The sequence below is a fragment of the Marmota monax genome, unplaced genomic scaffold (assembly GCF_021218885.2).
Source record: "Marmota monax isolate L192 unplaced genomic scaffold, Marmota_monax_Labrador192_F-V1.1 WCK01_AAM20220418_F8-fsc01601, whole genome shotgun sequence".
Taxonomy (NCBI): Eukaryota; Metazoa; Chordata; class Mammalia; order Rodentia; family Sciuridae; genus Marmota; species Marmota monax.
The window spans coordinates 1-53564 of NW_026692051.1; the positions used below are offsets into that span (position 1 = coordinate 1).

At 38.2% G+C, this 53564-nt stretch overlaps 1 protein-coding gene and 1 pseudogene across 1 annotated transcript; both read right to left on the bottom strand.

The window, feature by feature from the left end:
• Positions 1–24627: 24627 nt before the first annotated feature.
• Positions 24628–26572, bottom strand: LOC124099281 (endoplasmic reticulum chaperone BiP-like; annotated as a pseudogene).
• Positions 26573–27378: 806 nt separating this feature from the next.
• Positions 27379–46563, bottom strand: LOC124099297 (rho GTPase-activating protein 29-like). Its single transcript, XM_046454336.1, is given in 9 exon segments — positions 27379–28229; positions 30536–30644; positions 30771–31086; positions 33856–34088; positions 37196–37333; positions 37606–37794; positions 38307–38446; positions 45357–45799; positions 46280–46563. Coding segments are annotated over 9 exon segments (2703 nt in total).
• Between the last annotated feature and the right edge of the window lie 7001 nt (positions 46564–53564).

The window sequence follows — 53564 nt, forward strand, 5'->3', positions numbered from 1 at the left end:
TCTGTGGTGAGCCGCTTCTGCCGTTTCTGCAGACTATCGTCGCCATTACAAGATGAAGCTGGCTCCGCTGTGGTCTGTGACAAACAACTTCTTATCTGGGAAAGTTGGCACATGATTTTTCACCACCCTGTGAGAAAGCTCCACGCAGCAGCTTTGCATTGGGGCTTGGGATGCTTTATTAAGGCTGGGAGGGGCATCCGAGAGAGAGAAGAAGAAATATCAAGGACCTGAATAAACTGTTGAAAGAAGATTCCCGAGTTGCATCTTCCTTGTGGGCAAGGGGTCGCGACAAGTGGTGCCGAAACCCGGGAACCAGAACTTTCAGCAGTCAGGGGTGGTGCACCGGTTAGTCCCAGGTAAATGGGATCCGCGATAAAAGCGGGGTTAGTCCCAGGTAAGTGGGATCCATGATCAAAGCGGGTTTAGTCCCTAGTAAGTGGGATCCGCGACCAAAGCGGGACAGCTCCTCTGTAATGAAAGAGAGAGCCTTACATTTTATTGCAGCTGCACTGTGTACTTTCGCTCCTACTTTCACTTTTGTTTTCTGTGTTTTTTTTTGTTGTGTCAGTTTGCTTTTGTTTTTTGTGCTTCCTTTGTTGTTGTGTCATGGGTGCCGCATCTTTAAGTCCGCTTCTCCTGGCCCTAGATGGCCTGTTATGTTCCAAGGGACTGGAAGTGAAACATAGTACTTTACAGAGATTTTTACAGAAGATAGATATCGCTGAACCGTGGTTTGCATTTTCGGGCAGCCTTACTGTACCTAGTTGGGATAAATTAGGCAAAGATCTTGACTTTGCTTCTGAGCAGGGCATATTAGATGGTGGGGTGATACCCCTTTGGAAAATGGTCCGTGGTTGCCTTACAGATGGCAGATGTCAGGAAGCACTTACTAAAGGACAGGAGGTTTTAGAGCAATTGCATGAGGAAAAATCGGAGACGGCAGAAAGTGAAGTGACTTGGGAGGATGGGAGTGCGCGGAGCATAAGACAGGGGAGGAAACGGTTGTATCCAAATCTCAGTACGCTGCGTACACCCCCATGCGAAAGTGGGTCAGAGGAGGAGGAGGATGAGGAGGAAGAGCTCGGGAGGCTGTCTCGTCAGCTAGGGAGTTTAGCTATAGGAGAAGGGAACAAAGATAAATAAGGGCTCAAGAAAAGCGATCCCCCGGATCCACCGCCGTATGGTGGGGGCGTTTCGGGGAGAGCATTCCATGCCCAAACATGGAGGGCTGTTCACGCTGAGATGGGTCTTGCTTATCCAGTTTTTCAGGATGACAACAGGGGAAGAGTCCATGAACCCTTAGATTTTAAAATTGTGAAGACCCTGGCGGAGTCTGTACGCACTTATGGGGTGGATGCGGCCTTCACGCTGACTCAGGTGGAGAGTCTGTCTAGATATTGTATGACTCCCTCTGATTGGGCTAGCCTTGTTCGGGCTTGTGTTTCCCCGGGTAAATATTTGGACTGGAGAGCATTCGTGCTAGAGGGCGCAATAGAGCAGGCCCCCCAAAACCATGTGGCGGGACACCCCCATTGGGACAAGGATATGCTCTTGGGACAGGGTAGATTTGCAAATCAACAGACAGGATTTCCTCTTGAGGCATATGATCAAATTAACAACATTTGCATTCGGGCATGGAAGTCGCTTCCAAATAGAGGAGAGGTGTCTGGTAATTTGACCAAGATTCTACAAGGCCCTACAGAACCCTTTTCAGATTTTGTAGCAAGGATGATGGATGCCGCTGGAAAGATTTTTGGGGATCCTGATAGAGCCATGCCCCTTATCAAACAATTGGTCTTTAAAACGGGGAATTCTATTGAGTATTTGGGAGCAATAATTGGGTATGACAAATTGAAACCACAAAAATTCACCATAAGAACTCAGGATCTCCAAACTCTGAATGATTTTCAAAAACTGCTGGGAGATATTAATTGGATAAGGGGATATTTACATATTCCTAATGGTGTGCTCCAGCCTTTGTATGCTACCCTTAAGGGTGATCCAGATCTTGCTTCTCCTCGTAGCCTCACCAAAGAGGCTAGGGCGGCCCTTATAACAGTAGAAGAAGCTATACAACATGCTACTCTATGCAGGCTCCAAAGTGATAAACCTTTCCAGTTATGTGTGCTTGCCACTATGCGGCAGCCTACTGGAGTACTGTGGCAAGATGGGCCTTTACTATGGATCCACCCACATATATCCCCAGGAAAATCTTTAGAATACTATCCTGATGCTGTTGCAGCGTTAGCACTTAAAGGGATCCACCAAAGCATTCAATTTTTCGGACAATCACCTTCTTCTCTTATTATACCCTATACTAAGGCTCAACTTAATGTTTTGTGTGCTACTCTAGACAACTGGGCTATTCTATGTTGCTCATTTCAAGGGGATATTGATAATCATTACCCTTCCCATCCATTACTCCATTTTGTTAAAGAACATCCCATCATTTTCCCTAAGGTAACTTCACCCAATCCAATTCCGGGGGCTGTTAATATTTTCACTGATGGTTCCAAGTCTGGAATGGGAGCTTATGTAATTAATGATTCTCCCCCTGTTCAGCATCAATTTGCTCCTGGTAATCCACAATGGGTTGAACTGCAAATTGTTATTGAGGTTTTTAAACAGTGTTCTTTTCCTTTTAATCTTATCTCGGACTCCATTTATGTGGTACAAGCACTCAAAGTCCTGGAGGCCGTGGGAGCTATTAGTAATGCCCATAATGTATCTGCTTACTTTAATCAGCTTCAACAACTTATCTGTAGCCACACTGCTCCTTTTTATCCAATGCACATATGGGCTCACACCTCTCTTCCTGGTCTGTTATCACAGGGTAATGCCTGTGCGGACTCAGCCACTAGAGGCCAGTTGATATGCTTGGCTTCCTCCTTAGAGGGGGCTAAATTATTTCACCAGAATTTCCATGTTAATGCTTTAACGCTGCACAGGCGTTTTTCCATTTCAAGAGCGGATGCTCGTCAGATAGTATTACAATGTCCCCATTGTGTCACATTTCTTCATCCCCCTACTTATGGAGTGAACCCACGGGGATTGAAGCCATTGGTTGTCTGGCAAATGGATGTGACGCACATACCTGACTTTGGTAACCTCAAGTATGTACATGTTTCTGTTGATACGTGCTCTGGAGTTATTCATGCCTCTGCTTTGTCGGGAGAGAAGGCACGTAATGTTATTACTCATTGCCTAGAAGCATGGGCAGCATGGTGTGCTCCTGCATCCCTTAAGACTGATAATGGACCTGCCTTTACTGGCAGACAATTTACATCCTTTTGTTCTACCATGGGAGTGCAACTTACTCATGGTCTGCCTTACAATCCTCAAGGACAAGGCATTGTTGAGCGTGCTCATCGCACCTTAAAGGAAACTTTACAAAAACAAAAAGGGGGAATAGGAGCTGAACACACTCCTAAAGAACGCCTGTCCTTAGCTCTCTTTACCATTAATTTTTTGAATTTGGATATTCATGGTCGCTCTGTGGCTGATAGACATGTGTCCCCTCAGCCCTCTGTGATTGGCTATGTTAAGTGGAAGGATGTTCTTACGGGCCAATGGAACGGCCCCGACCCCGTGCTGACATGGGCACGAGGATCTGTATGTGTTTTTCCCCAGGATCGCACGGAGCCGTTGTGGGTCCCTGAACTCCTGACAAGAAGAGTCTTGACATCAACCGACCAGCAACAAGAGATACCACAGCAACCCTGTGATGAGGATCTTCACTCTGCTGCATGCTCTGGTTCTGGTGCTGGTGCCGATGGCACAGACGACACCAATGCAGTGGTGGGCAGTGGCATGGGCTTGGCCAATGCTGATGCCGGTTCATGGTAGTTCTAGTGTCCTCCCCACTCTTTTCTCTACCTCATGTGAGATGTCTGCTCCCTGTGCCTCTCCTAGAGGGGACATGGAGAGCATTTTTAATCAATCTCAGGTTAATCTCACAGGAGTTTTTTGTTTCAGCCTTGGAAACGCTAATTGCATCAGCCTTAAGACCAAAAATTTGACTAACTGGGAGGACCCATTGCGGTCCAATCAGGTCTCAGGGAGTATTATTAATGCCGCACTGAGCCAAGTAGTTTCAGGGAAGCAATCAGGTTCAGGGACCCCTGTAAATAGCTCTGCTTTAAACATAACTACCTTGGCTATGATCTCCAAGGTACTAATCCCAGTGCCTCCTTCTTCTAATAGTACTTACAATGCCACTCATTTCAAGGCCTCTCCTTACTGTACCCCTAATCTTGGTTTCCCCCCAACATTTATGCCTTGTCAGGATCATTCTTGGGAGAAACTTCAAGTTGCTAAGGGTTTCTCCTTTTCCCCCTCTCTTAAGAGGTATGTTTATAACTTTAACCATAGTGCCAACTCCTCTACAGGAGTAGGTTGGTCCTGGTTTCAATGGCTGATTTCCAATGAGAAGGGGGCTTCAGCTGATATTTCTGCATTGGCTCAATTGCTGGGAGCCAAAAGCTGGCTGGCTAATGTTTCTGGCACTGTTAGGGAGAGTGAACGAGGTAATAGACTTACATCTGTTTCATTCAACTCTTTGCTATATAATGCCACATTGCCCCCTGCGATGGTCTGCGTCCAATCTCCGTTCTTGCTCCTTTTGGCTAATGACACCTCGTTGGGGATGCTGGATTGTTCTAGTGTTACCTGTCTCTTATCTGAGTGTTGGAATGGTTCTTGGACTGTAGCAGTGGTTATGAAAATTCTAACCTTTGTCCCAATCCCAGTCACTGTGGACCCAGATAAATTCCCCATTGTTGAGCTACTTAGAGTCCGTAGGGATTTTGGAATTATGGCAGCTATAGTGACAGCTGTGGCAGTGTCTTTTGCTGCAGCGGTTACGGCTGGAGTGGCCATGGCCAGTCAAGTACAAACTGCTGCCACCATTAATCAAGTTGTTCAACAAACTTCCACCATACTTGAGTCCCAAAATTCAATTAATCAACATATTTTGTCAGGGATTTTAGCTGCCAACCAAAGAATAGATTTACTCCAAGCTCAGGTAGAAGAATTGGCCAACTTGGTGCTTTTGGGTTGTGTTGACCAACGTGCACATTTATGCATAACCTCTGTCAGATTTAATGATTCCAGGAATACCTCCCGCATCATTGGCGAATATTTGGCCGGAAATTGGTCCATGGCAGCAGAAAACTTGATCCAGTCTCAACTAACTCAGATTGCTGTTTTGAATAGTACCCGTGTTGAACCAGTGACTTTGGGTCAATTCACCGATTGGATATCTTCTGCTTTTTCCTTCTTCAAAGAATGGGTGGGAGTAGGCATTTTTGGTGCAATGTGTTGCTTCAGTGTTGTACTTTGTTTGTGGCTTCTCTGTCGCCTTAAAACTCGCCATGCACAAGAAAAGGCTATGATCATACAAGGTCTTGCAGCTTTAGAAAATGGCAACTCGCCTCAAGTCTGGCTTGCGCATCTTAAGCAGTAAACCTTTGTCATGGTCGTTACACCCCAAGTTATTATAACATTGCACTGGGATCGACATGACTTTCCTTGTTATTCTCTTAGTGTTGGAAAGCCCTTGCACTCTGCCGGTATTACTGCCATTGCACGCAGATGGGTTTCCACACTAGTACTTTTCTATCTCCTTGAAGTTCGTGCCTTTCTTTCAGGGTGCTGTCAACTTGTTTGTCCTTATAAACAGCCACAGTTCAGCCTCAGCTATCCCCCTTCGTCCACCATCATCACGATACAGGATGCGAGGCAAGGCACTGCATTTGAGTGATCCTTGACGTGGACCTCAAGGAGAGCATGTCCTATTGCATGCGGGTTAGACGCGTCCACGCCCCGCCCCACAAAAAAAGGCGTCAGCTGATATGGCTTCAGATCTGGGGAAGGCGCCTCCTTAGGACTGAGTCATACTATGCAGCCACTTCTGCACAGTGGGATAGGACCTCTACTCTCGCCTGTATTGTTTTAAGAAAACAGAAAAGGGGAACTGTGGTGAGCCGCTTCTGCTGTTTCTGCAGACTATGGTCGCCATTACAAGATGACGCTGGCTCCGCTGTGGTCTGTGACAAACAACTTCTTATCTGGGAAAGTTGGCATATGATTTTTCACCACCCTGTGAGAAAGCTCCATGCGGCAGCTTTGCATTGGGGCTTGGGATGCTTTATTAAGGCTGGGAGGGGCATCCGAGAGAGAGAAGAAGAAATATCAAGGGCCTGAATAAACTGTTTAAAGAAGATTCCCGAGTTGCGTCTTCCTTGCGGGCAAGGGGTCGCGACAAGCTTCACCCTTTCTTTTCCAACTAAAATCTGGCTTTAATCAAGGTAAACACTGTTAAGCATATTGCTTGATTTTTCTTCCTTTTTTTCCCTTTTAGGCTGAGCAGAGAATGAGAAAACTCTGATTCTTGATTTATCCCCCCTCTTCATCCTCAATTCTTTTTAAATTTATTTTTAATTTTATTTTTGTAGTTGTAGATGGACAGAATGCCTTTGTTTATTTTTATGTGGTGCTAAGGATTGAACCCAGTGCCTCACACAGGCTAGGTAAGCACTCTGCCACTGAGCTACAGCCCCACCCTTCCTCCTCAGTTCTTATCATTACAAAATTTGTATTTATGAAATAAAAAGAATAGTGATTGGTACAGCCAAACAAACAAAGAAACAGAATTTGAGGGAAATGATTCAAAATAAGAAGTATGTGCCTTTGAAGTTAGGTAGAGGGAGTTAGCATAAAGCTAAGAACAAGAGTTTGGAATGAGGTAGGTTTAAGCCTAATCCCAGTTCCACCATGGTAGATCTGGTTGTGGTTACATAGGCTCTCAAAGTTAAAAATCTGTAAAATTGAAACAGTCACTGACACTTGAGATGATTTTGAGGATTTATTAAGCTGATGTGCCTAAGATGTGCCCAACAGTGCTTTGGCATTTAGTTGGCACTTAAAGAGGAGATGACAAACTTATTCAAAAAGGTCTGCTTGCTTTAGATGTTACAGTTAATTCTTTTTTCCTGACAAGTACAAAAATGTTGATTTAAGAAACATTCCTCATTTTACAAGGGAAAAAAGAAATCCTGAAATACCAGTGGTAAGTAAATTATTTCAAAATTGCATAACTCTTACCCAGTGGATGCCAGTCTAGGAATGCAACTGTGATTAAATGCTAGGTTTTAATTTCTAAAAATCCATTTGTGGGACCCTTTTAAATCAGAAATATTAAACACTGTAACATTTCTCCAATAAGAATGTGAAATCAATAATATGTAAAAGATATAATAAAGCACACTCAAGACTGCTGTCTTTAGAAAGGTTTACCAGGTTGTTCTTGGCTAGTGTCTGGGAACCTGAGTGGTAAATTGTTCTATACCTGATACAAAACTTCATCTAAATGATACAAGCTGCTCAATGTGCCTAGACTGCACAAAGTGTGATTCTTGATAAACACCTTCTGAGAGTCATGCCTTTGGGTCCATTAAGCAAAGGGTGCTAAAGTAACCAACCTAATAAAAACCTTCAGCACTGAGTCTCTAATGAGTTTTCCTAGTAGACAACATATGCCACAATTTGATGCTAAAGAAATTGTGCCTGAGTCCGCTTAGTATCCTGTTGCTGTAATAAATCATAGCCATAAAACAACTATATGCTGAGTCCTGTGAGTTCTCCTGAGGAATCCCCAAACCCAGGGATGGTCTTTGGAACCTCCCTACATGAACTAATGTGAAACAATATTTGTTTGTTAGAGAAAACTCTTGGAGATATATAGAAAATTCTCATCTCTTACACACACATACACACACACCAAACACTTGGCTTTGTATAAAACCTAAACATGCAGATACTTCATTTTTCACAAAATATTAATTGTGCATTTACCAGTTTCTAGCTGTTAGGAACTGTGAGAAGTACAACAAATAAAGGATCCACAAAAAATTACCTCAAGTTAATAAAAATAATTATAATTATTTGTCAGTAGGAGACAGTATGACTTGCTTCCCTGTTCATGGGTCAGACAATATGTGAGAGTTGTAGAAATTATAAAGGAAAAGAGTTCATTTACAACTGTACTGGTTACTGAAAATTGTATTTGCATTTCAGTTGAGCATGCTAGGAGGATGAATTTGCATTGATAAGAAAGTGAGGTGGGAGGACAGCTTGAGCAAGACACTCATAGAATTGGTTCTAGATCATCCTGATTCCACAGAGTTCATGTGAAGCAAAAGCAGATGATTATAGAAAAAGCCTTTGAATGCCATTATAGTTTGCTTTCCACTGCTCATAGGATAAAATTCAAGCTAGGATTCTTGAACTGAGTTGTAGTAGGATTAAAGTGATATTTGAGGGTCCTGGCAGGATGATGCTTTTGAATTTAAGTGATAATAGATGTGATGAGAAGGAAAATTAGGAGCCTATTAAAATAATGCAGGCAGGAGCTCATGAGATCCTGAACTCAAGTTTCTCATATGAGTGACTGATAAATGAAAATGCTGTGATAGATCCCTTGATGCCAGGGGAGAAATAAGAAAGTCCAGACAATTGTATATGGTGGTAGAAGATATGAAGACTTAAGTTGATAACATGATAACATGATACATTGGGGGTGACAGTGAGTCTGATAAGCAGTCGAAGTCATATTTATTGTGATATATGTGTTTCTTAAATTCTAGTGTATGGGAGCCATACAAACCTGCTTATTTCTCATTTAGGTCTTCCTTATACTGTTTTGGCCTTTTAGTGATTGTTAGTGAAAATTAATTTTAGAAGAATCCAGTTTCTTCAGGGAATGTTTGCTCAGTGAAGAGGTTAAAAAAAATAAGACTAGAAGGTGTTTATTTGTAATGAAGGATGTTGTTATTATGATTTTGGTACTGGGAATTAAACCCAGGGGTGATTAACCACTGAGCTTTATCCCCAGCCTATTTTTAAGTTTTATTTTGAGACAGGGTCTTTTTAAGTTGCTTAGAGCCTCACTAAATGCTGAGCCTGACTTTGAACTTGGGATCCTCCTGCCATAACACCCCATGCCCCCAGTCATTGGGATTACAGGGGAAAGCCACCGTATCCAACTATAATTGTTATTAAAATGGTCAGGGTAAATGGTTAGATTTTACATAACCACAATTATTATAACATTTGGAAAATACCTTGTACAATTATATTGGTCTATTCAGCTGAAGCCAAATTCTTGCATAATAAAATATTTTCAAATATCTCTTAGACAAAATATTATATTTTTTGAATCTTTTTAGAGTTCTTCTTTTGTAAACATTTAAATCACTTTTGAAGTTTTATTAAGACTATCAGGATAAATTTAATTCTGTTCAGTTTAAGTAAATGAAGAAATTTTTCTACATATTTTAGGCCAATTTTCCCTATTTCTTCATCTGTATGGTGGGTGGTTGCTAATAGCTAAAGTAATTTTTCAGATTTCACATGAGTTTGTGGCAAAAACGCATGTGAATTCAGGGAGTGTCCAGGAAGCTATTGATCATGTCTGTGTATTGGATCTTTAAATTTGTAAACAAGCTAAAAAGATTTTTCTCTTTTTTGTCAAAGACTGTCTTTAGGTTTTCAAGATTTTTTTTGTTGTTTTTTTTAACTTGTATAACAAATATTTATTATTTTAACTAAATTATTTATTCTAATTTGGTAAACATGATGGCAGAATAGAACTTATTTCATATTACATATATAGAGCACGATTTTTCAAGTCATTGATTGTACACAAAATATTGCACACTGTTCATATCTATGTACATGTACTTAGGGTAATTATTTCTAACTCATTTCCCCATCATTCCTACCTCCGTGCCCCCTCCCTGTTTTCAAGATTTTAATTCACTGCATTGTTTATTTCTTTTTACTAATTTTCCATACTTCAAAAGTAATATAGACTCATGTGGAAAACTTAGAAAAGCAAAAAGAAATGAACAAAAATTGCACGTAAATGAACAATCCAGAAATAAACACTATTACTGATATTTTGGTGTATGACCTAGGAACCTGTATCAATCCCCACATGTACATACATACATAGACATATATGCATGCCCCCTCCATAATCATCAGCCTTTTTAAAAATAGATCATAATGTAATTAATACATTTTTTGACTTCTATATCATTAAATATTCAATGTTAAAGTGCTTTAAAATTAGCATATTATATACATCCATGCATACCAAAATTTATATCAGTGGAGTGCAAAATAGTGGAGTAATGGAACCAGTCTAGGTGCCCATCAGCAGATGAAAGGATAAAGAAAGTGTAATATATATAATGGAATTCTACTCAGCCATAAAGAGGAATGAAATCATGGCATTTTTGAAGTAAACGAGACTCAGAAAATCAAGGGCAAAAGCTTTCTCTCATATGCTGAATCTAGAGCAAAACAAGGGGGAAAAGGTGGGGGCCCCATGCAAATAGAAGGGAGACCAATGTAGTAGAAGAAGAGGATTGAAGGGAAGGAGGAGGGACTGTAAAAGGGAGGATGCACAATAAATTGACCAAATTTATGATCTGTACATATATGATTGTACCATGATGAATTCCACCTTTATGTGCACCTATAAAGCACCAATTTACAAAACAATAAATACGTAGAAGGAAGATCAGCATAGCAGAGGAAGAGAATAGAGCCAGGGAAGAGGGGAGGGAAAGAGAAAGTATCTGGGACTGAAATGGAGCAAATTGCATTCCAGTCATGTATGATTGTATCAGAATGAACTCCACTATTATGTATAATTATAATGTGCTAATAAAAACTAAAATATTTAAATAGATGCATATCATTCTATTTTATTAATTTTCATGATTTATTGTACCAACCTTTTTTGTAGCAGTCAGGTTCTTATTGTTATTTTGAGATGCTGGGTATTGGACCTCTACCTCTGGGCATATCCCCAGCTCTTTTTTACTTTTGTAATTAATATTTTTATAAATAAACATCATAAGCATCCATATAGCCCAATTTGGTGCATGATTATTTAGGATTAACACTTAGAAATGGAAATATCTAGTAATGCATGCATGCTTTTAAAACATTTGACATGTACTGCCAATTCACCTTTTTGCATTAAATTGAGTTTTGATAATGAAAAAAAAACTAATAAATATCAAATATCAAAAGTAACCAATATTAGAAAATGCTGTTTGACCATATGACAGATAATTGTTTACACCCTGGCTCCAGCAATGGCCCTTCTGGGTATATATACAAAGGCAATTAAATCAGTATGCTGAAAAGAAGTCTGCACTCCCACATTCATTGCAACATTATTCACAATAGCCAAGACACTGAAACAACCTGTCTGTAACAGATGAATGGATTTTTAAAATGTGGTATATCCAATGGAATAATATTCAGTATTTAAAAAGAAATAAATCCTGTCATTTATGACAAAGTGGATGAACCTGGAGGACATTATGCTGAATGAGGTAAGTCAGGCATAGACAGTGCACATGTGTAACATGAAGAAGACCAACTAGTGGAAGCAGAGAATATAATGGTGGTCTCCAGAGCATAGGGGTGGGAGGTATGGGGAATTTCTAATTTCTGTTAGAATGAATAAGTCCCAAAGATATATTGTATATCATAATTATTAGAGTTAATGTACATTTAGAAATTGCTGAGAGTGGATGATAAATGTTCTGAGAACAAAAAACAAGTAAATTGGTGAAATTATTAACTTAATTGAACCATTTCTCAATATACACATATATCAAAACATCATTATACACCATGTAATAACACATTATGAAATAAATATATAATTGAGTGCATAATTTTTGGTCAACTATATATTAATATAAATAAAGATGTAAGAAGAACTCTTTATATCCTCACTGGAAATGGAGTCATCAATTCACTTTATTATAATAGCTGTGATCTACTAGTAGCTAACACTTATTTTAGCACTTTCCTAATATATATATATATATATATATATATATATATATATATATATATATATATATATATATATATTTTTTTTTTTTTTTTTCAACTAAATTATATGTACATGATCATGTGTATATATAAAAGTACAAATTACTCATTCATTAAACACCTTCTGAATACCTAGTAGGCACCAGACATTGGGATAGGTGTTAGGAATCTCTAGTAATGATGACATCTATACCGGGAATTAAACAGCAGACTTTTCTCTGGAGCCTTCTATGAGGTAGGCATGGAACAGGAATCCTCCTCCTAATTTAGTTCCCATTTTATAACTGAAGAACAAAGAATTAGAGAAAATATCTAATGCAAATGATCAGCTCTACTTGAAAAGCGGTTAACTAACTTATGGTCTGTGAGGCTCAAAAACGTGTCCAGCTATGTCACACTGTCCTCATAGAGAAGACAGACATACTTTCCCCAAATACCAAAGGTCACAAAGGACAGTAGATGTGCGGAGAGTGAGGAGACACCATGGTACATGCTATCCTCCAGTATTGGTCTGACCCTTCACAGATCTCTAACAGAGAAGGGTCAGACCAATACTACACGGTCCATGGATTTTCTCGTGCATATTTTCTCTGTCTCCAATGCTTCCTTTTTAAGTCCCTTCCTCTGGGACTGTGAAGTTGACTCAGTCAGGCTGCTCTGGCCTGCAGGTCACAGGTGCAGAAGCTGCAGGACTCACTGGCATTAGGCTTCCCCGGGGGCCGGTGTAGGGCAGAAGAGCACAAACCTGCTCAGCAAACCTCCTAGCTGGCCTGCCACCAAGCCAGACAGGACTCCCTCACAGTGGGATAGTAACAGAATGACCAGTTGTCAGAGAGGGCGGAGTCTGTTTGTTCAGCCAGCAGCACCCCAATGGAATCAGCCACTTGTTTCTGCTGATCTCATCTTTTCATCTCTTCCAAGGCCTGATCATTTTAGTTTTCTTTAAGTTGTGTTTATGTTAGTCACAAGCATTGGCTGTTGGTGACCAAAGAACCCAGTTAACAGAGGGTATCTATGTGCTGGGGCAACCGAGTGCTACACAGGGGTCACTTCCTTTAATTGTCAGCAAAAGCAGATGTGGTAGAAAGGAAATTATGGACTCTACATGAGAAAGCTGGGGCACAGAGATGTCAGGTCAACTTCTCCATGCCACACAGCTAGGCAGTGATGGAGCTGTGACTCAAACTGGGGTCTGTCAGACCCCTGCATTCACATCTGGAGCATTCCTGCAGTCACCGCCTCAGTGAAATGTCAAGTGCACACAGTGCTATGGGGCCAGGGAGATGGATGTAGTCAACCCAGCTTATGCGTCAAGAGGGACATTGCCGCCCAGCTGAAATCCATCAGATGCAACCACAGAGAGGGGACAGGTGGGCCAAGCATACTAGGTGACCAAGTTAGGAAGGACATAACAATCAGAAGGCCTGTCCATGAGACCTGGTCTCTTGCTGGTGTTTAAGAGACCAGGAAGATGGATGGCCCAGCACTAGTTGATTCATGGCTCATCCCCCTTGGAATGAGGTTCTGCATTCACCTGGCTTCTGACGTTTCACCCTGACTCTTGGGGTTCCAGCAAGCAGTTCCTATCTTATCCCCCACCTCTCAGTGACCTGTTCTTGTGCCTGCTTCTGCCTGTGCCGCAGTCTGGCTGGGCACAATCAGGAGCCACTTGTCAAAAGAAACTAACTTTATTTTTAGAACCACACAGGCCAAACAAAACAGCCTCTCAGGAAAAACCCTCAGAGCCTCAGCTGCCACCACTGGCTTTCCACAAGCCTCTCTCTCCCACACAAGCTTCTCTCCACCTCCCACAATCCTCCTGCTTGGCTGGGTCATGTGGGCGGAGCCAAAAAAGTCCCCCAATGAGCAGCTCCGTGGTCTGAAAGGGCAGGGAAACAGCCCAATGAGCATCACCGCAGATGAGCCAATCAGCTAGGTGTTGCTGGGGCCACTGTGAGCCAATCATCAGCCGGCAGCTGGTTGCTGGCAGCTGGAAGTTTGCTGGGGCCCCTTCGGCTGTGGCTCTCAACATCTCCCCCTCTCTGTTTAAACAACAAGCATGTGGCTTAGGGACCGTGCCTGCTTTAGGTTGTCCAATAGTACATATAGTCCTTAGGTTGGTACCATTGCAATTGGATCTTACCCCTCACTGACTACAGGTCCAGTATACAGCCACACCTGTGGAGAGGTCTTTGTACCAGCGGGGGGGTGAGGTTCTTTGCCTCACCTCTGTTGTTATGTGTTGTATAATACATACAACACATAACATTATAGTAAAGGCCTTATAACTTTTTACAGGTGAAATCTCCATTGCAATGTTTAAAAACTCTATAGTCAAAAAATAGAACTGATCAGCAAAACATTAACCTAGGTCTGTATGAGCTCAAAAAACAAAATAGAACATCATGATATGGCAAAGGGCAATAATAAAATAGATATTGAAAAAAGCATCCTGGTTCTGTTGCAGATGTAAGAATAGCCAAACTGGAGTTTTGGATATCAGTTGTTATGGATTTGAGCCAAATCATCTTCTTTTTGGTCTGTAGAAATCGCTTTAGTTAATCTTTCGGGAATCCAAATCGGCTGCTGTTCTCCCTGTGGAAACACATAAACAGACCCCCGACTCCAGACAATCACTGGGTCAGGACCTTGGTTAATCTCTCTGGAATCCAAATCGGCTGCTGTTCTCCCTGTGGAAACACACAAACAGACCCCCGATTCCAGACAATTACTGGGTCAGGACCTTTCCATTGTCCTGTTAGAATATCCTTCCAAAGTACCTTGGGCTTATGCAAATTTTTTGGACACATATGCCTTTCCGCAGCACTAAGTCCTGATGAATCCAAATTTAAAAAGTTTAGAGTAAAAAGGGTTATTTTAAGTTTATCTTTGGGGAATATATACCCCTTCCCAATTCCGTCTTTTTGCTTTAATAAGTACATTTTAATAGTTTGATGAGCTCTTTCAACTATGCCTTGTCCCTGTGGATTGTATGGGATTCCTGTTATATGAGTAATGCCAAATGTTGAGCAAAATTGTTTAAAAGAGGTAGAAGTATAACCAGGGGCATTATCTGTTTTTAACTGTTTTGGAACACCCACAGAGGAAAAATTTTGTAAGCAATGAGCTATAACATCTTTAGTTTTTTCTCTGGCATGAAGGGAGCCCATCAAAAATCCAGAAGAAGTATCAACTGTAACATGCAAATATTTTAATTTTCCAAATTCTGGCAAGTGTGTGATGTCCATCTGCCAAATATGGTTAGGTATCAATCCTCTAGGATTGACTCCAAGATTAACTTGTGGTAAAAAGGTCACACAATTTTGACATTGTTTTATTATTTGTCTAGCTTGTTCCTTAGTTATTTTAAAATGCTTTTGTAAAGTATTAGCATTGACATGGAACTTTTTATGAAAATTTATAGCTTCTTCTAGTGTAGAAAAAATATGTATGTCATGTGTAGTTTTATCTGCTAAATCATTGCCCAAACTAAGGGCTCCAGGCAATCCTGTATGTGCCCTGATATGTCCTATAAAGAATGGATCTTTTCTGTCCAGATTAGACTTTGTATAGTGGAAAGCAAAGAGAAAACAGTAGAAGAAGGGGAAATCCTACCAGCATCTTCAAGAGATACTATAGCATTAACTACATACTGACTATCAGAAAATAAATTAAATACAGAATCTTTAAGCATCACAAAAGCTTGAAAAACTGCATTAAGCTCTACCTTTTGAGTGGATTGTTTGGGTACTAAAAATGTAAAAGTTTGATCAGGGGTAACTACTGCTGCTGTACCATTATTTGACCCATCAGTGAATATATTTGGAGCATTCATGATAGGTGTTTTTCTTGTCATTTTTGGAAAAATTACAGGATGCAATGACCAAAAAGACAATAAAGGATTAGATGGTAAGGGGTTATCAAATGAAACATTAGATTTGCACATGATTATTGCCCAAGTATTTAACTCATTAGCTAACTCATCAATTTGATTCATAGTATATGGAGTAATAATTTTATTGGGAGAAATTTCAAACACTCCCTTCGCTGCTTTTATTCCTTTGAGTATTAATTGTCCTACAGCCTCAGGATACCTAGTAAGAATAGTGTTAGGAGAATAAGATAAATGTATCCATAATAATGGACCTTCTTGCCCAAATACTCCTGTAGGAATACTTTTTGTTGGTAGTACAATAAATAATATAGGCAAACTTATATCAATTCTATCCAAATGCATATTTTCCATATATGTTTCAATGAATTTTAATGCCTTTCTTGCTTCAGGCATTAACATTCGGGGTGAATTTGGATCTGATTGACATTTTAGGATATCAAATAAAGGTCCCAACTCTCCTGTTGGTATACCTAAATAAGGCCTTATCCAATTTAAGTGTCCTAATAACTTTTGAAAGTCATTAAGTGATTTGAGTTGATCTACTCGTATTTGAATTTTTGGTGGACAGACCATGGTTGAGGATAATAGAACTCCTAAATAATTATTTGGAAAATTTAATTGTACTTTGTCTACTGCTATGTCTAGATTATAATTTTTTAATAAGTTTGTACGTGTGGCATAACATTCTAGCAATGTGTTTTTATCTTTGTGTGCTAATAATACATCATCCATATAGTGAAATATTTGTAGTTCAGGATTTTGATTTCTAAGTGGCTGGATTACTTTGTTAACATAAATTTGACACATAGTTGGGCTGTTAGCCATCCCTTGAGAGAGTACTTTCCATTCATATCTCTGATCAGAACCTTCATGATTCAGTGCAGGGATAGTAAATGCAAAACGTGGACTATCCTCAGGATGAATTGGAATTGGAAAAAAACAATCCTTAATATCTATAACTAAAACATACCAGGTTTTTGGCAAAGCAGACAACTGAGGAATCCCTGATTGAGCAGGTCCCATAATAACCATCTCATTATTAATGGCTCTTAAATCTTGCAATAATCTCCATTTACCAGATTTCTTTTTGATGACAAAAATGGGAGTATTATGGAGAGATACAGAAGGTTGTATATGTCCTTCTGCTAATTGTTGTTTGACCAGGTCCCGGGTTGCTTGTATCTTTTCTTTAGTCAGGGGCCACTGAGGAACCCATACTGGTCTTTCTGATTTCCAAGTAATTTTTATTGTCTCAGTGGCCCTTTCTGAAAATCCAACCCATGTCTGTCTCTTCCTTTATCTATTTGTATTGGTGCTGCTATACCTTGTTCTTGTTTTTCTAATCTTTTTCCTTTCCTAAATCCTTGTCTAGTCATAATAGTGGGTGCATTTTGATTGATGTTATTTGTTAATGTCAAACCTAATTGATCTAGGACATCTCGTCCCCATAAATTTATGGGAAGATGATCAAATACATATGGCTGTATATTTCCTTCACATCCTTCAGGATCCTTCCAATCTAATACCATTGCACTTCTATGGGGATTAGTTGCCACTCCTAGGCCTCGAAGCGTTTGAGTGGCTTGTTGTAATGGCCAATGTTTTGGCCATTCTTGACGAGAGATGATGCTAAGGTCTGCACCTGTATCCAGTAGCCCATTAAATTCATGTCCTTGAATATTTAGTTTTAGCATGGGGCGAGAGTCTAAATTTAAAGAAAGCATAGCCCAATCTACACCTGTGGAGCCTAATCCCTTGGAACCTCTTTCTACAGTACGACTGGAAATTTTATCATGTAGGCTGGGTATTATTAGTAACTGTGCTATTCTATCTCCTGGTGAAATTACTGATATACCCTTTGGAGAACTGGCTATAATTTTTATTTCACCTTCATAATTGGGATCAATTACCCCAGGACTTATCATAAGTTCTTTTGGAGTAGAAGAGCTGCGTCCCAATAAGAAGCCTACTGTTCCTTTGAGAAGAGGTCCTTTCACCCCTGTGGGAATGATTTGAACTCCCATCTCTGGAGTTAGTACTGCTCTGGCGGAGGCGCAGATGTCCAACCCTGCGCTCCCTCTGGTTTGTCTGATGAGGGATCTGATGGACAATGTGTCCTGGGCACTACACTGATGGGGTTGCTGGGTTCCTCCAGTGCTCCATATATTTGTGGTTTTGGGCCCTGGAGCATTGGGCCCCCTGTCCATTTTTTGGCAATGGAGCCCGATGCCTTTCTCCATGATATCGTGGATAAACACCTGGTCCTTGTTCATTTTTTGATAATGGAGTACCCTCTATGGTGGTTTGAGAACGGCATTCATTAGCCCAATGTCTCCCTCTATGGCATCGTGGGCAAATACCTGGTATTCTACTCCTTTGATACTAGTTTTGTTAAACCCTCCTCCAATGGGGCAATTCCTTTTAAAATGTCCTGTTGGTTCACAATTGTAGCATGTTCTTGGCCTGGCATCTAAAGCCTGTTTTACTGCAGCTGCCACGACTTGCTCTTGTTCATTAATGTCTCTACATAATTTAATATATGTGTTTAAATCTTCATGTTTCCATGGTCTAATGATATCTCTGCACCAACGATTCGCTTGCTCATAAGCCAGGTGTTTTAGTAATGGCATTGCTTGTTCTGTATTCCCCAAAACTCTGGTAGCTGTTTGAATAAGCCTATCTACAAATTCAGCATAAGGTTCATTAGCTCCTGGTATTACCTTAGATAATTGACCTTGTAAACCTCCATGTCCTTGTAAAGGCTTCCATGCCTTAATTGCATCTGCAGCAATTTGTGCGTATACGCCAGGATCATATGCAATTTGTTGCTGCTGATCCTCATAAGGTCCCTTTCCTAACAACATCTCTAGATTTCTCTGAGGATAACCAGCTGCTGCATTTTGCCTAGCCGTCTCCTTGCAAAATTCCTCATTGGCAACCTTCCATAACAGGTATTGTCCTCCATTTAGCACAGCTTTACACATACTAGCCCAATCTGCTGGCGTCATGTTCAAGTTGTTAATGGATTCGACCATGCTTATAGTGAAGGGTGCTTGAGGACCATAGGTTGTTACAGCCTCTTTTAGCTGCTTCACTCTTTTGAAATTTAAAACTTGGTAAAATCGCTGCCCTCCTGCCTCAAATACAGGGCATGTTAATATTTGAGATCTTGTCTCAGGATCCCAACTATCAACTGCGGGGGTTGGGGACCTCCCAGCATATGGAGGTGGCCTTGTTAGTTGGACACTTATGTCCTCTGGTGATAGAAAGGTGTTAGTAGCAGTCTCCTGTTGTAACTTTCCCCCTGATGGCTTTTTCTGTCTTACACTTTCTTTCTCTGTCTGACTAGCTTGAGAGGCCTTCTCTTTTACTTGAATCTTTTCCTCTGTCTGACTAACTTGAGAGACCTTCTCTTTTACTTGAATCATTATGTCTTCTTCTTCCTCTACCTTTGTCTGAACTAAAGGCTTTGGACTAAGCAAACAAGATACCAATGTCCACAATGGCAATGTGCCAACTGGCAGAGTCCCTGGGCTTTGCTTTTCTATTCTTTTTAAATCTTCACCATGATGGTTCCATTGTGATATATTTAAGAACTCCTCCTTAAAAAGCCATGGGCTACATTTTTGTATTTTATCAACGTATGCCCTGATTGTTCTTGATTTTACTGAGATGCCTCCTTCCTCTAACAATTTACTTAACACTCTTTCAGTTTGTTTTTTACTAATTTCTGATCCCGTATTTCTGCTATAATACAACCCAACAAGATAACACCTAACAAAACTGAAACTGAGTGAAACAAAATTGGAACAACACAAAATCATTATAATAGCCTCCTGAAATGTCCATCCGTCCTTTCTCCCTATCTGTTCCTCAGATGTGAGCGGTTTTTCTTCCATCTTACACATCTCCAGGGACAGGCAACTTAAAACAAAAGTGAAACAAAATAACAAAAGAAGAATCTTAAAATGGCTACCCATCCTCTCGCCATGCCCTCAGGGGCGAGCAGTTCACTTACCCTCAGTTGCTCCCCGTGCGAGCCACCAAATGCCGCAGTCTGGCTGCGCACAATCAGGAGCCACTTGTCAAAAGAAACTAACTTTATTTTTAGAACCACACACGCCAAACAAAACAGCCTCTCAGGAAAAACCCTCAGAGCCTCAACTGCCACCACCGGCTTTCCACAAGCCTTTCTCTCCCTTGGTGGCCTGTACAGGGAGAGATGTTACAACCTTGTTGTAACATCTTGATGTACCAAAAATGTTACAACCTTGTAACATTTTGATGTACCAAAAATAAGGAAGAATCCAAAAAGACATGTAGACATGTTGAAGGGAGTTAGAAGATAGTGTAAAAAGATTCCCACAGACAAAATCTGGGAAATTTTCAGCATGAAAATAAATGATATATTATCAGCTACTTAAGTAAAATGAGAACCCAGAAGCCTAATGTGATATAAATGAATAAAAACATAGAGAAGGGAAGGTTCTTCTTTACTATAGGATATCAAAGCAGAAGTGGTAGACTCACCACCTGGAAATCAAAATAGTAACTGATTCAGGAAAGAATTGTCAACAGACTCAAACTAGCTGTCAGCAATTCAGTAGGAATTAGAACATTTCATGGTCTCCAGGAATCTCCTCAATTACTAACTTTACAATGGAATAACTTTGTAGATACTATCCTAACCTAGTGGCCAAAGACCACATCACCAGTAAGGGGACAAATAATCACTGTGAATTTTCTAGTATGATACAATGAAAAGAATCAATCATCATTTCGGATATTTATGACACAAATGTATATCCCAAATCTAATCATGAGAAATATTACAGAAACCCAAACTGAGCAAGCAACACTAACCAATTTGGCTTATGCTCCGCATAAAGTGTCAAGATCATGAATGAAAAGACCAAAAAAGTATTCCAGATGGAAGGAGACCAAAGAGATAAAACAACAAAATGCACCATGTGATCATAGATTGTGATGCTTGAAGACAGCAGCATTATTGGGGCAATTACCAAAATATGAATTCAATCTGTGGGTTAGGTGTAATCATGCTAATGTCCAGAATTTGATGTATATACTATGGTTAAAAGGAGTGTCACTGTTTAAGTACACACTCAAGTGGTTAGAGGTAATGGAGCATTATGTCTTTAATTTTCAAATTATCCAAAAATATTTTGGATGGGATTATATTGAATCCATAAATGTAAGTTAAATGAATGTTTTTACAATATTGAGGCTTCTAATTTCTGATGTGGTCTAAAATTTTATCCATGAAGATCTTTTATACCTTTTTATTCTTAAGCCCTTCCACTTTTCACTTCATTATTAAAGAGATCTTAATTTCTGTTAGTGGCCCATATCCAGGAATAGGACACACTACTCCATACTGATGGTGAATGAAACTTTGCCAAACTACAGATATTCACTGAATTGTCTACATATATATTCATACCAACACTGTACATTAAAAGTAGTTTAAAATACTCATAAATTCTCCTGAAATTCTCAGCATGTAAAAATACTTCTCATAAACATGAACAATATGCTTTGCACAAAGCTTTCTTGTGGCCTGGCAGCTCTAACAGGAATCTCCATCATGCCCTTTCCCTTGTTCACATTTGTTTCCAAGTGTCCTAAAACAACTTTCCAATGAACAATTTCTGCCACAGTATTGGTAGCAGGGCACTGTGTATGCTCTGGGTACTCTAGAAACAGCAACCCCTTCTCCAGAGACACTTTGCTTCAGTGCCTCCAGGAAGCTGGAATATTCAGGCTGAAGGCTCCAAGCTGAACAAAATCCCCGGAAGGACATGAAAGTGCAACTCTATTTGTGAGGTTTGACTGGGTTGTATCCACGTCTTAAAACTGAAGGAGTTTAAATGTAAGTAAGTTTTCTCACACAATGATGAATAAGTTCTGGAAATGGACCCTTGAGTATAGTTGCAGAATTATGTGAATATATTTAGTGTTCCTGAACTGTACACTTCAAAATAGTTCAAATGGCTAATTTTATGTGTATTTTACAATAAAATCATCGAAAGATGCATTTTTTATCATTCAGTGTTTCCTGCTATTATTCAGTAATCACATTCAATAAGAGCACTAACCACCCGGGCATACTGGTGCACATCTGTAATCCCATTGGGAGGCTGAGGCAGGAGGATTGAAAGTTCAAGGCCAGCCTCAGCAGAAGCAAGGTGCTAAGCAATTCAGTGAGACCCTATCTCTAAATAAATTACAAAATAAAGTTGTGGATTTGGTTCAGTGGCCAAGTGCTTAAGTGTTCAACCTCTGGTACGCACCTCCCCCCCCAAAAAAAAGAAGCACTAATCAAAATTTGACAGTCTTGTATTTGAGATTTGGATCTGCTTGCTGCATCTCTGGAAACTAAAGACATGTCAGTTAGCTAAGCCTCAGTTTCCTCACCTGTAACACAGGAATTATAAAATGCTTACTTACCCATTATAGGTTGCTGTGAAATTTCAACTTGGTAAAGTCTAAATACACAAAAGAAGCTCAATAAATGCTAGCTCCGATTTTACTTTTAAGTTCAAACCAATATGATTTTTTTTTAAATTTTAATATTTGTTTATTTTTTGGCAGACACAACATCTTTGTTTGTATGTGGTGCTGAGGATTGAACCCGGGCTGCACGCATGCCAGGTGACCATGCTACTGCTTGAGCCACATCCCCAGCCCCCAATATGATTCTTGTACTTTGTAAGGAAGGCTAAAAAAATGGCTTTAGTATAAAAAAACCGCCATTTGTTCATTTCTCCTTACTCCTTAATATTATGGAGAATTATAAAACAGCATGCCCTAAAACCCATTTCATATTATTGTCAAGTGATGAGCCCAGGTGTTGACCACTGAGTCAATAGTTAATAATCTTAAGGTATCATACTCCAAGAGGCAACAATTTCAGAGAAGCCACAATTACTTGATGTACTTGAAATAATTTACATATAATAATGTATGTATAAACCTGCACATATAATTTTTTTATCAAGTATAATATGATCATACAAAAACATTGACTCACAATATAGTTCAAACATACAAAAGAAGGCTATTTTATTTTTGTCCCTTTTACATCCTATTTTAGGCAAGATGATGAAACCCAGAAAATAACAGGAATGAATTAGTTTATAAAAACTGAGTATTTTATAAGTGAAACACATTCAGTCATCTACATTTCTCAAATTGCAAACAATGAGACTTACTATACTCTCAAAATGAACTTAAATAAATTATTGCTCTATTCTAATGACATAAACGTTTTCACTGGTTGATAGTCCAGGTAGAAAGAGTATGTGAAGTGATTTATAAGTAAAAACATTTCATTCAATAGGATTTTTTTTTTTTTGGTACTGGGAATTGAATTCAGGAACACTGAAACATTGAGCTGCATCCACAGCCCTATTCTGAATTTTATTTATAGACAGTGTTGCTAAGCACCTCGCCATTTCTAAGGCTAGCTTTGTACTTGAGATCCACCTGCCTCAGCCTCCGGAGCTACAGGGATTACAGGCATACAACCCTGTTCCTGGCCAAAAGGAATGGTTTTAACAAAACCCAGATGATCTCAAGAGAAAATACATAGAAATATTCATATAACATTCTCATTTATATTAATTTATATTACATATATTATTATTTTATTATATATACATATAATATATATAAATTATATATATAAATTATAAATACTAATATATAATTATATTATGTATTACATAATTTATATAATATAAATTAAATATAATATATAATATCAATTATATTTTATGTTATATACTCATATATTATATATTTATATAAATTATATATATAAAATATTTATATACTCATATATAAATTATATATATTAATATGTAAATATATATGTAAAGTATATATATGATATAAATCATATATTATATAAATTTTATGTATATAAAAATATATACGATTTATACATATTTAATAAAAATTATTTATAGCATATGGAGTACATATTTTTATATACACATATAATAATATATAAACTAAATATAAATATATATTGTTTTATTATATATAACATATTATTATCATATAATATATCTAAATTTATATTAATTTGTGTTATATTACTTATTGTAATAGAATTATATGATAATATAATTTCTATTATTAATAAGATAATGATATGATTATTATATTATAGTTTAATTTATATTAATATAATATATAAAATATATGGATTATATTATAATTATATATAAATGACATATATATATATATATATATATATATATATATATATATATATTTAATTCTATAATATGTAATATATAATATATATAATACATAATACATAATATATTATATATAAATATAATTTAAATTATATAGTTTAGTTATTTGGCTTTAGATGGTTTTAATGCTTCTGATAGTGTTTTTTCCCTTAGCTTTATCTGTATAAATTTTTATTTTATGACAGTTCCAAACATTTTAGTATTTTTTTTTTAAATAACAAACATTTATTGGTGTGACTTATGGTAGAAAAACGTTCCTACACGAGATGTGCATGACCAAATCATTAAATAGAACATTTCTGAGGTGAACACACATCCTCACCCACGTTTTTATATCCAGTTTTTAAGATAGCCAATTCCTCCTCTCTCTCCACCCCAAAACATGTGAGCAACTGCTAATTGAAAGCAGTAAACAGCCACTTGGGCTATAGCATTTTCAACTCCACTCTGAGGTGAAGATTCCAAGTACATTCGAGACTTAAGTTCTCTCAATTGTCTCCAAATGAAAGGTCCTGAGTCCAGTATTTACAATATTACAGCACTAGCAGACCATTGTCTACAACTCTTCTCTTTCTGCTGTATCCTCTTCACCAGTCCGGGGAGGGTCTGCACTTCCATAGAGTTTGCTGATAATTGGCTGAACAATTTCTTCTAGTTCCTTCTGTTTAGCTTTGAAGTCTTCAATGTCAACATCTTGGTGGCTTTCAAGCCATTCAATCTTTTCCTCTGCAGCATTTTCAATGGTCTCATTATCTTCAGAGGAAACTTTGCCTCCCAACTTTTCTTTATCTCCAATCTGATACTTTAGAGAGTAGCATAGCTTTCAAACTCATTCCTAGTATCAATGCACTCCTTGAGTCTTTTGTCTTCCTCAGCAAACTTCTCATCAATTTCTTCAGTTGTCAGTGGATTTTGGTCATTGGTAATTGTAATCTTAATTTTGTTCCCTATACACTTGTCTTCAGCTGTCACCCAAAGAATACCATTCACATCTATCTCAAAAGTGACTTCAATCTGAGGGACCCCTGAGGAGCAGGAGGAATTCCAGTGAGATAAAATGTACTCAGAAGATGGGTGTCTTTTGTCAGGGGATATTTACCTTCATAGACCTTGATTGGAACAGTAAGTTGATTATCAGAAGGTGTAGAAAAGATCTCAGACTTCTTGGAGGGTACCACATTGTTCCTTGGTATCAGCTTGGTCATGACACCTCCCATAGTTCCAATTCCAAGTGTCAGGGGACATACTACAAACAGTACTAGGTCACCTGTATCTTGATCACTGGAGAGTACACCAGCCTGGAGAGTGGCACCATATACATCAGCCTCATCTGGGTTTATGCCACAGGATGGCTCCTTGCCATTGAAGAACTCTTTAACAAGTTGCAGAATCTTTGGAATTTGAGTAGAGCCACACACAAGAACAATCTCATCAACATCAGACTTCTTCAAGTCAGAATCCTCCAGTACTTACTGAACAGGCTTCATGGTAGACCGAAACAGGTCCATGTTTACCTCTTCAAATTTTGCCCAAGTCAGAGTTTCAGAAAAGTCTTCTCCTTCATAGAATGACTCAATTTGAATTCTTGCTTGATGTTGAGAAGACAGGGCCCGCTGGGCCTTTTCTACTTCATGTCAGAGTTTCTGGGTAGCTCTGTTGTCTTTCCTAACATCTTTGCCAGTCTTCTTTTTGTACAGTTTGATCCATAACATGCTGGTTGAAGTCTTCTCCACCCCATGAGTATCAGTATTAGTGACCATGACTTCAAAGACACCATTGTCAATGGTGAGAAGAAGCACATCAAAGGTTCCACCACCCAGATCAAACACCAGGATGTTCTTCTCTCCCTCCCTCTTATCCAGGCCATAAGTAATAGCAGCTGCTGTAGGCTCATTGATGATCCACATAACATTCAGGACAGCAATAGTTCTAGCATCTTTGGTTGCTTGCTGCTGGGCATCATTAAAATACTCTGGTACAGTAACAACTGCATGGATAAAATTCTTTCCCAAATAAGCCTCAGCAATCTCTTTCATTTTAGTAAGAACCATAGCAGAAATTTCTTATGGAGCAAATATCTTAGTTTTCCCACCTCCAATATCAACCTGAATGTATGGTTTAGTTTTTTTTTTTTTTCAACCACCTTGAAAGGCAAGAACTTGATGTCTTTCTTGCTGCACAGACAGGTCATTCAAAGACTGTGTTCTCAGGATTAAAAATGAGCTGATTCTTGGATGCATCACTAATCAGACATTCCCCTACAGGCATGAAGGTCACATAAGATGGCATGATGAGGTTGCCCTGATCATTGGAGATGATCTCCACGTGGCCATTCTTGAACACCCCGATGCAGCAATTAGTGGTCCCCAGGTCGATGCCAACCACAGTACCCACATCCTCTTTCTTGTCCTCATCCTCAGCCAGGGCTGCTGTGCAGCACCCCAGCTACCAGAGAGAGCTTCATCTTGCCATAGCTGTGGGCCACTTGCTATGGGTCAGCAACCAGGGAAGCAGACAGCCAGAAGACACAGGCAATCCAGCAACAGGCCGCAGCTAAGAGCAGTGAGGTTACGGGTCTGTCACACTGAGACACCTCAACTCTGTCCATCTGTGTTGTCTCTGCCAATGTATCAAACTTTTTAGTATTGAAGTGCATTTTATTTCTACAATTGTATTGACTACCATATGTAAAAATTGTCAAGTAGTTAAATATTGATTCACAAGCATTTTGGCCACTATGTAAATATTAAAAAGTTAAGTGAATTGCCAATGCTTCCATACATACTATAACAACACAAGTGGTCAACGATGCACTAGAACATTATGTGGGAAGAAATATATTCATACCAAATCAAGATTTTTCAGGTACTTGCATTCAGAAGCATTTTATGAATCAGCACCAGATTTGCTCCAAAATAAAACTCATTTTCACCTAATGCCCCTATTTGTTGAGAACAATACTATACATTAAGGATGCATTTACATGGATTATTTTATAGAGAAAATTATTTGAAATTTAAAATTATAAAACTTATTTTATGCAGAACTTCAAAAACACAGAATTTAAAGACCATACCAGTGAGGCACTATCATTCTATATGACTAAATCACTACCATTCTATATGACTAGCAAACACAATACAAGGCCAAAAGGCAAAATACACACTTTGGCCATCCTATACAAAAGGGTTCTGTCACAACATTCTTTCCTATAATAAACACAATACCAAAAAATGAAACAAGAAAAAGAAAAACTGAATTTTGACAACCCTACACAAACTGTGGCATTTCAAATTCAAGGTCTTTTAACTCTTCCATTTTTTTTAGCCTGAGTCCTTGGCACATTGGATTCATGTCAGGCAGGCCAACCTCCTCACAGGTCTCTGTAGGCTCAGCAGCTGGCTTCAAAACATAAGCTGATGTGTTGTCTGCCTCTGGAACAGATTTCTCCACATGACTCAGGAGAATAAGAGCTGTGCTAGGAGGCACTGCTGCTGAAGGTGAAGCTGGTCTCTCCTCAGTCCCCCTGACTTTGCTGGTCAGAGTAGGTGGTTTGTAAAATGTTGTCCCAAGATGGCTCTGCAATATTCTGGGTGCTCTTGCAGGAGCAAGATGGTGAGAATGAGAGGAACGTCTCTCTGATGCCTCTCTTGCTGAACTGGCTGGCATGTTGGGCTGTGTGGCATCGCAGGAATGGTCACCACTAACCCTGAAGCTCATTGTGACTTTTTCCTGGAGTGCACTTGGCACAATCACTGCACTCATGCCAGTTAAGTTCTTTGGTTCACATTGTTGTGCCTGAGTTTTTTGTGGAATCTGCTGATCAAAGCCATTAAATTGGAAACCAGCAGTAGTAGGGGTATCTTTTCTATTAAGTACTTCAAAAGTAAGATTCTGGCAAAACTTGTCTGAATTCACATTTCCCACATTTCTGCTGTTTCTCTCATTAGGAGAGCTTTCAATATGGAACCTATCTGTAGGCAAATGGAAATGTCTGATCTTGGTGCTTGGCATAGGCCTCTGTATATCATTTGTTGCCACATCAGATATCAGACTAAGTGGTTTTGTGGTTTTACACATATCATCCATGTTTTGGGATGATGATTCAAGTTATTTGTTATCTGAAAAAGAAGAGATTTTTTTAACTTCATGGAGCTTGGTTAATAAGGAAGTGTGGTTATTTATAAATGGGCACTCTCTCAAAAAAATATAGTCTTACATGTTTTTTCCTACATGATATTCTCAGCCATCTATGCAGAGGAATTAAAAATCCATACAGTATTAAAGGCACATTTTGAATTAAAGCATTACTTTTTAAAAAATTATCTAAATCAATAGAACAATTAGCTACAAAGCACATAAAATTAAAAAAAAAACCACTTCCTGAAGTAACTTGTTTTAATTTGCTACCCATGAATGATTATTTTCTGGGTTAGAACATTCCTGATTTCAATAGGCAGACAATGGTAACTCTACAACAGTAACACTATTCTGTACACCAACCAAAGCCATGTCCTGAACCCCAGGGAGTTTTCCTGTCGATCAATCTGCTTCCCAGATACATTCTGTCTATACTGAGGCAACACACAAGAGAGGACTTGGAATCTCTTCCAGCTGATCCACTAATACATGGCAAGATCCTCTGGACAAAAGAAGGTTGAAGAGCTGTCTAAATTGCCATTGTGCTACTGGTCCTGAAGACTCCAGATTTAACTCCTTCTCTTTCTCCTCTAGTCTGGACCTAAAGTCCCTGTTTTCTCACCTAGAACCCTAGGTCCTCACACTCTGTCTTGGCTGAATGTACCCCAGAAGCTCCTGTTACTAGAAAGGTGCAGCCCTCTGGCCATGATCCTCATTTCCCTCCTGGGAAACATCAGACAACTGTGTGCCTTGCCAGTGGCCTGACAGCTTTCCAATGGCCCTGTTCATAGCCCACAGTCCTCATCCCTGCCACCTTGTCCTTCTACCACATCCTTGGGCAGTGGTTTGCAGACAGGTGCACACAAGCACCACTTAAAGGTCATCATCTCATCTGACCTTCGTCTTCAACTGAGGCTGCTGGCCTCTCTTCTCTGGTTCCCAGGCAGTGCTCATATGATTTGCTGCGCTGGGCCCTTCTCAACATTGATAGAAGGGAGCTGAGCCATTGTGGTTGGATGGTAAACACCAGAACATATTTACATTCCTGCAGAGCTTCTAGCACCATGAAGAGTGCAGGCTCTGCAGCCAGCTGCCTGGGTGCTGGCTCAGCTCCTGCTCTAGTTCTGCCATGGGCAAATCTAGTGCACTAGCCCTACCTGCCTTCTTATGTCAAGACTGACTCCTATGTGGAGATATGTTGGCATGTGGTGTTAATGATCTTCTAAAGAAAAGGCTCAGAATTACCTGGTATGTAATGAAAACTTCAAATATTTTAAAATTATTTATTTTTATTACTATACCTACCTGGAAATTCAATTTTCTTGGACAGCAGCGAAACAAGGTTACATTTAGGAATGAGACAAGATAAGGTTCAAATCCTAAATCAACAATAATTTAGGGATATGACATTTGGCATTATTTACCTTCCTGAGACTGTTAGCTATGGCTTAAATGATGCCAAGGTTCATAGCACTGAATTGCTAATAAGATCAAATTAGATAAATGGAATCAGTGAGTTCAGTGCTTTTCTTTGCAGAGGTAATGGACTGTCTTTGTTTTCAAACTTTCTCAGGCTACACTCATTGATATTTCATTAATTTAATATATCAATTTTAACATACATTGCTATATGTTGAAAAATTTGGATTTAGCTCTACTAAAACAGTAATGAATGAAAGGTTTTCAATCCCCTTAGCAGAAACCATCCACCAAAATAAAATGATCAAAAAAACAGTGAACAAAAAGACTGGATCCAAGAAAATGGAAAACATGTGTGCTTAATGTGCTAAAGTTAGGCCACAGGTAAAGGGACATCAAAAAACTTTAGGAGTCTATTTTTTTGAGTTTCAGAAGTACAGCTTTTTTCTCCTTTGACTTTAATTGATGGCAAAAAAGTAAAGGTGAAAACAAATTTCAGAAAGAGAACAGAAATAATTTATGAATTTCAAAATATCTTTCACAAGAAAAAAACAAAGCATGATATTCATTTAAATGACATTCATTAAACTTTCTCAATTGCTAGCCAGGTTAACTAATAAAACCTTGAAGTTTGAACCAACCTCAACTTAATTTACCTTTTTTTTTAAAGAATGAGAATTGTAGGTGGACACAATATTTTTATCTTTATTTATTTGTTTTTATATGGTTTTGAGGATCCAACTCATGGCCTCACACATGCTGAAGCAAGCGTTTTGCCACTACAAGCCCAACCCTCACCTTGGTTTTTAATCATGACTTCTTGGCAAGGTTTGAAATATGCAAAAATATATGTTACATGACAACTCACCAATGAGTCATGCATCCCATTTTTCCAACGCAATTTGTTTGCATTCTGATTCCTCAAATGATGTAGTCAATTCAAATTTTTCAATTTCATTATCTGCAGTGTGGATATCCTATTGATACAAGAAAAGTTTTAAACTGAAAGCAAAACACATCTCAAAACTAACAGTTCAAAGACTATTAACTTGTTAACATAAACATCACAAATATAATGCAATTCTATAATTGTCAAAACTCACTTGCTTTGTAGAAAAATATTGTGACTTTGTGGAATGTTCTGTTGATATTACAGGTTTGGGAGGAGGGCTTTTACCCACTTGAGGTTCAACAACATAAGTACTACATGGAACATTTTGTGGCTCTAGGGACACATCAAAGATCATCTGTGCATTGGTAATGAGGAACTCTACCAACAGGGCCTGATTGGCATATGCAGCAAGGGAGGAGGAGATGGTACCAGGTGTGGTTGTAGGCCTGGGCCTCATGAGACAAGGTCCGAATATCACCCCCAAGTTTTTTGAGTTCATCAGGTTTTCTTTAGAATTGTCTACAACCCTGAAAAGAAGAACACATAAAGTGTATGAGGTTTGCCTAATAGAGGTCCTTAATGGTAGTTTACTATGAATTGAGAAGGGTCAAGAATAATCAGGCTGTAGAAGACTACAAAGGGTTTGTCTAGGGTCAAGTTTGGGGGTCTAGGGAAAGAATTCTTTGTTTCATTATCATACTTACCACACACCAAACTGAGTTTCAGAGTACTATGTTAGGATAAAATGCATGTAAGTAGAAGGAACTACTGAACTCTTAGTAGCAGAAGGAAGAAAAATACCCCTATATATTGCTCAATCTTTGTATGTGGGATATACTCCCCATTTCTTATACTGGAAACTGAAACAGCACTGTCAATTTCTCCCTCACTTCCCAGTTAGTTTTCTTTTTTTTTTAAATAATTTTTACCCAGAGATGGACACATACCTTTATTTTATTTATTTATTTTTATGCAGTGGTGAGTATCAAACCCAGTGTCTAATATGTGCTAGGCAAGTGTTCTTCAATTTGCCACACTCCCAGCCACCACAGTTAGTTTTCTAGCCTAGATGACTCTTTCTCATGAATATCTCTCTATTCTATGACCACCATCAATGTTCTGGTTTTACTTCAAACACTCTCAGCTTGTTATTTCTATGACTATCCAAGGAAATCTGTCTCTGCCTTTTTAAGCTATCAGGATGATACTAGCCTTATTTATGGGTAAAGAAGCTGTGAGATTGATATATATATATATATATATATATATATATATATATAGTGAATGTGGTAGTTTTGCTATTTGTATTTCAGAGAATTCATCACTGATGTATAGAAATGCATTTGATTTGATTTATGGGTATTGATTTTATATCCTGCTACTTTGCCAAATTCATTTATTATTCTAGAAGTTTTCTCGTGGAGTTTTTTGGATCCTCTAACTATAAAATTATATCATTGGCAAAGAATGATAGTTTGAGTTCTTCTTTTCCTATTCGTATTCCTTTGAATTTCTTTCATCTAATTGCTCTGGCTAGAGAGGCAAGGATTATGTTGAACAATTTTTAGATGGAATGCTTCCAATTTTTCTTCATTTAGAATGATGTTAGCCTTAGGTTTAGCATAGAGAGCTTTTACCAAGTTGAGGTATGTTCCTACTACCCATACTTTTTTTTTAATGTTTTGAACATGAAAAGATTCTGTTTTTTTTTGTCAAACTCTTTCTCTGCATCAATTGATATTACCATAGGATTCTTCTTTTTAAGTTTATTGGTGTGATGAATTAAATTTATTGATTTCTGTACATGGAACCAACCTTGCAACCCTGGAATACACAACTTGATCATGGTGAATTGTTTGTTTCATATATTTTTGTATGTGATTTGCCAGAATTTTATTGAGAATTTTTGCATCTATGTTCATTGGGGATATGGATCTGAAATTTTCTTTCCTTGATGTGTGTCTGGCTGGTTTGGGTATTATGGTGATACTAGCTTCACAGAATGAGTTTGGAAGGTTTCCTCCTTTTCTATTTTATGGAATAATTTGAGGCCTTCAACAGATGAATAGATAAAAAACGTTGGTATATATACACAATGGACTCTTACTCAGCATTACAAGAGAATAAAATAATGGCATTTACAGGTAAATGGATGGAGTTGGTGAATACCATGAAATCAGCCAATCCCCCCAAACCAAAAGCCAAATATTCTCTCTGATAAATAAATGCTGATCCATAATTGGGTGTTTGGTGCTGGAGGAACATTGATTGGCCACAGGGGAGGGAAGGAAGAGGAGGGGTATGTGGTAGGAAAGATGGTGGAATGAGACAAACATCATTACCCTAGGTACATGTAAGATGGCACATGAGATGTGACTCTACATCATGAACAGAGAAATGAAAATTTCTGCTCCATTTGTGTACAATGGATTAAAAACATTCTACTGTCATGTATAAGTGATTCAAACTAAAAAATATATATTTTTTAAATTTTTATTTTATTTATTTATTTTTATGTGGTGCTGAGCTTCGAACCCAGGGCTTTGCACATGCTCTACCTCTGAGCCAAAACTCCAGCCCTCCCAAAATAAATTTAAACAAAATGTTAAAAAGGAGATCTGAATTGCTGTCAGAAAGGTCTAGCAGGCAAATCTGAATATGTAAAATTTCTGATGCCAAGTTCTTTAGTGAGTACAGAAACAATATGGTCAACTCATCTGCCAGGTAGGTAAGATTTTCTTATCAGGCTTCTAGGAAGGGTAGCACAGTTCCTGCTACTGCTTGCTATATTGTATCCTAATAAAATCAAATTTTCCAAATGCAAAATGATTTCTTGTGTCTCCATGTCTGTTACCCTCTGCCTAGTATGCTGTTCTGCACATTCTCTACCAAATCATCACACAGTTCTTAAAGTTGAACTCAAGGGCTTTTGCCTCTTCTGCTCTATCCCTACCCCCAAAACTTTCTATGCATGCCTGCAAGCTGTGCACAGCTAAAAGTAAACAGATGATGATATACTGTGGTTATATACAGGTCTGTTCCCCAAGATGATGAGCCCACAAATAGTAGAAACCCTGTGTTTTCATCCTAGTTTCCCCAGCCAGAGCCTGGCACACAGGAGGCATCTGAGAGAACCATGTTTGCTGCATGAACATATATTCAATGTCTCCCTTTCCCAACACATAATAAAAACATCCTAAAAATCATTTTGAAAATTATACCACAACAATATAAATGTACTGAATACTATTGCCCTGTACAATTAAAAATGGTTAAGATGGTATAAAAATTCTTACCACTTAAGATGGACGACAAGGTATTGTAGAGTGTTAAAACTGGATGGTGGCAATTGTCTTAGAAGGTCCTTGGTTTTGAGAAGAATTTGGTTGATTTCCATACACATATTTCGGTATGTGTTGTCTTCATAGTTGTCCCTTTTTGTGTCCTGTTCTTGGTTAATCTGTTGAATGACATTTGCAAGCTCCATAAATTCCTGGTACCATTGGAATAAAACCAATGGTTCTGGTAGCTAAAGAAATAAAATTATATTAAAAATACCTTTGGGCTGCAGTTGTGGCTCAGAGGTAGAGCACTTGCCTAGCACATGCGTGGACCTGGGTTTCATCCTCAGCAGCACATAAAAATTAATAAATAAAATAAAGGCATTGCATCCTGCTGCAACCAAAAAATAAATATTTTGGAAAAATCTAACTGTTTTTTTTTTTTCTTATAGTCAACTGTGAGAGTTACTCAAATAATTTAGCATGTCCCTTTAGATTAACAAAATCTAAAGACAATCTGTATTTATTTATTTCTTTTTCAGTACTGGGGATTGAACGTAGGACTTCAAGCATGATAGGCAAGCACTCTAGTACTGAGCTTCATCCCTTCCCATAAAATATATGTGTTTGGTAGGGAATTGACTTAGAAAGCAAATCAAAATCTTGACTATAAATTTTATTTATGGTAGTAACAAATTAATAGATAATGAGTGAAATTCTAAACTTTAAATGAATTTTAAACTTTAAGCTTCATGATAGGATTTTAAAAGTCTTCATCTTTATCCTAAACATATTTTACTCACATCTGACCCCAAAATAGCATGATCTTCAGCTGTTTTACTGGAAAAAAAAATAGTATAGTGCACAAAATCAATAAAATGAATCAGAAAAGGCATGGATTTTATGAGTACGGGGTAAAAATATCAAAGTGCTACAGGGCCCAGATTTTACTTGGGCATGAATGAAGATCAGCACAAGATAATATGACCTACAAAAACATACTGTCAACATCTCATGAATCTTTAAAACAGGCTGATTTGCCATGAATAGATCAAAAGAAAAAGTTCTTACAACAAATATCCACTGCCATAAGAATTTCAATGTTTCTACTGATCTACAATAGAAAATTCAGTGAACCTTTAGCTACCTGATGTCCTATAATATCTGTGGCAATTTAGGGTGTTGCCCTGTGACCAGTTTCTATCTTCACCACTCTGATATCTGAAGCAAGTCACTTTACCTCTTGGAGCTTTAGGTCAATGAGTCAAATAAAGGCTACTCTCTGACACTATTGCAAGAACTGAGCACACTTGCCCAAATGAAAGTCTTAGACATACAAAATTTCTCAACAGAATGCAAGTTTATTATATTGAATACTATTCATCTCTTCTCCCTGACTGACTAAACAAGATTAAGGATGACACATTATGAGACTTACAGTCATTCAAGTGTATCAACCTCCATTTCTCAGTTGAGGTGTCTGTAAAATGTGATTAAAGAGTTATCAATGCTTTCCTGGGCTAACATTGTAGATCCAGCAATTTATACTTAATTTCTTTCCCTCCTGCAACCCACTAAGATACTGTATGCTCATAAGGACTAGGAAAATAGAGAAAACAAAAAGCAACAAAATTCACAAGTAGAAGAGCAGATGAACAAGTCCTGATGCAGCATTTACAAGAGAGTTGACCCTTTGTCACTCAACATGATTTTCAGAATCCTAGAGGGACATGGACAATCACTACCAGGTTTAGGTTAGGTTGATCTTGGGTTAGGTTGCAGGTAGGCTAGCTGAGAAAGCTTAGCTCTCTATAGAATCCTGTCTCTACTCCATGTACTAGAGCAATCTCCTTCCTAAAACTCTGGAAATTTTTTTTCTCTGAGCAATGTGATACAGAGGCTCTCTGAATTGAGGCAATGCCAAACATAAGGCACAGAGAGGTAATTGTCTTCCAATGGAGATTTGTTGGGTATATGCACACTGAAAACACAGATCCTACAGTCATCTTAGGCACCCTGTCTCCCACAGTATTGGAACTGTATCTCTAGGCAAGGAAAAAACCGTTTCCTGGGGAACTGGGGCTGTGGCTCAGTGGTAGTGCAATCATCTGGCATGTGTGAGGCACTAGGGTTGATGCTCAACGCCACATAAAAATAAATAAATAAACTAAAGATATTGTGTCCATCTACAACTAAAAAAAAATGCCTTCCTGGAAGGATCACACCAGTGCCAGAACAGGGAACTAGAGACATGTAGTTAGGCATATACCAAACAGTCCACCTAGACCACTTTGTAGTAAAGTTCAAAGTTTTTAAAAAGCCTTGATGTATTCAAGTGCTTCCAAAGCGATTTCATGTCCAAACTTTAACATAACTAGACACCATGAAAGACAAAAATCAAAACGGTTAGAAAAAGGACAAATTGAAGGTCTAAAACAATGCTGTCAATATTCTGGCAACCAGTCAGATATGGTGAAAGAGTACTGGAAATGCAACTGATCAAAATTGAGATGTGCTCTAAATGAAAAATAGATACCAGATTTAAAAGAAGAAGAGCTGCAATACAAATAAATAAATAAATAAAGTACCTCATAATTTAAAACACTAGATATTCAAAATGTTAAACGATATATTAAAATTTACTTCACCTAATTTTTAAATTTTATGTTGCTATAAAAATCTTAATGTTATATATGAGGGTGACATTGTATTTCTACAGAGGTTAGAGGCTAAATAGAGAAAAGAACACTTAATGAGAAAAATCGATGAATATCCACAATAAAAAGCATAATATAATCTTTTAAAAATGTTATCAAAGGAATAGAAAATCAGACTTCTTGAAAATTAAAACATGATCTCACACGTGGAATAATTTATATTAGTCAAGAAGAAAAAGACAAGAAAATGTCTTAGAAAGGTTTTGAAGAAAAAAAGAACAATACAGGAAAGGTAAGGGAAGTAGAGAACATGTATGCTTGCCAAGCAAGCGAAAGACCCTGAATTTTTAATTCCCAGGATTACAAAAAACAAATTTATAAATATTTATATGTGTGTTGTGAATGTGCACACACACACACACACACACACACATATCCAAACAAGAGCTTCAAGTACAAATTACAAAGACAGAGCGTGGGTGGGAAAATGGGCAATAAAAATCAAGAAAAGTTCCAAGAACTAAAGTGCTCATAACTGACAGAGTTCATGGACTGACCAGAATACTGGATTGAAATGTATCCACATCAAAGTACATCATTATAAAATCTTAGAATAATTGGGGGATCAATATTTATATGAAATATAAAATATTTTGTTCTCTTTTTATTTGATGATAGGTTTAGAATAAAAATTTAACCTGTTAAAGGTGTAATTTTAACACTTCAGAGATGTTATGTGAAGTAAATTGGGACAGATCTACTAAATGCCTACTGTTTTCCAAAGCTTGACATAGTCTTGCCATTTTTGCCTTGTTGCCACTGACATGATAAATTCACTTGAAGAGAAAAGAAAAACAGTATGCAATATTTTACTTTAGTACAAAGGGCTAAATACAGACATCTAAACAGAGTTGATGGATCTACTTCAATTTTTATTGGTATTTAAAAAAAATACAAGTTTAATCAAATAAATAAACATTTTCCAAATAAATATGAATAAATTCAGTTATTTCAAAGGGAGAGTGCTGATTTTCTTAAAGTCCCTTTTTCATTAAAACAAATCAAAAAGGCATTTATGTTTTTAGAGGGTTAAGAGTTAACAACATACTTCTAAACACAAGGCTGTCTTTTCAATCTCTGTAGAACACATTTTTATTATGAAAACAATGCCATCTGGCTCCTTTTTGGCAATGCGTGAGAATTCTGCTCTAAATAAGTGAGTTTTCCCCTGAAGTTTCTGATGTCCGCAAACAATGGCTAAGTTTACCATGCATTTTTTATAGCAGACAAGAAGACACTAAAAGAAAATTTTTTTTGAAAGATGATTGACACACCTTAAAATTATTCACAACTAAGCAAAGTACAGGGAGACTAATAATGACAAAAATAAGTTAAAAAGTACTACTTGTGGTTTTGAATTACATTTAACAGCAAAACAAAGTAGAAAACTAGAAATAGACCTGTGGGACTTTATTAAAAATGTACTGGCAGAGCCAGGTGTGATGGCATATGCCTATGATTCCAGCTACTTGAGTGGTTGAAACAGGAAGATCACAAGTTGAGGGCCAGCCCAATCTAGCAAGACCCCATTTCAAAACACAATTTTAAGAATGGGTAGAGTGTTTGTGGGGCATGTGCAAGACCCTGAATTTAGTTCTCAGGAGTACAAACAATAAGTTTATATATGTGTGTGTGTGTGTGTGTGTGTGTGTTTGTGTGTATGCACACACACATGTCTCCAAATAAGTAAGATCATAACAAAAAAAGTATATAGCAAAATTAAAAATTGTGATTCCAAAAAGATCTTACCACTTTGCATTTAACACCTCGGAATATGACAATGCATTCACAGTATCTACATCTTGCAGGAGATCTCCATTTTCTGAACTTATGGGTGGCAGCTGCTTTTGCCATTAATGGTTGCTGAAATGTTCCAAGGGAACTGGGTCCTTACAACAGAAATGTTAGTATGTAAGAACGGTAAAATGAAAAAAAAAAAACATATAACACATGATATTATACTTGGAATAATTTTTAGACTTTGAGATTTTTTTATATATTACAAAAAGCTATTATTTTGCATTTCTAGCATGAAAAATCTCATTTACTGATCTCTTATAAAACACACATTTTTTTCAAAATATTTACTTATGACAGTGGAATGTATTACAATTCATATTACACATATAGAGCATAATAGTTCACATCTCTGCTCATATACAAAGTATATTCATACCAATTTTTGCCTCCATACATGTATTTGGCACAATGATGACCATCTCATTCCACCATGATCTCTAACTCCATTTTCTCTCCCTTCCCCTGCCACCCCTCTGCTCTAGAGTTGGTCTATGCCTCCCTTGTTCTCCCCTCCCTACCCCACGATGAATCAGTCTCCTTATATCAGAGAGAACATTTGGCATTTGTTTCTTTGGGATTGCTTAACTTCACTGAGCATTATCTTCTCCAGCACCATCCATTTATCTGCAAATGCCATGATTTTATTCTCCTTTATTGATGAGTATATAGGATTTTGGAAGAACCCTGCATGTTTTTATGCAGAAATTAACAAGTTGATTCTAAAATTTATATGCAAATGTTAAAGATATGGAAGAGTCAAAGAAATTTTAGAGAATTTAGACTGCTTAAGATTCACTTTAGACCTACAGGATTCAAGATTTGAGATATTGGCCTAGAAAGAGACATGCAAATCAACAGAATAAAATAGATTCCAAAAGTAGACTCTCATGTATTTAGTGAAGCTATTTCTTTTTTAAAAAAATTTATTTTATTTTTTAAAAATACTTGACAACTGGAATGCTTTTCAATTCTTATTACACATATAGAGCACATTTTTTGTATCTCTGGATATTAAGTATGTTCATGTCAGTTTATGCCATTACACATGTACAATATTTTTTTGCATTACAATTCTTAATACACATATAAACAATATTTTTCATATCTCTGTTTGTAAATAAGCTATGATGACACCCATTTCAAGTCTTCATATATGTACTTTGTATAATGATGTCCATCACATTCCACCATCCTTGCTATTCCCCTTACCCCTCCCTTTCCCTTCCACCCCTCTTCGCTATCTAGAATTAATCTCATCCTCCCATGCTCTCCCTTTCTACCCAACTATGAGTCACTCCTCTTATATCAGAAAAAAACATTCATCATTTGTCTTTTGGGGATTGGCTGACTTCACTTAGCATTATCTTCTCCAAAGCCATCCATTTACCTGCAAATGCCATGATTTTGTTCTTTTTAAATGCTGAGTAATATTCCATTGTGTATAAATGCCACTTTTTTTTTATCCATTCATTGATTGAAGGACATCTAGGTTGGCTCCACAGTTTAGCTATTGTGAATTGTGCTGCTATAAACATTGATGTGGCTGTGTCCCTGTAATATGCTGTTTTTAAGTCCTTTGGGTAAAGTGCAAGAGGAGGAATAGCTGGGTCAAATGGTGGTTCCATTCCCAGATTTCCAAGGAATCTCCATACTGATTTCTCAACTGGCTCCACCAATTTGCAGTCCTACCAGCAATGTATGAGTTTACGTTTTTCCCCCATATCCTCACCAACACTTGTTGTTGTTTTTCTTCATAAGAGCTTCCATTCTGACTGGAGTGAGATGATCTCTTAGAGTAGTTTTGATTTGCATTTCTCTGCTTTCTAGAGGTGATGAGCATGTTTTCATATATTTGTTGATTGATTTTATATCCTCTTCTGAGAAGTGTCAGTTCAGATCCTTGGCCCATTTATTGATTATTTGTTTTTTTGGTGCTTAGCTTCTTGAGGTGTTTATATACCCTAGAGATTTGTGCTCTATCTGATGTGTGAGGGGTAAAAATTTTCTCCCAGGATGTAGGCTCTCTGTTCACCTCACAGATTGTTTCTTTTGCTGAGAATAAAAATTTTAGTTTGAATCCATCCCATTTATTGATTCTTCCTTTTAATTATTGTGCTATAGGAGTCTTATTAAGGAATTTGGATCCTAATCCCACATGATGAGGATTAGGGTCTTGTTTTTCTTCTATTAGACACAGAGTCTCTGGTTTAATTCCTAGGTCCTTGATCCATTTGAGTTAAGTTTTGTGCATGGTGAGAGATAGGGGTTCAATTTAATTTTGTTGCATATGGATTTCCAGTTTTCCCAGAACAATTTGTTGAAGATGCTCTCTTGTCTCCAGTGCATGTTTTTGGCACCTTTGTCTAATATAAGATAATTGAAATTTTGTGGGTAAGTCTCTGTGTCCTCTACTGTGTACCATTTGTCTACCAGCCTGTTTTGGTGCCCATACCATGCTGTTTTTGTTACTATTGCTCCGTAGTATAGTTTAAGGTCTGGTATATGGATACCACCTGCTTCATTCTTCCTGCTTAGAATTGCTTTAGCTATACTGTGTTCCTTATTTTTCATGAATTTCATGATTGCATTTTTCTATTTCTATGAGAAATACCATTGGGATTTGAATGGGAATTGTGTTGAACCTGTGTCATGCTTTTGGTAATATAATCATTTTGATACTTTTAATTCTGCCTATTCATAACAAGCAATCTTCTAAGGTCTTCTTTTTATTTTTCTCTTTAAGGTTCTGTAGTTTTCATTGTATAGTTCTTTCACATCTTTTGTTAAGTTGATTCTCAAGTATCTTATTTTTTTTTGAGGATATTGTGAATGGAATAGTTTTCCTCATTTCCTGCTAAGAGGATTTGTCACTGATACACAGAAATGCTTTTGATTTATGGGTTTTGATTTTGTATCCTGCTACTTTGTTGAATTCATTTACTATTTCTTGAAGTTTTATGGTGGAGTTTTTGGGGGTCTTCTATGTATAGAATTATATAATCAGCAAATAGTGCTAGTTTAAATTCTTCTTTTCCTATATTTATTCCTGTAATTTCTTTCTTCTGTCTAATTGATCTGGGCCAGTGTTTTAAGAACTATGTTGAATAGAAGTGGTCAGAGAGGGAATGCCTTACTTTTTACAGATTTTAGATGGAATGCTTTCAGTTGTTCTCCCTTTAGAATGATATTGGCCTGAGGCTTAGCATAGATAGCCTTTATAATGTTGAGATATGTTCCGGTTATCCCTAGTTTTTCTAGTGTTTTGAACATAAAGGGGTGCTGTCTTTTGTCAAATGCTTTTTTTTGCATCTATCAAGATGATTATATGATTCTTATCTGTAAGTCCATTCATATGATTCATTACATTTATTTGATTTCTGTATGATGAAACAACCTTACATCCCTGGGATCAATCCCACTTGATCATGGTGCACAATCTTTTGGATATGTTTTTATATTGGATTTGCCAGAATTTTATCAAGGATTTTTGCATCTATGTTCATTAGAGATATTGGTCTGAAGGTTTCTTTCTTTGAAGTGTCTGTGTCCAGTTTTGGAATCCAGATGATATTGGCCTCATAGAATGAGTTTGGAAGTACTCTCTCTTTTTTTCTATTTCCTGAGATACATTGAAGAATGTTGGTATTAGTTCTTCTTTAAAGTTCTTGTAGAACTCAGCTGTGTATACATCTGTTCCTTGGCTTTTCTTGGGTTGGTATTCTTTCGATGGCTTCTTCCATTTTTTCACAGGATACTGGTCTGTTTAAGTTGTGTATATCTTCCTGACACAATCTGGGCAGATCATATGACTAAAGGAATTTATCAATGCCTTCACTGTCTTCTATTTTATTAGAGGATAAGTTTTCCAAATAATTTCTAATTATCTTCTGTATTTCTGTAGGGTCTGTTGTGATATTGCCTTTTCATCACATATGCTGGTAATTTGAGTTCTCTCTCTTCTTCTCTTCATTAGCATGGCTAAGAGTCTGTCAATTTTATCTATTTTTTCAAAGAACCAACTTTTAGTTTTGTCAATTGTTTCAATTGTTTCTTTTGTTTTGATTTCATTGATTTCAGCTCTCATTTTAATTATTTGTTGCCTTATTTTTTGCTGCTGCTTTGTTCTTCTTTTTCTAGGGCTTTGAGGTGTAGTGTGAGGTCATTTATTTGTTGACTTTTTCTTCTTTTAAGGAATGAACTCCATGCAATGAATTTTTCTCTTAGTACTGCTTTCTTAGTGTCCCAGAGATTTTGATATGTTGTGTCTGTGTTCTCATTTACCTCTAAGAATTTTTTATTGTCTGCCTTGATGCCTTCTGTAACCCATTGCTCATTCAGCAACATAGTGTTCAGTCTCCATGTGATGTAGAATATTTAATGTTTAGTTTGTTTTTGATTTCCAATTTCATTCCATTATGATCTGATAAAATGCATGGAGGTACCTCTACTCCTTTGTATTTGCTAAAAGTTACCCTGTGAAATAGTATATGGTCTATTTTTGAGAAAAATCCATGGGCTGCTGAGCAGAAAGCATATCTGCTTGATGCTGGTTGATATATTTTATATATGTCAGTTAAGTCTAAGTTATTGTATTATTGAAATCTATAGTTTCTTTACTTAACTTTTGTTTGAAAGATCTGTCTAGTGGTGAGAGAGGTGGGTTAAAGACACCCAAAATTATTGTGCTGGGAGGTCAATTTGACTCTTGAACTTGAGAAGAGTTGTTTGATGAACATTTTTGCACCATTGTTTGTGGCATATATATTTATGATTGTTAAGTCTTGTTGGTCTATGGTTCCCTTGAACAGTATGTAATGTCCATCTTTATCCCTTTTGATTAGCTTTAGCTTGAAGTCTACTTTATTTGATATGAGTATGGAGACCCCTGCTTGCTTCCTCAGTCTATGTGAGTGGTATGATTTTCCCAACCTTTCACCTTCAGTCTGTGTATGTCTTTTCCTATCAAATGAGAATCCTGTAGGCAGCATATTCTTGGATCTTTTTAAAAAAAAATTAATCTGCTAGCCTATGTCTTTTGATTGGTGAGTTTCAGCCATTAACATTTAGGGTTACTATTGATATATGGTTTGCATTTCCAGCCATATTTGTATATTTTTGTTACCTAACTTGACTTGGTTTCCTCTTTGATTAGATTTTCATTTAGTGTACTACCTCCCTCTGCTGTTTTTCATTGTTGTTTTTTAATTCCTCTTCATGAAATATTTTGCCAAGGATGTTTTGTAGTGCTGACTTTCTAGGTGTAAATTATTTTAACTTTTGTTTATCATGGAATTTTTTCTCTCTTATTCAAATCTGAAGCTTAGTTTTTCTGGATACTATATTTTAGTTGGAACCCATTATCTTCCAGAGTTTGAAATATATTGTTCCAGGATCTTCTAGCTTTCAGGGACTGTATTAAAAAATCTGCCATTATCCTAATTGGTTTTCCCTTATATGTAATCTGATTCCTTTTTCTTGTGGCTTTTAAAATTCTCTCCTATTTCTGATTGTTGGGTATTTTCATTATAATGTGTCTTGGCATGGGTTTTTTTGTGATTTTGCATTTTCGGCACCCTGTAGGCTTCTTGGATTTGGATTTACATTTCATTCTTCATTTCTGAAAAGATTTCTGATATTATTTAATTGAACAGATTGTTCATTCCTTTGGTTTGGACCTGTGTGCCTTCCTCTATCCCAATAACTCTTAAATTTGGTGTTTTTATGCTATCCCATATTTCTTGGGTATTCTGCTTGTGATTTCTTATCATTTTTGCTCTGCTGCTACATTCTTTTCAAGATGATAGACTTTGTCTTCCTGGCCTGATGTCCTATCTTCTAAGTTGTCTACTCTGCTGGTGATGCTCTCATTTGTGTTTTTAATTTGGTTTATTATTTATTTCATTTCAAGGATTTCTTTCTTTCTTTCTTTTATACCTCAATCTCCCTGTAGAGGTCATCTTTTGTTTCTTGGATTTGTTTATGTAGCTCATTGTCAAAGTGATCTTTCAATGTCTGTATTTGTTGTCTAATGTCTTCTTTGAGATTCCAAAACATCTGAATAATGTTAATCTTGAACTGTTTCTCTGTCATTTTTTTCTGCTGTTTCTGATAATTCTTCTAATGATGTGTGTCTTCAATTGTTTCTGGTACTTTCTTCCCTTGTCTTTTCATTTTGCTGTCATTTCTTTCCTGCTCTGTGGGACGATGTTATTGCTTTTATCCTATAGATTTGTAGTGCTCTTTTATATTCCAAGATCCCTCCTTTGTGGGGAAGGACTATGTTGACAGTTCCCAATATCAAAAATACATCACCTATGTGTAAATTACTGCTATTAAGACATTTATACTTAGTCTCAGTGTCTAGTAATGTTGGATTCAATTATAATTTAAAATATAATCAGTAATTTCATAGAAGGTGTACATTTTCTGATGGGAAACAGAGAACTGGGGGTCAGGTGTCTGATGATATGTTAACGGGGAAAGATATGAGAGCAATGGGGTTAATAAAACTTAGGAAATTTGGAGGAGAACTCTAATCAAGAGTGTTAATAGCAGGAGTATAGACAACAGATAATTTAGGGGAGACGAGTACGTGGCAGGACAGTAGAATGCATAAAAACAAACACATATATGTATTTAGAAAATTAAAAGAAGTAAAAATTAGGAGGTTGAAAGAGGAAGAGAGAGAGGAAGAAAAACAAAAAGAAAAAGTAGAACAGAGAGAGAGAAATATAAAAGGGGGTCTTATGTAATTCCTCTTTATGATATTATTCTGGTGACTCAGTTCTTAAAGTTCTATTTCATACAAAGTTCTTGGTTGCACATATGTTGGAGTTGTGAGTACTAGAGGAGGAGGGGTAGAGGAGAAAGAAAGAGGATAAAATGGAAGAGAAGAAAACAAAAATCAAAACAAACAAATAACAAATTACTCTCAGAGTTCCATTTTCTTCTCTTCTCTTTCAGTAGGTGGAGTTGTCTATTCAAAGCTTGAGTCTCTGCCCTCAGGGTGGTGCAGGAAGTCCATCCTGAGATTCTTCAAAGTGAGCTGAGTGAGCAGCCGCTCCTGGTCTTCTGGGGAGGTGTGGCCAGGCACGCAGACCTGGGAGACAAGCAGCTTCCTCAGGTTCCTCATCTGGCCCAAGAAAGGAGCACAAGCAGCCAAGGTGGACGGTGCCCAGGTGCGGTGCACTTCCACCTTCTGGAAAGAGTCCAGCTGCAGTAGTATCAGGACATTCCTGGTGTGGTCAGTGGGTTTCTCAAAGATCTTTGGCCTCTTGCAACACAGGTGTACCAAGTCCCTTCTCTGTGTGACCCACAGGAACAAGTGAGCCTGGAATTCATCCAGGGGCCTCTCTGTTAGGCAGAAGTCTATGACTACCTTCAATGGTGGCTTAGCTGCCATTGCTGGACCATGTTTAATGTTTGATTCTTCTTCATGGCCTCTGATGAGCAGGCATTAACCATGGCTCCAGAACACGTCCTCCAGAAGTTCTGGGGAACATTCTGCAAATCCAGCATCTGCAGTTTCCACCTCCTGCGGGGATGAAATCAGAGTCTCAGCCCTGAGGCCCCTTCCTTCACCTCTCAGTTACTGCTCCCTGCTCCACTTCTTCCTTCTGTCTCACTCTTCTCTACACCTTTCCCCTCCAATCCAGCCTAGTGTCACCCCACTTCTATAGGCTGAGGAAGACGCAGGTATAGCCTCCATCATGGGTCACCATAGCTGCAACAAGCACCTCCACATCCAGAAGCCACTACCAGATGGGGCTCAGCAAGGCCAAGGCCTCTCCACCCCTCCTTGCTGGCAGAGTAGGAAACCCTTGGTCCACCCTTCAACATCCACTTTCCCTGGATCCATCAGTCATGGTCAGTTTCTTGGATCCCCAGTGTGTCCCCTTCCAGGCCACCTGGGAACCCCTTACCTGGGGCTATCCTGCTGGGCAAGCAACATGTCCAGCCCATCCAGTGCCACTTGGATCATGTCAAGCTGTGACTTTCTCAGGGCCCCCAGGGGCAGGCAGGTGAAGTGCCAGGCCTGCACCATTTTCTTAAGGACCTCAGTGTGTCCCCTGCTGAAAGCCTCCTCAAAGAGTGGTGGGAAGAGCTCTATGGGCAGGTCCTCCAGATCCAGGATAGCCCTATACTTGTTGCTCAGCAGGCTGCTTCCTGCCAGTTCCAGCACTATGGGTGGGGACTGGATGCTCATCCTGGGGAGTCTGAAAGAAGAAGAATCCTGTAAAATGGTTCAGTGAAAAGGCCACTATCCCATCCCTTGCCAGCCACTGGGAAGGGGGTACTGGGGAGTCTAAAAGCACATCTCACCCTTATGGGGGAAAGCCTTCTAATATTATTTTGTCCTTGTAAAAGTGGAATTGGAGTGTCATGTGACCTAAGGCAGGAGGCTCCTCAGTTTCAGCAACTATCATGGCTGGGAGAGGACACGTCCTCACATGGGTGACATTATTTTTAATTTTAAAAAATTAAATGAGCAATTGTAAAAGCATGTGCCCATGTTATAAAATACTTGGAAATTACAACAGAGTCTCATGGATATCTGTTACCCTTGTGAGATTCTGCCACCTTAGGGGGAGTTGAAGAGAACAAATAGATCAGAACAGAGTCTGTGAAGTGTTGCATGAGATAGTTTTAAGCTTTTGTTTAATTTGTTTAAACAAAAAATAAAATTACAAAACCATGTAGGCCTTAAGGTATAATTTTGGGGACTTGGGACTGGGTATTGAACTCAGGGCACTCAAGCACTGAGCCACATCTCCAGCCATATTTTGTATTTTAGTTAGATACAGGGCCTCCCTGAGTTGCTTAGGGCCTCACTGTTGCTGAGGCTGGCTTTGAACACCAATCCTCCTGCCTCCTCTGCCTACCAAGCAGATCGGATTACAGGCACATACCATCACACCTGGCAATAAAGTATCATTTTAAAGGCACACAAAGTAAATATCTTAAACAACAAAAAATAGAATTCTAATCAATTAGAATGATATGGAATTTCAATCATTCTCCTTGGTTAAGAAATATTAAAGCGGCTTTGGCTGAAGCTCAGTGGTGAAGGGGTCACCTAGCAAGTGTGAGGCCCTGGGTTTGATTCTCAGCAGCACATAAAATAAATAAATAATGGGCAGAGGATATAGCTCAGTTGGTAGGGTGCTTACCTTCCACACACAAAGCCCTGGCTTTATTTCCTAGTACCACCTAATACATTGATAGATTCATAAATGTATTGTGTCCCTCTCAACTTAAAAAAAAAGAAGAAGAAGATTTGGGCCTTTTGCAAATGCCTGTAATTCTAGCAGCTAGGAAAACTGATAGGAGGATCACAGTAGATTCAAGGCCAGCCTCAGAAGAGTAGGTGCTAAGCAACTCAGTGTGACCCTGTCTCTAAATAAAATACAAAATAGGCCTGGGAATGTGGCTGAGTGGTTGAGTGCCCTGAGTTCAGTCTCTGGAACAATACTTGAGAAAGAAAGAAAATTGAAAGCAACATAAACTAAAGTGGAAATCCTAATGTTCAGCATAAAGGTAAAATCACACTGAGAGGTAAAATCTAAATCTTAAATTGGTGCATAGGAAAAAAATAAAATAAAACAAAATTGTTCCTGCCTCCACACAGATGAGATGGGAATGGGGTAGTGCTCAGGGCGGTGATTGACTTATAGGATCTGAGCAGATGGGCCAGGCTGGGATCCTCAGCATGCCAGGGTTGGACTTCTGGGCTCCAGGACACTTGTGTTTCTCCTCTGGCTCTGAAGAAGCTTTTATTGACCTCCCTGACCACGCCCCCAACTCCACCTGTTGACTAGCATGCCATCAGAAAGCAGTATCTGATCACATTCCCAATCTCCACCCATGTAACCCTGACTGGATTTTCTTTCTCCAGATTAACTGATATAGTCAGATTTTCATGCATGAGCACAGAATCAGGGATAGTGAGGGTCAGGGATGCCTCTGTCCATGCACTCCACACCATGGACTGAATTTTGCCCATATGTTACCCTCCTGTTCCTGCCTGTGAGACAGAAATACCCTTAATCCATAAACTAAGAAAAACTAAAACTCCAAATTATCATTGTAAAGGAAACCTTGGCCATATCAAAATTATTTAAAAAATAATTTTAAAAAATTCCAGAGAGAAAACAGGTTTTTGAAGACAGTAGCATCACCTGTGAAGAAAACAGAATGGACACCAGATATCCAACTGCCAACAGTCACATAGGTATCCAGTTACCGTGCAGCATATCTAGGCCTACTCAGAGAGGAGGCATGGACAAGGAGGGTGGAATCAGTCTTCAAGGCTTAGAAAAAGACTTCTTCAGTTTGTCTCTTTGTACTGGGGATTAAACCCATTGGTGTTCTATCACAGAGCCAGATCCCTAGACCTTTCTATTCTTTTTTTTAATTTAAAGACAGGTTCTCACTGAATTGCTTAGTTTCTCACTAAGTTGCTGAGGCTGGCCTCAAACTTGCCATCCTCCTGCCACAGTCTCATTTTAATTTTTTAAAACAATGTAAGTACTGACATTATTTTCTTTTCCTTTGGCACTGGGGATGGAACCCAGGGGAGCTGTACCACTGAGCTACATCCCCAGCCCTTTTAATTTCATTTCAATTAACTAATTAAATTATTCATATTTGTAATTTTTGTACCAAGGATTGAACCAAGGGGCACTGTAACACTGAGCTACACTGCCAGATTATTTTATTTTTATTTCATTTTTTTTTAATTTTGAGACAGGTTCTTGCTAAATTGCTTAGACTGGCCTTTAATTTGATATCTTCTCGCCTTAGCCTCCTAAGTAGATGGGATAACAAGTGTTCACCATCACATCCCATTTAAAATTAAAAAATTTAAAAGGTACATCATTTGACTAGCATGTACAAGGCCCTAGGTTTGATCCATAGCACCAAAAAGAAACGAACCTGTAAATCCAAAACCTGTGTTCAAGTATACTTTTTAGAGGTTGTTTGTTTGTTTGTTTCCATGAATCTCATTGTAGTTACTTGTAGGAAAAAAAATCCAAATGGTAATTCATATGATAAACACTTAGAAGAGCTATGGTTAAAAATCTGTTGGTAATGTGCTGTAACCAGCAATTAACAAGGTGATTTGGTTGTTTTAATATAGTGTCCATAACTATGTCTGACAATATATTAGTTTTTTTAATGAATTTAGTGCAATTTTGAAGCAAATATTAATAAACAGCCAAATAATTATAACTTGAAAAAGTTATGTCTTATTTGACAGGGTTTCCCATCATATCAAATTAGGCTAATTGGGTTAATATCTCTCTTCTAGAAATCCCTTGAGAATTTCTGGAGCCCTCTGTAATATCTCAATGTTAGCTCAAGGTCAAGTGACAATGTAGAATTTGATCCTAGAGAAGTTAGTCAACAACCTCAAAAGGTTTAAAGCACTTAGTGAAAGTAGGGTCTTAGATCATTATAAAAGATAAGTCATTTAGCCAGAGTGATGAAATATTTTGAAAGCTAATACAGAAAGTTGTGTCCTAGAAAATAGTACTTCAACTTTTATCATAGATGACTAAGTTTTCCTTTTTTTCAAGTAATCAGAGACCTTGTTAAAACCAACCTAAAACTCCAGAGGCTAAAGGTCCAAAGCCAGCCTCAGTAAGAGCAAGGCACTACAAAGCAACTCAGTGAGACCCTATCTCTAAAGAAAAATACAAAATAGGACTGGGGATGGGGGTCAGTGGTCGAGTACCCCCCTGAGTTCACCAGTTTGTGCCTCACCCCACCCCCCAAATAAACCTAATCTGAAGCATAAAAAGTTACCTCCCCCCAGTACTGAGCATTGAACCAGGGGTACTCTACCACTAAGCCACATGCTGAGTCATTTTGGTTTTATTTTTAAATAGGCTTGACAAATTGCCAAGTCTCATCTGAATCTTGACATCCTCCTGCCTCAGCCTTCTGGGAAGCTGGAATTACACGCATGGCCCACTTCACCTGTCTTGAAATGCACTTCTTAGAGTGAAGCTCTCTGACAGCTGTTCATCTGGAACATTCACATGAAAGCCATCACAATTTTTAATTATCTTTGGTATCATTTGCCCACCAATTTCAAAATGTGGTTGAAAATGAACCATAATAGTCTCAGCTGGAGTGCAGAAGAAAGGCTCTCCTGGAGTTCCTTGGAATTTGTGGGTCCCATTCTGTGTTTTATTAATCTCTTGAGAACCAAAGATAAAATCTTATGATCTTATTTGGAAAGTCAGGGGTTTGGAAGAATTTCTTTTGGATAAGGTGGTGGTTTTGGCAGAGTCCTCCTGAAAGTTTCTTTGATCAAATTATCAAGCTTAAGGACCTTCTCCTGCATGATCCCTTGGCCTCCATTTTTGTCAGGTTTTTGTTACAAATAAATTCATTTTGATTTGCAGACTTTCACGGTAGCAGCATCAGCAGGGACACTGTGGTCATGGAATATTCTAAGCCGTGGTCAGTGTTGGCTTCCTTGAGTTTTGTAAATCTGAAGGCAATCATTTGGTACACACATGGCTGCTGGACTGTGTGTGTGTGTGTGTGTGTGTGTGTGTGTATGTTGGTATTGGGGATTGAACTTGAGGCATTTTACTACTGAGATGCATCCTTAACACATTTTCTTTTTTAATTTGAGAGAGGATCTCAGTATTGGAACCTTCAATCCTCCTGACTCAGCCTCCCAAGTTGCTGGGATTATAGGTGTGCATCTTGGTACATGGCCCTAGATCATTTAAAACCCTTGAGAGACTACATTGCACCAGTGGGCAAGTACCATACCTATAAGATGAATAATAGACTTGGACTGCAAAATTCCTCTGGATGAAGATTTCAGGGAACCCAGATTTATCCTGCTGAATATGTCAATGATGTAGGGTGTGCTCATTGATAAAAGGCTCTCATTTCTTCTTTAAAAACATTTAGATTTTTATCAGAAATATCACTTTTTACTAGTTAGGGCACAAGTGACTTCCTGATGAACAGCAGGACAAAGAGATCACTTATCCTCTGGAGTCCTCCTAGGCCAAATCTCTCTCAGATTGCACTGCTAGTAGACAATTCAAAGTGTTCAAACTTTTTATAACAGTTGCTAAAATATTAATAAGTGATTTTCTTTCCAATTTAGAGATTCCTACCTGAGGTACAATTTCACTTACAAAAGAATGAAATCCTGAGCCCTTTTTGGTCATAGGTACATTAATCCATTTTCTGTTACTGTTATAAAATACCTGAGACAGGCTCAGTTTATTTTTTAAAACAGATTTATTTATCCCACAGTTCTGAAAGATGCAAGAACAAAATCAGGCAGCCCTCTTGGTTTGGCCTGTGGGAGGAAGCCAGAGCAAAACCCTGGGCTCAGGCTCAGGCTTCTAAACAGCTCTCAGGAGGACTGACTCAGCATCTCAGGAGAGCCATTCCTTTCTAAGAACACACATCCAATGACCTCCCAGGAGATTCTGCCTCCTAAAATCACCTCAATGAGGTTGAACTTTCTAATACATGAAGCTTTCTAATACATGAAACTGCACCAAACCATAGCATAGGGATACAGCTTGATGTGATCTGAGCCATCTCAGTCATAATGCCATTTTACCCACCAGTTAATCCTGACGTACACCCCAAGCCCTGGAGGCCAACAAAGTTGTTAACAATCACAGAAACATGTTGTCCCAGTCTCTGATTCCCAGACCTTTACTTTTCTTTTGCCATTTCTTTTGTACTGGGGATGTAACCCGAGGGTGTTTTACCCACCATCACTTTTTATTTTTTATTTTAAGACAGGATCTCACTAAGTTGCTGAAGATCTTTCTGAATTCTCCAGATGGCCTTGAACTTGCCATCCTCCTGCCTCAGCCTCCCCAGCTGCTGGGATTACAGGCATGCCCCCACCCTGCCTGGCCTGACCTGTTTCTTAATATCCACTGACATGTGAGACACATTATTGTTTCTGAGAATGTCCAGGTATCATCCCAGTGGAAGTCCAGCATCTTGCTGATGCCTGAGACATGCTTCTATCCTTTAGTCTCCAATAAATAGCACTGGATGCAATCTTGGGTCTATCTGTCCCTAGCATTGGTCTCACGGACCCACCTTCCATGCGAAGGTTACATAAGTTGCTTTGAGACAATTATCAAGGGCCACAAGTGTCCTGGAGTGTAGTACAGGGCCACATTTCTCTGAAGCACAAAGCAGTTGGGCTTGGGAACACATGACAGAATAATCAGAGGTCAATTCATGTAGGACCTTAAGTTAGGGATGTCACCAGCTTTTTAAGAGGCATCTCTGTCCTTTTCAGGTAGGCGACAGGATGAGCTACTGGGCTCTACCCACTTAGGTGGAAAATTTTATTTTCTTTTTATTTTTTGTGTTGTTATCACACAAGGTGAATCATACAGCATTCATGAGAGAAAGGGTCAAAGTGAATCCCATTATCCAACCCTTGGTGGTGGTATGATGTCACAATCCTTTACCACATCTGCCTCTGAATATTGACAGGAGGAATGTATAGTTTAAGTTAGATACAAACAAAAAAAAATTCTATGAATTTGATAAAGTAAATCCCATATACCATCTCCAATTAAGCATGATTGAGTTCCTCTACAAATATACCATAAGTATCTATTTTTGAACCCTGATGCAAAGAAAAGACCACCAACTCCAATTTTAAATTTAATTAAAGCAAGCTTGTGTTTGTGTACATGATGAGACTGATCAGTGGCTGCCTCTCCCAACACAGGCTAAAGACCAGCCCCTCAGCACTCCAGGAACAAGGTTTTACAGCACAAAAAGTTGCAAAGGGGATGTCTTGAGAACTTACAGCTAACAGGATTTTGAGAAGTATAATACAAAGGCAGATATTAGGTTAATGATCTACATGGCATGATATTTCAAAGTAGGGAGTAAATTTAAATCCCAATATTAGAATTTATGAGACACCACTGAGGTTTCAGAGAAGGTTGTTATCTGGTCAGGGAAAGCCAGGCATGGGTGATATCAAGGCATGGGCAGGAATTGCAAACAAGTTTAGGAAATTACAATAATTTATAGTAAAACAGAAATGAACTTTTCATGGCTTTGTGACGAGATGGTTCTCAATCTTAAGATAAAATCAGGCTGGGTTCATCACTATCCATCCCATACAGAAAACTATAATTTATCTTATAAAGAGAAATTGTACTTGCCTCTAGAATTTCC